We start from the raw sequence: 58,587 nt of genomic DNA on the forward strand, positions 1-58,587 counted from the left end.
GCTCGCCATTCCCGCATCGGTCTTCCAACCAACAGGGAGACGATGCACGACCCGCTGGGTAGGGATGAACCCGATTGCTACCTCCTGGGGCTGTTTTCTTCTGGTCGTGCGGCTGCACGTCCAGGCTGCGCTAGCCTTCGACGACTAGCAGCTAACCTCGTTAGCTAACGGCTACGGCTAGCGGCTACCGACGGCTGCCAGCTAGCGGCTAACGGCTAGCGGCTATCGACCTTTTGAGGTTTTTTTTTTTCCCCTGGTGCCTGAGAGGAGGTTCGACCATGTCTGGTCGGCCTCGTGTGGATCCTCTCACGATTTCACCTACCTTTTTTGGACCGTGGACAGTACGGCCCTTTTTGAGCTTTTTCTGGTGCCTGAGAGGAGGTTCGACCATGTCTGGTCGGCCTCGTGTGGACCCTCTCGCCGTTTCATCACCTCGACGGCGGCTTCTGACGCCACCCGCGCTCTCATCGGCGCCTGGGTGGCACGCTTCTGGACCCCGTCTCGCCTCGGCGGTTTCGGACGTCGCCCATGCCTTTATTGGCCCGTGGGTGGCGCGCTCCGGGACCCTGCCTGGCCTCTTCCTTCGCCTCGGCGGTTTCGGACGTCGCCCATGCCTTCATTGGCCCGTGGGTGGCGCGCTCTGGGACCCTGCCTGGCCTCTCCTCTTACCGCGGCTCACGGTTGGCCTCGACGGCAGCTTCGGACGGCGCTCCGTCTGGCTTCTCCCCTGTCCACGGCTCCTTCCTCCCGGGGTGACTGCTCCTGCCTTCCTGGGATTCCGCTCCGTCCTTCCGGAGGTTTCATGCCGGCCGCCGCCGTGCCTTCGCCTGCGGCCGGGCAGCGCCTTTTCCTGCTGGGTTCGCCACGACACCTACTGCAGCCCCCTTACAACGGCCCGTTCCGGCCCGCCCCCGGTGGGGGTGCCCTCGCCCTCGTTAGGGTCCCTACCCTCTCATGCGGCCTCCTTTCGTCGGCCCGTTCCATGGCCCGGTCCTCAATTGCGACCCCGCCCTCCTCGGCCCCTGTGGTGCTTCCTCCACGGACGCGAGGATTTATTTTGCCATATTTGAATTCTGGGGGGGCTTGTGTGGTGACCACGTATTGATACACTGGTTCATAATTCACACATGGAACTACAATTGGGGTTTTGTTTCCACACGGACCTGTTGTGTGTTCCATATATTGTGTGCCCTCCTGGCTCTTCCTCTTGTCGTCCCGGGCTGCGACCCGACAACATGTCCTTTGCAGCTCTCTATTAAAAACAACTTTGCACCTTCGATGCACCGCCTCTGACTCCCTATCTCTCGGCACTACAAGATAAACTTAAAAGTCCTCTTCAGACGCGATGTTATTCTTTCAGGATAACCAAAGACTTTGACTATATTTATAAATGTACATTCATAAAAAGAGGTGAAAAGTCTCTCTTAAGTCTTACCTTAAATGTTCTTTATAGAGATCTCTAATATGCTTGTTTAAAGATTCTTTATTTAACTCCTTTACCTCCTGAGAATGAAAAGTGCTGTGGCTTAGTTGATCAAAGATGCTGGGTTCTATAACCATGATCGTATATGTTATCAGGCTGTACATGACTACAGATTTGATATCATAAATATAAAAAGATTTCTCAAATTGGGATCAATAAAGTATTATCTTATCTAAAGAGGATTTTAACAGAGTGGCTCAGTTAGCTAGATGGCAGCAGAGCTGTTAAATAAGATTTAAAAACTATGAAACTTGTTGGGGAAATATTGTCCAAGGTCCATAACTTTGACCAAGTTTATCAGTTCTGACTGAGCACACGCACCTAACCTTGGCTGCTGTGCTCTCAGTGTACTTTCTCCCTGTTCCTGCCTGTTGGCGTCAGCTGATAGAGGTGTTATATCTTGTTATGCAGCATGTTGATTATTCTCTCTGAACTGGCTAAATACATGGGTCTGGGGTAGAGTTCTTCAGATTTGACGTGGCAACTCTACCGTGAAGTCAGAACCTCTGGCTCTTGGACTTGTGATGTGAATTCTCCGGCCGAAGCTCCTATAATAAACCATCAGTGTTTGACATCAATGCTCCTGCTCTTCCCGTGTCTCCTTCATGAGTCGGTGACTCCCACTGCATCGCTACACAGAAGTTTCCCCCACAAATTGGCGTTGTCGGCAGGATACCAATACATCTTCAGAACTGGTAAATGTAATTTCAAATTTGGACATTGCCTTACCAGAATCTGTGATTGACGGTATACTAAAATTATCTGTGAAGCTGAGCGGCTGTGTTTCGTTTTTGGTTAATGAACATTTGGGGATAATAAACCCAGGAGATCAGTGTCTAGGGATTCAGTCCTGGCTGATTTCCTCTGTCTATGCTGCTCGGAACGAAAGTGCCATACAAACATGCACAGCTCATGTTTAGAGAAACCTTAAAGAAAGGCATCAGTAAAGTGGAACTTCTGTATGAAAGCAATGTAAAGATTTGTATTGTACAAATCGCCGAATTTTGGGGGTTTCAGCGGCCAACACAGCAGTTGAAAAATAAGCAGCCGGAGATATTACTCCTATCGCCTCTGTAAACACGGCTTCAGCTGTAGCCGCGGGTGTGTGTGTAAAACCTCCCCGTGTTTGTGGGGCTGGAGAAGTGCAGCTGAGAGGGAGAAAGTCACAGCTTTTTGCCTATAGCTTTAACTCGCACCACCGCCGTCTCTATTTAAAACGAGATGGTCTAAATTCGGGTCATTCCTAGCATTCGGTGCCATTTCAGCTATATATTCAAAAATAAAAAACATAATTTTCCATGTTTTTTTTTTTAATTTAATCTGAATGATGGTTTGTTAAAGTATAAGAAAAATATTTTGGTCAAGCTCTGGATATTATGCTTACATTTTTTTTTTTTTTGACCATCCCCAGTTACTGTGTGTGCACCCTGTTACTGTGAAAAATAGTAACAGGGTGGACGGTAACAGGGTGGACATTTTATGCTAAACTTGGCTATTGCTACATGTGTGATGATAATCAAGCTAGCACTTGGTGACAACAGAAACATATATTTGATAGATATATTCACCATATTTTCTAAATGTAAAACAAATGATCAGTTCCACTAAAAATGAGCATAACAGGGTGGACATTTTATGCTTTACCGCAATAGTTAAGTTCTTTAAAACATTAGAAAAACGTTGAAGGAAGAACGCATTCACTCTGCTTCTTGAAGATTATTTCCCACTAAGGGGCATGTCCAGAGGGATTCAAATCAGAGTAACAGGGAGGACATTCAAACAGGGGACACACACTTTATTTTCAATACAAATGAATTAATAACAACAATTTCAATTTGGTGAGGAATATTAGCAAAAGGGTCATACAACACTCACAACAATGTAGAATTTGTTTGTATTTCTTTGATTTCTTTTTGTATATCTGTTACAGAAGTTGAGCAAACATGATTGGGGACACAGCAATTCGGCCTACTTGTGCTAAAATCAGAGTAATTATTTAGAATTTTTAATATCCTGGCTAAATAACATGGTTGTTTTATGGTAGAGGGTATAAACATTTAAAACCAAGCTTTTAAAAAAAAAGCATTAGACCTTTTAAATACAAAATATATGATATAATGTGGTGGGGACCTAAATGGCACCGAATGCTAGGAATGACGTGCTGTTTGTGACCGTTTTCTCCGTGCATGGTAAAACGGGGCAGCGCGAGGTGCATGCATCACCTGATGCGCCACAGTTCCCTATACATTGCTAGAGGAGCTGGTGGCGGTCCAGGGTGCATACATAAAATTATAGGCTAATTGATCATGGGTGGGTAGTGGCAAGCAAGTGTAGAACAAAACTGTGTTTCATCGTTGTGATGAACTCGATAGCAAGTGTAGGCTGGTCGTGTAGGACTACAGTCAACTGGGCTGTGTTAGAGGGAAAGGGTAGAGGAAAAAGTCTGTGCGCTCCTGATCGGGGGGGCACAGCGCCACTAGAATAGAGTAGTGGTGTCGCAAGAGGATAAGCTAGTTATCGCTCTTGGATGGTCTTCAAGCACCGATCTAGGACTTGTATACAAGGGTGGACGCGTGAGTCAAGGCGCCCCACTAGAGATAATTCCCTACCCCCTCTGAAACCTCTTAATTCGGACTAAACTGAGCTGGATGAACTTTGCTGTCGCGCTGGTGTTTATTGCGAGTTCATGTTTGTTTGTCTAAATTGTTTGTATGGGGGGTCTATATTGGTTTGTCTTCCCGCCGTCTTGTGTATGTTTTGTAACAACTAATAATGAATCAGTCCATAGCCAGGGTAAAATGAACTAAACTTTAGTTATCTCACCAAAAGTAAATTACTTGAGAAAAATAAATAATATAAAGATGTAAAGCAAAATTCTGGTAGTATAAATGTGCTGCAAAATGAAAATAAATAGCAAAAGAGTGTTTTTATGTCCTGCATCTGAGTGTGCAGGGGAAAATGTACAAAAAGAAGCACACTGTTCATGGTGTGCGCATAGGTGTAAGAAGAAAAGAAGATTATATTGCTTTAAGAATCCATTCTTAAATTGTATTGCTGGTATGTTAAGATATCTTTGTAACCCTATGCCCCGTCCTGCGCCCGAGACCCTCAGAGGCATCACGGCTGATCGTAAAGACCTGCCTGAGGTGATCAGGGTTGCAAAATCTGTCTGTTTTTTTTTTTTAGGTCAATGTTGTATTATTTGTTTCATTTATTCGTAATCTATGTATTGTATGGTAATAATGAATAAAAACGTAATGTATTGAACACATTCCGAAACAAAGCAGATATGACAGAACTAGACTCTGACATAATACTAATTATTATTGAAACCTTTTGCGCTGTTGCTGCAAAATGGAAACTTTGGTGATTATCTATTCCAACTGGCCACTGGATTCAGATAATTAATATAAATTGAAGTTCAATTACAGTTTAAAAAAATAGTTTAACATTCTTTATTAAACTGCTTCAAATTATTTCTCGTATAGACATTACTAAAATTAAAATATTTGTTAAACTACTGACAAGTTTTCTGAAACCGAGCTTATGAACAAAAGAGTAAAGGTCGCTGGTTAAGCCAGGATCCATATATTTGTTGAAGTTTTTATTGTGTGCATAATAAATGTGTTAAATTAATTGAGCAATTATTTAAAAAGTATAATGTTACAATCTCTTTAAAATAAGTAATTACAGTTAAAAAATAGATGTTGTTTTCCAAGGGCCTCTCCTTCACAGGCCCACACTTTGAATCATGACACTTCCCAGTCCTAACAGACAGAGATCAGTATCACTTTGTGTTGCAAGCCAAATCCAGGGGTTCCACTCGAGCCCAATTTTAAATACCATAAAGAAAAGTATTGAACCCAGCTCAAGCTAAATGTCAAATGGATTTAATTAATGTGCAAGTGTTTTGATTTATTTAAAATGTTCCAGTCTAGCTTCCTTCGAGTTTAGTCTAACTAACACATTGTTTCTTATAACATTCTCACTGCTGTCCCAAATGTTTTAAACCTTGGGCAGACAAGCTGTTCACACACACACACACACACACACACACACACACACACACACACACACACACACACACACACACACACACACACACACACACACACACACACACACACACACACTTTGGATAAGTATTCAACTTATCCACAGTTATTAGTAATTCAAGATTAATTATTAAATTAAATGTGGTACATAACATAGAATAAATAAAATAACTTGATGATTTTGTTCACAACATTAGACCTTGTCCTCTAATCTCTACTAGAATAAGATACGTGTGCATGTTTGGGTGTTTTAACACTCCTGTAATGTACCTAATCTTGTTGGTGAAAATGGTGTATTGCTTAGATTCTGATCCGTGCAAGTCCAATTTTGACTGACTTTAGTTCTAATGTTAATGTTAGTGACTTCAACCCATAAGTAATTATTTAGATTAACTCAACATTTCACATGATGGTTATTTTTTTAAGGCTATTCATACTGATATGCAGAGGATGCCTGTAAGTTGGCAAGCTGTTAAAAGCCCCTACTATTTTTAAAATAGGCCTAATGTCAGGGGCCTCTTAATGTCTAGTTCTACATGTATTCACATTATATAGACAATGTTTCCACCTGGTAAAACTAGAGGCTGCACGAAACTCAGGCTAAAATATAACCATTCTGTTCTGCTCTAACGATTCAATTGATAGATTCTACATCAAATCAATTAGCGTTTATTGTTTCCAATGATAACAAGTGGAGGAATGCAAACCTGTTTTCAAATGTAAGGTTTTGATTTTGTTTGACATTTCTCAGTAATGACACCCTCAGACACACACTATAGTTCATGGTATGCCATCAGTAGTAACTCAGATGTTAAGGGGATGAAGCTTTTCGTCCCAAATCAGTTGTTCTTCAACAAATGTATTCATTTCCTGCTTAATATATGTTTCTCACAATTGTTTTTTGTAAGCTGCACACAGGTGATACTGAGTCTTCTCGATTAATAGATTATAAACTATACCATGCTTAAATAGACTCCTAAGTTATTATTTCATATTTCACATATGTAAGAAAAGGGAGGGGAGAGTCAATTACATTGAGTAATTGATTTCATATTGGAACATTTATTTCTCAAACCTATGTTTTATGGAAGAAGAAACGTATTTCTGATAAACCAATCTTTTATCAAACGCTAAATGGTGAATTAATATAACATTTAGAATCATTGAGAAGGGGTTATATCCACAGGGACTAGCTTGCCTTTAACTTAAAATAACATTTCTCTGCTTTGGACTGATGAGTATATGATTCTTGCATGTTAAATGACTAACACAAACCTTACATTTATGCATGTGCATGTGTCAGGAAGGCTCCCAAATAATCCTGAGGGGCCTATCCTATTTTTGTAATTAAATGATAATGTGCTAATCCATTACTTTGAGTTGTCTGCACTCAGGAAAACATCCCTATCAAGTGTTAACCCAATAACTAGGACAGCTCTGAAGGCCAAGGGTCAGAGAGAGAAGGTCACACTCTCCGGCTGCAGAGGGCGCCACGGGCAAGGAAGCACGAGGTCGTTCGAGATGAGAGGATTCTAATCTTCAACTTTCTGAGGAGATGGGATGCTTCTTCATCTTTCTGCTCGGTGGGCTCAAGCAGACAACCCTGCAGGACGAGTGAGGGCTTCAGAGACTTCTGTAATACAAGGTTCCATGTTTCTTGGAGGAGTTTGATGTCTTCCTAACCTCTCCCATCACGGGGGGGACACCGGGATGCGCCACTTGGAATACACAGTTGCACTGCTCTCAAGCAGATAGCAGAAGGAATGCAGGCAGATGAGCCTCCATTTCACTGGGGGATCAACTTCAGTGCTCACTGAATGAGCCACACAAAAGCAGAGCAATTGGGGGGGTTGAAATATGGCGCTCTGATGAAGAAGAGTTTGAGCCAATCAGCACCTCAGTGCTAATCTACAGTATCAGGATGCCTTTACACACACCAGACACTCTGTGTCAGAAAGGGAGGAGGAGAACGAGTCAGGAAGACTGACGGACATGTTCTTCCAGCTCTCGTACAAAGATGAACTTTGAATTGATTTCATACCTTGGATGTTTACAGATGTACAATTAATGATTGTCTATATATTTCCAATGACCAGATATGTGTTGAATAGTGATGATTAATATATTTTTTTCAGATCAGGTTACACTTTCGCACTAAACAAAATTAATTAATTAATATTTTCAGATTACAAGGTATTGAATAATAAGATATTTCTACTATTATCACAGATAATGTTAATATCCTTAATCGTCCAGCAATCAGGCTTAACAGCGCCACTCTTTATATATTATCCATGCACAGACAGACCTACAATGATGTTTCAAGTACTGCTCTTCCCGTGTCTCCTTCATGAGTCGGTGACTCCCACTGCATCGCTACACAGAAGTTTCCCCCACAAAACTGATACACAGAACCTCTGTTAAGATCCTTTACTTCTCTCATGTAAAAGCTGCGTTCATTTACATCATGAGAAAACATATTTTTGACTCCTTACTCGAACAGCAACAAAGTCTATATTCTCTCTAAGAATCAGCACTGCTGGGATTTGAACAGGAGTGTTTCAACGACAGGCTATTTGTGTAACTAAAGCTAAATGCACTTTTCAGTTTTAAAGGAGTTCAAGCCTAAAGATTCCCTGAGCCAGACATTCCCTAAGGCCAGTAGTGGAGATCTCTGAAGCAGGAATATTCAATGATAGGTTAACAAAATAATCTCAAGGTGAATTACAAATTGTGTGTTAGGAGATTTTGTCCTGTATGAAGATTATTTGTAATTATATAAACCTGAAATGAGGACAGTTTTGGGGTCATCTTTGGCAGAATTATCTCAAATCTGAAGAGGCATCTTCAGGTTTTTCAGTTAATGGCTGATTTGACAACAAATTATTAGGATTTGTTTGTATTCATCCAGATGTTGCAATTGCTGATTTTGGGGATACAAATTGACTAACAGAGGTTATATAAACATTATTGATGAATGCATTGATCTGCAGGTCAGGAGGTGCTGATTGGCTCTGACAGCACATCACTGCTGCGGTGTGTTTCTGTAAATGTTTTGTGTTTCTGTATTTGTTTTCAGTAAGAAGGAAGATTTCTGAGCTCACTGGTTTTCAGATTTCCACTTCTTTTGGAGGGAAATACTGAAAGCCTTGTTGCTGTCGATCTTCCCCCACAATACAAATTCCACTCCTTGTTCTGTAGAATATTTACCTTTTTCAAAAACCCACATTTATCCTATATTAAATATTGATGTACCTCTTTGTATTTGACCTTAATTCATATCTGAGTGAGCAGAACTTCAGCTCCGACAACAATCAGCTCTTCTTATTATTTAATGTTTAAAAGTGACTCAATAACTAGAGTGACTTTCTCACAGGACACACTTTTTATTGTATTTCCTAGCAACACTTTGAATTGGTTGAAACAGACTGCGTAGCATAATCACAGCTCTGACGGCAAATTACAGAGACATAAGCAGAACATTAAATTACAACATTTTTTTTATTTCTTTGTTGCGTAATTTGGGAAAAAACCGGAAACACCCGGAGAAAACCCTGTCCCCTGAAAAAAACTAAAAGTTGACTTTAATTAAATGTTTTAGGTCAACAAATATCAGATAACTGTAAAAGGTTAGTTGACAATAATAATATCACATTTAAATAAAAAAATATTAAAGTGGGGAAAACCGGAGACACCCGGAGAAAAAACCCTTTACCCTAAAGGCTGAATAATAAATAATCCCCCTAAATAGTCCAAGTAGATGCAGGAGAGCGTCTGAAAGGCTTCAGGATTTCTCGGCCTACACGATGGAAGAACCTGCCGACGGCGCCTCTCTTCTTTGGTTGGTTCGTCAGGTAGTATTTGAAGATGGAGGCCACTACATCATCCGCTGATTGTTCTCCTACAGTCACTGTAACAAGCACCATCGCTGCACCCTTCCACTGCTTGCACAGACCTTTGTAAACTACCTTGTCTATATTCTTGAAGGCTTCTGGGGTGATTTTTAAATCCTCTCCCTCCACTTTGGCCCATACTTTCTCAAAGAGTCTCTCTGCGACGGCCTTTGGTTCTCCAAGTGGGCTGTTCTCCTTTGATTTGTTGTAAATTCGTGAAACCAGCTTCTTCACAAGTACCATGACAGACATTTTGATTCTCTCTGCCTCTGGAGTTGTCTCCTTCACTGATTCTGCACTTGAGTCCGCAGCCAGTGTGTCTGTTGGTGTCAGTAGCCCAGGTGCATTCAACGCCTGCTCCACCCTGTTGCTGTGGCTGCCAGCCTGGTGGTTCATCCACCACCCGAACAGTCCAAAGAAGTACCACAGTTTCGATTTGATTTCTTGAAGCATGGCTTCACGTGGCGGGGCAACGAATATTCGTGTTACTCCTGGGGCAAACTCTGGTGTTATCATCCCTTTTGTGGTGTTATTGAAGAGGAGATCACTAAGCAGTTTTGTGAACATCAGGCTTTTTCCCTCTAAAAGGTTTTGTAGTTCTAAATACATCTCAACCTCATTGTTTTGTTCCTCGCACTCGTTGCTCAGCAGCTCCTCAACCTCCTCAGCGAAGGACCTCATCGATTCCTCTGTATCAACGTGGGATTCGGGGCAGAATCGTTCCTTCATCTCTGCCGCCATCCGATAAATGGAGAGTTTGGCAAACTGTTTGGCAAAAAAGTGTTTGATCTTCGTGCCGACTCCTATCAAGCAAAGTTCAGGCATATCTCCGAGCTCTGAAATGGGACTTTCAGAATCTCTAACATCCAGGTTATTAACCTCTTCAATGATGGACCTTACTATGTCTCCTGAAATACTTTTGATCCACTCGGAGGTGTCAGATTTAAGAACCTCAATCTCTGTCTCTTTCATATTATCCAGAAGAGGTTCTTCTATTCCGCTGAACTCTTTTATAATTATTCCCTGGACTGCTTCGGTTTCAATCACAAAACTTCCTTCCGACCCTCTTGGGAGGCCTGATGCTTTGGACAGAACAGATCTGCTGCTTAAAGCTTTGGACTGAAGAGATCCGGTACCATGTGAGGTTTGGATTGAGCCTGTGTCTGTGGTCTCAGGCTGCCTGCTCTTGTTGCTGGTAACTTCCTCCTCTAAACTGTCATCGCTCATCTCAATCAAGGCCACCTGGGTTTCTTTTCTTTCTGGCAATCGGAAAATGCCTCTCATCTTAGCCAGGAAGGCTTTTAGCATATCGCAGGCATGACTGACCATAACACCAAGTCTGTTGGGGGGAGTGACACGCCTATATACTTCTTCCGAATTGTCCGCACTGGCATTGAGTACAGAGTTGACGCTTTCCATAACCTCCTGGACTATCATTTCGGTCAAGCGTTTTGCGCTGTCGCAGTCGTCAGGGACTTTCACATCCAGGACATCAGCAACAGTCTGAGGGAGTATGTTGCCTAGACAGGACCGAACACACTCCTCAGAAATGCTCGTTTTTGTGACCTTATGAATAGCTAGCAAGGCTTCCGTCACCAAATTCACACACTGCAAAACCAGCTCTGCCACTATCATTTTTACGGCATCGTCCGGTAATCCTTGATCCAGCAAATCCCATTGCTCCACACTCACCCGTTTGCAAAAGTTAACAAACAGTGGACGACATTCGTCCACTGCGATGTTTGACATCCTCACTGACATAGAACTTCCTGCTCTAGACATGGTAATTAATTAATAATGTTAATAACTAACAAATTATTAATATTATTAATTAATTCTATAATGCTGGATTATCTGTGGATGCTGTCTGTAAAATTGTCTGCTGGGTAGATTACGTGCTGGCCCTCTCAGTGAATTGAGAAGAAGTGATCTGCAGAGGAAGCAGGGTCTATTTGCAAACTCTGTAGTGACGTAATTCACACGTCACTGACAGAGATCATAGCCAAATGACGTCAACAGAGCCAAAGACCGTTCGCTAGGCTCCGCCCCCAAACGAGGCCTACCTGTTGGTTGCTCGGCAACGGCAGAACCATCTTATTTTTTGCAGAAATCAAACAATCTTAGTTTTGAGAAGAATTATCTATATTCTATTCAATAGAATAGATAATAATTAAATATAACAATTACATCAATAGATAGATGGATATTTATTTATTATTTTGAGTATTTTCATTTTATTTTCTGTTTTTGTGAGGCATTAAAGGCTTCTGGTGCACCCAATTGACTAAATCATTAACTGTTTATTTCGAAGCAATGACAATTTAAGTAAGCATGGAAATGTAAAGTGCTGGGGCTGAAGTGTTTATTTTGTCTTTTGTTATTTTCAAAGCTTAAAATGAATTCAACAACTGTTTAAAAACACAAAGGTGAGGGAATGAGTTGTGTGATACGGCCTCTGTTTTCCTCCAGCTTTTTAATTTCAGGCAGATATTGAGATAAAACAACAATAAAGAAGCATTTTAAATACTTCAATAAATAATTTCTTGAGTAATAAGGAGGTCTTTTTAGCTGTTTTGTATGTCTTAAACTGACCTGTCATGTTTTGAAAACACACATAAAGTATTGCTAATTACCAACATAACTCATAATATTATATTTAAAGTTAAACTGTGCATTAAATTATCTCTGTTGTCAAAATATCCTCAATCATGCAGAATTTTCAGCCAGAAAAGTATAACAAATTAAATGAAAGTTCAAAAATGGTGTTTACTTGTGGCATTATTGTCTAAAAGACTCCAAATGTATTTATAATATATGCTTTAAAGAGAAAATGTTCTTTAAAGTGATCTGTTACCTGCAGACCTCAAGATGGCAGCAGAGCTCTTAAAAAGATTAAAATATGATGAAATATGATCTCTTTCATTGTTTAGACACAATATAAAAACATAAGTTAAGCCTTTGGCCTCAACAGAGCTTGTTTTAAAACTCAGTTTTAGTTTAAAGAGGGAGATAATGTATGTTCCTCTTCAAATGTTAATCAGGGTGACAGGGTCCAACCTGCATTTTGTATTCTTACAGCAAATGACGTAAGAATACAAAAGAATCCAACCAAAACCAATACACAAAACATTTATATACAGGTTGAATCCTGAAATAGAAAAAACTCTTTCAAAACATAACAACTTAACTGTAGATAAACTTAAAAGTCCTCTTTAGACGCGATGTTATTCTTTCAGGATAACCAAAGACTTTGACTATATTTATAAATGTACATTCATAAAAAGAGGTGAAAAGTCTCTCTTAAGTCTTACCTTAAATGTTCTTTATAGAGATCTCTAATATGCTTGTTTAAAGATTCTTTATTTAACTCCTTTACCTCCTGAGAATGAAAAGTGCTGTGGCTTAGTTGATCAAAGATGCTGGGTTCTATAACCATGATCGTATATGTTATCAGGCTGTACATGAATACAGATTTGATATCATAAATATAAAAGATTTCTCAAATTGGGATCAATAAAGTATATCTTATCTTATCTAAAGAGGATTTTAACAGAGTGGCTCAGTTAGCTAGATGGCAGCAGAGCTGTTAAATAAGATTAAAAAACTATGAAACTTGTTGGGGAAATATTGTCCAAGGTCCATAACTTTGACCAAGTTTATCAGTTCTGACTGAGCACACGCACCTGTAACCTTGGCTGCTGTGCTCTCAGTGTACTTTCTCCCTGTTCCTGCCTGTTGGCGTCAGCTGATAGAGGTGTTATATCTTGTTATGCAGCATGTTGATTATTCTCTCTGAACTAGCTAAATACATGGGTCTGGGGTAGAGTTCTTCAGATTTGACGTGGCAACTCTACCGTGAAGTCAGAACCTCTGGCTCTTGGACTTGTGATGTGAATTCTCCGGCCGAAGCTCCTATAATAAACCATCAGTGTTTGACATCAATGCTCCTGCTCTTCCCGTGTCTCCTTCATGAGTCGGCGACTCCCACTGCATTGAAGTTTCCCCCACAAGTTGGCGTTGTCGGCAGGATACCAATAAATCTTCAGAACTGGTAAGTGTAATTTCAAATTTGGACATTGCCTTACCAGAATCTGTGATTGACGGTATCCTAAAATTATCTGTGAAGCTGAGCGGCTGTGATTCGTTTTTGGTTAATGAACATTTGGGGATAATAAACCCAGGAGATCAGTGTCTATGGATTCAGTCCTGGCTGATTTCCTCTGTGTATGCTGCTCGGAACGAAAGTGCCATACAAACATGCACAGCTCATGTTTAGAGAAACCTTAAAGAAAGGCATCAGTAAAGTGGAACTTCTGTATGAAAGCAATGTAAAGATTTGTATTGTACAAATTGCCGAATTTTGGGGGTTTCAGCGGCCAACACAGCAGTTGAAAAATAAGCAGCCGGAGATATTACTCCTATCGCCTCTGTAAACACGGCTTCAGCTGTAGCCGCGGGTGTGTGTGTAAAACCTCCCCGTGTTTGTGGGGCTGGAGAAGTGCAGCTGAGAGGGAGAAAGTCACAGCTTTTTGCCTATAGCTTTAACTCACACCACCGCCGTCTCTATTTAAAACGAGATGGTCTAAATTCGGGTCATTCCTAGCATTCGGTGCCATTTCAGCTATATATTCAAAAATAAAAAACATAATTTTCCATGTTTTTTTTTTTATTTAATCTGAATGATGGCTTGTTAAAGTATAAGAAAAATATTTTGGTCAAACTCAGGATATTATGCTTAAAATTATTTATTTTGACCATCCCCAGTTACTGTGTGTGCACCCTGTTACTGTGAAAAATAGTAACAGGGTGGACGGTAACAGGGTGGACATTTTATGCTAAACTTGGCTATTGCTACATGTGTGATGATAATCAAGCTAGCACTTGGTGACAACAGAAATATATATTTGATAGATATATTCACCATATTTTCTAAATGTAAAACAAATGATCAGTTCCACTAAAAATGAGCATAACAGGGTGGACTTTTATGCTTTACCGCAATAGTTAAGTTCTTTAAAACATTAGAAAAACGTTGAAGGAAGAACGCATTCACTCTGCTTCTTGAAGATTATTTCCCACTCAAAATGTATCCTTCTTCTTCTTGAGTCATATAAATAGTAGAATAGTAAAGGGGCGTGTCCAGAGGGATTCAAATCAGAGTAACAGGGAGGACATTCAAACAGGGGACACACACTTTATTTTCAATACAAATGAATTAATAACAACAATTTCAATTTGGTGAGGAATATTAGCAAAAGGGTCATACAACACTTACAAAAATGTAGAATTTGTTTGTGTTTCTTTGATTTCTTTTTGTATATCTGTTACAGAAGTTGAGCAAACATGATTGGGGACACAACAATTTGGCCTACTTGTGCTAAAATCAGAGTAATCATTTAGAATTTGTAATATCCTGGCTAAATAACATTGTTGTTTTATGGTAGAGGGTATAAACATTTAAAACCAAGCTTTAACAAAAAAAAAAGCATTAGACCTTTTAAATACAAAATATATGATATAATGTGGTGGGGACCTAAATGGCACCGAATGCTAGGAATGACGTGCTGTTTGTGACCGTTTTCTACGTGCATGGTAAAACGGGGCAGCGCGAGGTGCATGCATCACCCGATGCGCCACAGTTCCCTATCCTAGAGGAGCTGGTGGCGGTCCGGGGTGCATACATAAAATTATAGGCTAATTGATCATGGTTGGGTAGTGGCAAGCAAGTGTAGAACAAAACTGTGTTTCATCGTTGTGATGAACTCGATAGCATGTGTAGGCTGGTCGTGTAGGACTACAGTCAACTGGGCTGTTGTTAGTGAGAAAGGGTAGAGGAAAAAGTATGTGCGCTCCTGATCGGGGGGGCACAGCGCCTCTAGAATAGAGTAGTGGTGTCGCAAGAGGATAAGCTAGTTATCGCTCTTGGACGGTCTTCAGGCACCGATCTAGGACTTGTATACAAGGGTGGACGCGTGAGTCAAGGCGCCCCACTAGAGATAATTCCCTACCCCCTCTGAAAACTCTTAAGTCGGACTAAACTGAGCTGGATGAACTTTGCTGTCGCGCTGGTGTTTATTGCGAGTTCATGTTTGTTTGTCTAAATTGTTTGTATGGGAGGTCTATATTGGTTTGTCTTCCCGCCGTCTTGTGTATGTTTTGTAACAACTAATAATGAATCAGTCCATAGCCAGGGTAAAATGAACTAAACTTTAGTTATCTCACCAAAAGTAAATTACTTGAGAAAAATAAATAATATAAAGATGTAAAGCAAAATTCTGGTAGTATAAATGTGCTGCAAAATGAAAATAAATAGCAAAAGAGTGTTTTTATGTCCTGCATCTGAGTGTGCAGGGGATAATGTACAAAAGAAGCACACTGTTCATGGTGTGCGCATAGGTGTAAGAAGAAAAAGAAGATTATATTGCTTTAAGAATCCATTCTTAAATTGTATTGCTGGTATGTTAAGATATCTTTGTAACCCTATGCCCCGTCCTGCGCCCCGAGACCCTCAGAGGCATCACGGCTGGTCGTAAAGACCTGCCTGAGGAGATCAGGGTTGCAAAATCTGTCTGTTTTATTATTTATTTTTGTTGCCCCAGCTAAATCGATGTTAATCCATTTATGTGGTTGTGGAATTACTGTACGTTACATTGTGCGGTCGCGTAGTAAGTGAACACCATGCTACCGATTACTATCCGATGACCATGAACGCACCGGACATCGGCTACAACCTCCTCTGTGTCTGACTTCGTCAAGCAGGTAATGTGCTGCACGGCATGCCTCCAATATTTTAATGTTTATTGCAAGTAAATCAGTTTAAACATATCTTTTTAAAGCACGAGCTAGCTAAACACATATTAGCTTTACTTGACCGGAGATATAGTGCAGTGGTGAGTCCTACAACCCGGAAATGAGTTAGCATTTTACAACTATTGGTTCCCTCGTCTCAGAGTCAATGGGATTTCTCCATAGGATTTTGGAAAATAGCTCGAAATAAGATCTGTGCAAAACGAACCTGCTTGATAAATGCACCTTTTGTTCAGCCGGATAATCTCCACATATCTACCCTACTTTTATAATTTTCGAATCATAAATCTAATGGCCAGAAGCAAAATGCTAACGTTATGCTATAAACGAACTACAGACCATGGATGTATAATAAGAACCTTTAGAATAATTACCTTTAGAAGTACACCAAAACATAACTGCTAACAATGTAAATGCTGTGTTGGAAACAAAGTTAATGTAAGAAAATGTTGAGTTAAATACTTTTGGCACTGTATATACAAAGCTTGGAAAAATGCCTATTGTGGCTGTCATACTTGCATACAGTGGCAACTAATAGTATTGTGAAGAAATGTCATGATAACCATCTACAGACTGTTACTGCACGCTGATTGTTGTGGTCCTATTTAGGACAAAACGTTCAGAGCTGTCCTTGTTCCAGTCCGCCCCTGATTGATTAGTGCTTTAACTCGTAAATTACACCCAATGTTAAAGCTTGTTGATGATATGTGAGATTTTAAATTGTCATGCATTCTAAAGTGTTCACTGTATTTTTTTCCTTCAAAAGATACCAAACCAAAGCAAGATCAAACAGCACTTTTAAGAGCCTTTTTCAATTTCTTCTCTTCTCCCTCCTCAGAGCTATATTCCCTACATTTCTTCCTGTCTTCTCCCCATTTTTACCATCTTCATCTCTGTCTCTTTACCACTTTCTCTTTTGTATTTATACGCATGCAAACACACACACCTGTGTGTGTTTTGATTTCTAGTTCCTGAAATGGCTGCTAAACAAGGCGAGGAACAGCTAGAAGATGCCATTTTCCTTGCCGATTTACTTTGTAAACAACTGAAGGTACATTTTTTTATTTCAATTGTATTGGTTTTGTGCCCGATGTACTGATTCGGTTGATTGATTATGTGCTTGTAATTTTGTAATGCTTGTAAGTGAATAGGAATACACTGGGAATGAAAAGCAGCTTGTTGTGAAAATGCATGACTACTTTATTAAAGTAGGAAGAAGACAGGGCCAGAACAGCATCTAACAGGAGCAGAATCCGCTGGGTTGGCAAAGATGCTCAGGTGTGTCCTCTAAAAAGGAGGAGCAGAAGTGGGGCAACCTGCCGACGTACTAAAGGTTTGTGCATGTATACAGGTATTCATGATTAACATATCATTTTTGTTTTGATTGTTCGCAACATGATTGGTACAGCATGTTTCAGCTTAGAGAGGTATTGAACAAATATCTGTTATTCCGTCGAACATATAAAAATAGGCCATTGTAATAAATAGTTAGAGTTGGTTAGAACTGTTAGAACTCTTTAAATGCATAACATGTGCCTGCGATTGCCTCCTGTTCTCTGTAATTATTATCTGTTACCAATATATCTATTATTATTATTATTATTATTTTTCAGCCAGAACTGTTGCCATTGACAGTCCAGTGACTGTGGAACCAGCTGGAGCAACCTCTTCAGTACCCCCTCAGCTTTTTGGTAGGATGACATTTACTATCATTGAAAGTTAGGAAATGTGTCAACATAACATCAAACGAATACGTGATACAATATGAGTACGCTTTTGTGATGCTAAACATTTTCTTTTTTGTTTGTTTCCAGAAGATGAGATTCAGCAATTGCAGGAGCTTTTGGTTGATCAACCATCAACCTCTTCCTCATGGTGCCTGCGCCAAAGTGCTGCCCAATTGGAGTGGCAAAAGGCAAGGTCCCATCACTTGGACAGCTTGCTGTCTTCAACTATGGTACCGGAAAGGAGATGCTCACATTGCTCCGCTCCTGCGGTCCTTCGCTGCAGAGAATGCATGCCCCTTGAATGGTTGTGTCATGACTGTGACATTTCTAAACACAGCATACACACCCTTCATATCAGGGAGTCCTTCAATGAAGGATATTTTCCAAATGTATTCCCCCAACAATGTCACTAGTCAAGACAAATGACATGTTCACTTTGAGACACCAAGGTATTTCACTTAACACAATTTAGCCCCAAGTGGTTATTTTATAACTTTCCTAATGTGCTGCTAGTTTAAGACATATTTTTAACCTCTCTTCACAGATCGTCTTCTGCCCACTGGTAGGCCTTCACACTCGTGTAACCCTGAAGGTGTTACAGAGTCTATAGGCAGGCCTGTCATTTTCGTCTGCATGAATGGTATGATTTTAAGTGTTCTTTTTGTCACCCTAATACAGGTAATGAATGCGATTGTTTTTACTAAACTGTATTTGTTATTAGGGCGTTATGATTTGCATCTCCCCAAGAGGGTGTGCAACACATGCAATTACGAATGGACACCTGATTGGGGAGACCTCATTAGAAGCGGAGACACGTTATATTCCACGGATGTCTTCAAATCTTTTGAGGACCTGAAGACTGTGGCACCAGGTTTGTCCAGACAGGCCTTTGTACAGATGCTGGAACGGAGGACACAGCATTATGGAAGGGTAAGATGACTTTCACTGAGTATTGCATAAGTAGAGGGCATTGTCAAAGGATGCATTTTATTTTGTGTAGATGAAACATGTTGATTGGAAATATGTTTATGTCAAAATAACTCAATTGAAAAGCTTACAATGTTACTGAAAGTAGTTTAACTAGTTTTACATTAGAGCTAAAAAACCTAGCACTGGCAGATGTAGGACATACTGTATAAGATCAAACATATCATAATCCAACTTTTGTTCTTTACTGAAGAACACAATTTGTATGATGAAAAAAATTGTGCTCTTCTGTGGTAAAAAATAGGATTATGTATTGTACTGTAGAGAAAGTAGAGTCATGGTGCATATGACAAAAGCTGAAATAATACTCCTTCTCTTCCAGCATCTGCCAATCCTAACCTGACCTTCACTTTTCAGGATATCGTGTTAGGGATACTCCTAATAGCCCCCCTCTTGCCTCCAACCACTGTGAAAGTCTTCCTGTTTCCTCGTATTATTCTGACATGTGTAAGGTAACAATTTTGCTTCTCAAACTTCCAGACAGGAAAAATCCATGGAGATGTCTTCCAAAGAAGCTTTCTGGAGTATATGGCCTGCCAGTACGAGTGCCAGAAAATGACGTGTGAGGAACCCTTCTCATGCCCAGCTTCTACTCCCAAAATGTTGGCTGTGTCAGTGGATGGGAATAGGAAACAGTACCGTTTCCGACCGTCACAGAGGTACATCTTTTTTGTATGTCGATTGAATTTAAGAAGTAGCCTATCAATGATGATAATAATGAATTGAATATTTATTTTTGAATTTAGGATCGATGAACCACTTTTTAAAGGGCCGTTCATCATGGAAGACTCGGCTGTCACAGACTTTGTAGACAAAGTCAGAACAAATGTAAAATGTGTAAGCACAACATTTTTTTCCCTATCATTTTTCTAGCCTTTACTTGTTTTGAGAGTGTAACATTAAAATGTCTTTAATTGTAGACCCCAGGAAAAGGTACATGTGGTACCAGCCAGTGGTCAGCTGCTCGAGGGACAGCAAGAAGAGCCAGCAGGCTTGATGAAGAGGGTTTAGAGGTGGCTGTATGTAGACATGGAGTGCTACTGAAAGCTCTCAACATGTTCAGAGGAGAAATATTTGCCTACCTCTTGTTCCTTCAAATGTGCATTTTTATTGCACAGATATTGCTTGTAAATACTGGCCCTACCTCGAGAAAGTGGCAAAGACAATGCCAGAACTGCGACCTTTGCTGAGCATGCAACCGTTTCTCTCGGTCATGCATGCCGAGGCCCATTCCACAAAGTGTGAGGTAGGCCCACTCTTATATTATTGTGATTGTAAGAATTTTTTTTAATTAATCTATGACATATAATATATGTGTATTTGTTAGATTGTGTGGAGTGGGAGAAATTTGGAGGGTGCTGGTTTGACGGCCGGGGAAGAAGTGGAGATGGTGAACAGCTTTCTGTCACGTTGTGCCATCACAACTAAGTACATGACAAAATCAGGTATGTCCTCTTGTCATTAGACCAACATAATTCTGTCTTGAAGTTATTATCCATCTCTTACTTTACTTTATCTTTGTCTTTGATGTAGTCTGTTTCAACAGTACTAGAGTTTTTATGAATTGATTTCCAAATACCCAAGTTATATTTTCTGCTTGTCAATTTTACTTTTAAAAACAGCTCGCAATGACATGTTGACTGTCCATGCAATGGGATGGAACAGACGGAATCAGGAAAACCTTCATGTCGTGTTGGCCAAGAGAGATGTCAAGGTAATTGGCCATGTAAGTATAGGCATGACAAGATTAGATTTGTAAGACTAATGTGCAAACCTGTCACAAACAAATAATTGTCCAAGCTGGTAAAGTGTTGGATACTGAGTGCTTGCGCAGGTCTGGAAAAGTTTGAATGATTAATTACTGTTTTCAAGACATGAAAAGTTATGGAAATTTGGGTGAAAATCTTGAAAGTACATCTGTATCGGCAACATCTTTTTTACAACAGACAATCGCAATGTTGGAGGGTGAAACTCAAAAAATGAAGGACACCTGCGAAGAGCTTGGATGCCCTGAGGACAAAGTCCAACAATGGGTTAATGATGTTAGAGACTGGGCAACAAACGGTATGCTGTTTCCTAACTTGATAATATAACATTGTTATTTAACGTATATTATTAACATCTATGTTTTCTTTGTCCTCAAACTGTGTTTCTTGTTATTTACCCAAGACAACACATCAGGCGACAATCAGTCTCTCCAGATGTCCATTGAGCAGCTACTTCTAGGGCTGTGCCAAAAGAAAGCTTGCCTCTCTATAGACAGACTGGTAAGTTATTATTATTCAGTTGCAGTCATGTAATTTAAAAATTCCATTGAACATTGTTTCTGTAATCTTTTTTACAATTACGTCATATAGACAGCAATAAGATTTGGCAGTTGCGTCGCAAAAGGTTAAGGGAGGAAAAGACCAAACTCTTAGCGGCAATACGCCAGTACAACACCGGACAGCCTCCTGAAGGAGAAATCCAGGAAGAAGAGGTGGAGAGAAGACTGTCTGCAGAACAGCAAACAACAGACAGTCTAATATGGCCATGGGAAGTGCAAAGTGATGGTAAGAGCTTCTCTTCCAGCTTCCCAGTCAATGGACTATGACCGGTCACTTATCCTACTGGTGCATGTCTTGGTCGGTAATGGTATGCTTGCTGTTCCTCTCTCTTCAGAATCGGTGTCCATTTTGGCCCAAAAAGTCTTTGATGCCTACATGGGCAAAAGGAGACTTGTGGAGGAGAGGGCCATAATTGTGAGGGAGATGAGGCAGCACTGCCTTTATCTGAGAAGTCAGGCTGACAAGATCAGGATGCAGATGCAACATGTATCATGTGGAGGACATAGTGGTAAATTCCATGATGCCATAACCAAATACTACTTAACATCCACAGTGTGTACTAGTAACAAAAATGAGATGCCTTTTCACTATTCTATTCTCTATGTTCTGCCTCATGACTCAAGAAGGGAGAGATGGATTAGCTAGTCTTCTAAAGAAAAGACTTGCTGACGTGGACACACACATCCAGCATCTTTCTTCGGCCTACAGCCTGGCAATCAGACCAAACGCCCCTCAATGGCCTGATGATTCTGTGGAGAACCATGACCAAGACAGTGACATCAGTGATGACAGTGAGGAAGACCCTGATGAGGACATCACACACACCCTACCCCCACCTTGAGGAAAGGACGCTGGGGCACAGCGCCTCTCTCCCCCACCCTACCCCCTCCTTGAGGAAAGGACCCTGGGGCACAGCGCCTCTCTCCCCCACCCTACCCCCTCCTTGAGGAAAGGATGCTGGGGTACAGCGCCTCTCTCCCCCACCCTACCCTGAAGGACACTAGGGTGTACAGCAGGGGTGGCCAACCAGTTAGAGGTTGAGAGCCAATAATTTCCCTGCGTTACTGCAAAGATCCACATCATACAGATAGGCACACATGCTGGGTGTATGTCCCCCCACCTCTCTCTCTCCTTTCTGTGTGCTCCCTCAGTCTCTTCCTCTATGTGCCAGTCTCTCTCACACATAGAACATGAACATCTAAACATTTACAATAATTGACCCACACACTCAGACACACCCTCCCTCACACAGACACACACACCTCTGCTCAGTCAGAATTCTTGTTAATGTCACACACCATGATATTGACTGAAATGTACTTAACCTCTCCTACCAGTATTAATGAACAGAGGCCAGTTATCGTCAAACAATAACATTGTGTGCACTCTCACACACAACTTCTCACTTCAAATAATGTGAAAAAAGTAGTTATCTTACTATGCATGTTGCTTCTTTGAACTAAGTGAACATTCTGGAATGAATTGCCTTGAACAATCCTTAAAAATGTGGCTTGTGAGGAATATGTAAACGTTTGTATTTAAAACAAACCCATGACTAAGGTTGGTTCAAACATTGCTATGTATTGTATTTTAGTTAATTCTCCTCACATGATAACTATCTCAACCTTTACCTAACCCTCTGACTGACAGAAGCTTTGCTGACAGAGATGCACTTTCTCTATTTTTTATTTCTTTACCAAAATTCACCTATTCGGGAGTCCTTCTGTGTCAGCAACCAGCTTTCCGTGAGCAGGCCCTCTGACACACTCACACACACACCTACCTACAACTACAAAGTGTTGCCGTTTAGGGTTGAAAACATTATATTGAGTTATTACGGTTTTATCTGAGTTATTATCTTCAGAAGCAGAACTCTCCCTTCACTGTCACATTGCGAGTGCAGTAAAGCCTGCCTCCGGTGCTGCAGGATCTGCATTCTGATTGGCTAAATCACTTCTATGTTGAAAACTCTGTAACGATTGGCCTGGAACTTGTGTGTTGTTTACCCTTTGTGAACTGGGATACATATGGACCCATCCGAATCCAGTTTTGAATAGTCTGCCGTGGTTCCATCCCATTTCAAAGTGCTGCCTGTTCGGCGCTCGGCGTAACCCACGGCGCACTGCCACTCAAACATCCAATCACAGAGCTTGAGGACTCGTCCCGGGGTTTGTCAAACATAGCGGAGAGAATACTTCTGTGTGTATGTGTTTGTGTGTGCCAGGTGTGATTCACATGGGGGGATGGGCACATAAGGGGGGGAAACACATCTAGTGTATGTGTGTGTGTGTTGTATCTGATCCGGATGGTTACTAATTCCATTTCTTTATGGCGGTCATTGGTGTTAAAAAGTTGACTAAATCATCAAAAATTCAATGAAAGTGCTGATCAGCAATTGTATATGTTCAAATGTCTACTGTGAAGGAGATCATAAACCTTAATGCAATCGAATGTAAAACAAAAAAGTTTTGATTGATGAAAGTAGTAAATTGGTCAGATTTGACCCGAACACAACAGGAGGATCAATGACCTTATTTTGTGTTGACTTTGTTGGAGTTTTGTCAGCTAGAAAGTCAAACTGTTTTGTTGTTATGTGTAGCTGTGTATTTCAGATCTACATTTTTGTCCTTTTGGTACAAAGAGCATGTGTTGCGGTCATGTTGCCATTAAGAACAAACTGAAACAGAAATTCTCATGTTGTCAGATTGGTTTATCAAGGACTAGGGAATATCGTTTTAGCTCCTTAATCTCAGTAAGATGCACATTTGTGGGATACAACTAGGTGAAAAAATTACATTGCCTACTCCTAGATCTAGTGCCACTAAACTCCCGTTCAATCTGTAGACCATTCGGGTCAATATAAATACAATTAATGCAAAGCTCCTTTACCCTTGACTCGGCTCTCCTGTGTCTGCACACCCTGTCCATTCTGGTGCTGTTACCAAACTACATGTAACTTTCATGACAGCAGCCGAGATGTTGCAGCCCCAGCAGACCAGAGCATAAAAGATTGCTTATGCCATCACAGAGTCATGGAAGATCTGAAGTAGTGCCCCCTGCACTCCAAAATACCCGTCTCCTCAGCAGATACAGTCTGCTCTGTCTCTTCTTGTAGATAGCAGCAGTGATCCGACCAGTCCAGTTTATTGTTCAGATTAACACAAAGGTACTTGTAAGATTTCACAATCTCAATCCCTAAATATTTATAATATTATTTCATGGGTTATATCTATTTGAAATGTGGTGTAGTAGTGTCTCATGACACAATGTTGAAGCATTTGACTCCATGTTGCAAAAAGGGAAATGTTTTAATAAAACAAATTGGTATGTGTACACACACACACACACACACACACACACACACACACACACACACACACACACACACACACACACACACACACACACACACACACACACACTGAATTGACTGGCAGGCTCCCAGGTGTCTTCCCATTTTCTCCCACTGAAAAACACAATGAATAAAAACAACCATAAGATCATTGCATGTGCCACAAGATAATTTCATATGCATGGGTTATCATAAAACAACAAATGACTTAGGGTCAGTTTTGTAGAAGCCTGATAGTAAACTAGTTATGAAGTAATACATTTATTTATAACGCACAGTCTAAAAAAAAGCTAACCAAAGAGCTGTGTTCTCACCATGATGCGCAAGGCAGCCAGCAGACCGTTACCTCCTCTCTTCCCTACACACGGGCACACAGACAAAAACAAGTGTTAGCCATATCAGCGACTACGGGTAAATGCATTGCTGCTTCATGCTCTGTCAGTTTCAACATCTTACCGTCTCTACCCTTCTGTCTTTTATTCCGTTGTAGTTGAATATCTTCTGCCTTGAGCATTTTCTGCAGCCTGAAATGGTGCAAATAAGAAGTTATAAACAAATGAAGAAAAGGTTTGGACATCCTCCAGACGAATATTTGATTAATGACTTTCTTATAGGAAGAGAACATTAGCTAATCTGCAATGTGGCCTATTTGTGTCCAACTTCCTTTTTGTTTTATTTCATGAAACATAATTTCTAACCACCTTATAAATAAAGACAAGTCATTGAGCAAACCTGTATGTTTTTTTATGGTTATTAAAAAGTGAGGGATTATGGAAACCTGGATCTGATATCTTGTGTGCAAAAGGACTTGTGCGTGAATGGGAGAATAGTATACAGCTATTTATTTGTTCAGTAGGATGTACCACAAAAACAAAACATACCCTTATCCTTCTTCTTCATCCCTTCACCTGCGGTACTGCTACACCCATTTGCTACAGAGGTAGCAAGTCTTGGAGAGGAGGAGCGCTCTGTGGGCAAACCTGTGACAGATGTAAGAAAGTTAAAGGAGTGACGGTAGAGACTGGGGCATAGATAGCATCACAACCTCTGTGGGCTATAGATGATTTTTGCCCTTCATGTTCCTGATCTACTGACTTCAAATATGGAGTATGTCAAAATGTATTATGTAACTTAAATAACTTTCAGAATATTTTTTGTTAGCGTCCAGCTGTGACTTTATGACAAATCACACCCTATTTATGGAAAGACGGTTTCCCTAAGATATCTGTGAATTGTGTTGTATGTTTTTCTGTTGTATATGTAAAATGACCTTGGGTTCCTTGAAAGGTGCATTTATATGCTATTATTATAAACCATGATGCCAGAGGGCAAATAACACTCGACACTCATTATTTAAAATGTAATGAATCACACAAACAAAACACTAACCCTTCTTCCTCTTCCCTGGCTGGGACGCAGCCGATGGTGTAAGGAGTGAATAGGTGCTTGCAGCTGGGACAGGGATGAGTGTCAGGGTGTACATCTCCTCGGATAGGTTTCCTACATAGAAGTAGAAAGAGTAGAATGGATGTACGCCACCTTCTTCAATGTACAGAACCTCCTATTTTACTGGAATTCGCGATGAACTATGCTGTGCTACTTACCAGAGGACTTGGTGGGGGTGTCTGCGGTGGCAATGGCGACTTCTGAAAAAGAAAAGGTTACAATTTGTAAAACCTACAAATTGCTGTTAAAAGTGACAATGACTTTGAAGCTTACAAAAATAACACAAGTTTATATTGCATCAAGTACAACCACTCAATGCACCATGCAAACATAATTTGACCACAGAAAAAGGACACATTGGTCTCTAACCCCACCAATAGGAATGTCCTCATAAGTGCTAATAAAATGAATGACATTAAGTTCTTAGGCGTTATTTTTCTAATTAGGCAGTTCAACAAATGTCATTTTGAATGGTCAGCTCCTGGCTGTTTATAAAATCCTAATATAACAAATATAGTCAGAAAACAATAAAAAGAGTGGTACAATAGACTTCTGCAATTACTTGATGTGGCTGGCGAGTTTTCCGCAGGAGGCTGTGGGGTTTCGGAGGCTGCTGCAGGCTCTGTATGACTCCAACCTAGATTAAAGAAAATAAGCTTTGGATAGCATCAACAACATCATGTAATTCACTAGTTCTCCCATTTGTATGCTTGATTTAAGGAAGAGGTGTAAGTTAATTGCTGTCAATTACCCCTAGGGCTCCTTCTAAACTTTATTAAGAAAACGACATCTAAGTGTCTAATTTCATTTCCGATGACATTATTGGTTAATTCTACAAAAATGTAAGTTACAGTACTACCTACTTAATCATTTCTTTATTCACTTTAACAGACAACAATACCTTTCGCAACAAATTCAAATAACACCTCCATCCTTCGGAGTCAGGTGGAGGCATTGCTGCTGACATTGAACCTTGGCATCATTACTTCGCAGGTCCAGTCCTTCTTTATTCCAGGCCGGGCTGGGAACAAGACGCCTCTGGCTCCAAGGGCCTGACATTTTTCCAGCTTCCAACAAACCAAAATATACATTATTTCAGAACAATTATGCCCTGGTTATTTGCAAAGGCAAAACCAGTTGTTAAACATAAATCACATACACTGCTTTTATGCATGCATTAACATTAACGGTCTTAAGACTGTTGCGATCAGCAAGTAGAAGCTTTGAACATTATTCTGCATTGCATTTCTCATTTCTCTTGGCGAAATTTACACTGTATATATCATCTAGGTTTGTGGAGCAGCACTGTGGTTTATGAACAGTGCCATAGATTCTAAGTGGGATTAAGTTTAGAGCCATTCTACAACATAAACGTCGCAATTTTTGATCACCTGCAGTATTTTTTCTTGTGCTTGGGGTAATTGTACGACTAGAAGGTGAGTATTCACTTGGATGCCTTACAAGTATACTAGATGTTCTGCTGTTGCACACAGGCTCAATCACAGTACTGAGATAATATCTCTATCTCTAAAGTACACTGTGGAGTATTTATAGGGGTTCTATAAGATATAATTGATTATGGTATTCATAATTAGGTTTCCATTAATGTGTATAATCACCTATAACTATTTTTTGTTGTGACTAGCTTAGAATAAGCCCTTCATATATACATAGCGAGCCGCTCTATTTCACTCTCTTCTCTTTGCCGTGTTACTACAGTAATTCAATCGGAAGAAAAAAAACACTGGCTCTCGAGAAGGCCTTTCATGTTGATATGGCAATGGATGGCCACTGAAGGTTTTTGTACATGCTTATAAAGGGAGAGGTACTCAGTTAGTTGTAATTTAGAAACCTCACTATTACACAGTGTACCTTTCAATTACATTGAATCAAATTCAGCGATGATTCGCCAAAGTTAAATAAACATAACTTATCCCTGTGTCTACAGTAGTTGTATTGACAGGGAGCAGAGACACTGATGAAAATGTCTATTTCGAATGTAAGTTGAATTGGATAAATGATTAAATAGTGCAAATGTATTTAGCTGTGTTCTGACACAGTGCTTTAAAACTCGAATGTACATATAGTCACATTTTTTTGGGGGCACACAGTTCATGCAGGTCATGAAATTTGCATAATGTGCACCAGCTCAAAGCCCATTTCTACCTAGGGCTTTAAGCAGCAGATTTGTATTACGTAACTATGATCAGATATGGTCAGATATTACATTTCTGTATCAAATGTAAATATTTTTTACAAATCCAGAATGAACAAGTACAGGGCTGTTATTAATTATGCATGCAGGCCAACAACAAAAAAAGTCCATCACATACCACCAATGCAGCTTGATCTCTCAGGTGGGATGAAGTTTTATTCTTCTTTTGTGCCTGGACCCAGGTGTTTGCTTTCGTATCAAACTTGTCCCTTTGTTTGCTAAGGCGCAGTTTGCGGGGCTGAACCGCCTTGCAGAATTTGCAAGTTTTGCATGCCACATTCAGTGACATGCAGCAGCTTGAGCAATGCCTCGAAGTGGAACCTGGTCCTGCAGTCTTTTGGAGATAAAGACAAATAAAAGACAAGGTCATTTAAAACTGGGTTTTAAATTCAGAATGCAATCAAATACAAATATTGACTAATTTCCCTTTGTCTAGTCCGTGACTGTAAGTCCCTCCCCAAGCTACAACAAAAACTGTATCCTGTTTAGAATAGAATAAAAACACTTTTAATTAATTTAGTATCAATGCAATAATGGCCCCTTACTTAGTTTTAGTACAATTTCAAAGCAAAGCTAAAATTCAGCGGTAAAATATTATGTCATCGAAACGTAAGGTTACACAACTTCTACTATCTTACAAGCTTGACCATGACATTGCACTGTAAAAGCACTATCTTGAATTTGACGAAAATATATGTTAATCTGTTGAAATCCTATATATAAAATTGTTTTTATAATATAATCTAGAATTATAGCAGAACTACAGTATAATACACTGCAACGTCGTCTACTGTGTTACCAGCTCGAATAAGACCATTTTAAATGTCCCTGTAAGTTTTGCATAACAAAGAGATACATATATGACACTGTTGGTCGATTGTAATGCTATATATAAATCGTGAAAAGTTTAAGTTCCTACCTGTGGGCACAAGTGTGTGTGTGTGTGTGTGTGTGTGTGTGTGTGTGTGTGTGTGTGTGTGTGTGTGTGTGTGTGTGTGTGTGTGTGTGTGTGTGTGTGTGTGTGTGTGTGTGTGTGTGTGTGTGTGTGTGTGTGTGTGTGTGTGTGTGTGTGTGTGTGTGTGTGTGTGTGTGAGAGAGTGTGTACAAAAGAGAAAGTGGTAAAGAGACAGAGATGAAGATGGTAAAAATGGGGAGAAGACAGGAAGAAATGTAGGGAATATAGCTCTGAGGAGGGAGAAGAGAAGAAATTGAAAAAGGCTCTTAAAAGTGCTGTTTGATCTTGCTTTGGTTTGGTATCTGTTGAAGGAAAAAAATACAGTGAACACTTTAGAATGCATGACAATTTACAATCTCACATATCATCAACAAGCTTTAACATTGGGTGTAATTTACGAGTTAAAGCAAGAATCAATCAGGGGCGGACTGGAACAAGGACAGCTCTGAACGTTTTGTCCTAAATAGGACCACAACAATCAGCGTGCAGTAACAGTCTGTAGATGGTTGTCATGACATTTTTTCACAATACTATTAGTTGCCACTGTATGCAAGTATGACAGCCACAATAGGCATTTTTCCAAGCTTTGTATACAGTGCCAAAAGTATTTAACTCAACATTTTCTTACATTAACTTTGTTTCCAACACAGCATTTACATTGTTAGCAGTTATGTTTTGGTTTACTTCTAAAGGTAATTATTCTAAAGGTTCTTATTATACATCCATGGTCTGTAGTTCGTTTATAGCATAACGTTACTATTTTGCTTCTGGCCATTAGATTTATGATTCGAAAATTATAAAAGTAGGGTAGATATGTGGAGATTATCCGGCTGAACAAAAGGTGCATTTATCAAGCAGGTTCGTTTTCCACAGATCTTATTTCGAGCTATTTTCCAAAATCCTATGGAGAAATCGCATTGACTCTGAGACGAAGGAACCAATAGTTGTAAAATGCTAACTCACTTCCGGGTTGTAGGACTCACCACTGCACTATATCTCCGGTCAAGTAAAGCTAATATGTGTTTAGCTAGCTCATGCTTTAAAAAGATATGTAACTACAACTGATTTACTTGCAATAAACATTAAAATATTGGAGGCATGCGGTGCAGCACATTACCTGCTTGGCGAAGTCAGACAGAGAGGAGGTTGTAGCCGATGTCCGGTGCGTTCATGGTCATCGGATAGTAATCGGTAGCATGGTGTTCACTTACTATGCGACCGCACAATGTAACGTACAGTAATTCCACAACCACATAAATGGATTAACATCGATTTAGCTGGGACAACAAAAATAAATAAATGAATGAATCTACTGGTTTCATAATTTGAACCAAAAGTAGTGCATTTTGCACTATTTTTTATCTATCTTTATTTATTTTCTTATTATGTCCTATTTATATTATGTTGCACTGTTGGAGGAGCTCGGGATCTAAGATTTGAAATGCCAAAATTACACTGTAGCTAGCATCTGATAACAAAAACCCTTGACCCTTGAACCTTAGTGGTGTTTATTTTTCACGGAGTTCAGTTGCTAAGCGATCACACAACGTCACGTCCGGTATTTCCACAACAACACAAATGGATTAACATCGTAGCCTTTGTTTCTGCTAAAAGAGGTGTCGACCAGCTAGGGCCACAAGGAAATCGGCAAAATCGAGTGTGACGATTAAAAAATTAATTAAAAACATCTAATTTTGAAAATAAAAACCGACCAATAGGCGCGGTAGAGCCTTTGCTTGGCACTTCCAGGTATTTCTCCACTGGTTAACATGGGTTAACAATACCGTGTAACTGTCACGTTTTGAAGGGACAAAACCGTGACATATTCGCGTCTCCCAGCATGGTAAAACGTCACATGTTCACGTCTTGCCGTGATACCGGGTTGGTTTTTTGTAAGCTGCACACAGGTGATACTGAGTCTTCTCGATTAATAGATTATAAACTATACCATGCTTAAATAGACTCCTAAGTTATTATTTCATATGTCACATATGTAAGAAAAGGGAGGGGACAGTCAATTACATTGAGTAATTGATTTCATATTGGAACATTTATTTCTCAAACCTATGTTTTATGGAAGAAGAAACGTATTTCTGATAAACCAATCTTTTATCAAACGGTAAATGGGGAATTAATATAACATTTAGAATCATTGAGAAGGGGTTATATCCACAGGGACTGGCTCGCCTTTAACTTAAAATAACATTTCTCTGCTTTGGACTGATGAGTATATGATTCTTGCATGTTAAATGACTAACACAAACCTTACATGTATGCATGTGCATGTGTCAGGAAGGCTCCCAAATAATTTTGAGGGGCCTATCCTATTTTCGTAATTAAATGATAATGTGCTAATCCATTACTTTGAGTTGTCTGCACTCAGGAAAACATCCATATCAAGTGTTAACCCAATAACTAGGACAGCTCTGAAGGCCAAGGGTCAGAGAGAGAAGGTCACACTCTCCGGCTGCAGAGGGCGCCCCAAGCCACGGGCAAGGAAGCACGAGGTCGTTCGAGATGAGAGGATTCTAATCTTCAACTTTCTGAGGAGATGGGATGCTTCTTCATCTTTCTGCTCGGTGGGCTCAAGCAGACAACCCTGCAGGAAGAGTGAGGGCTTCAGAGACTTCTGTAATACAAGGTTCCATGTTTCTTGGAGGAGTTTGATGTCTTCCTAACCTCTCCCATCACGGGGGGGACACCGGGATGCGCCACTTGGAATACACAGTTGCACTCTGTGTCAGAAAGGGAGGAGGAGAACGAGTCAGGAAGACTGACGGACTTGTTCTTCCAGCTCTCGTACAAAGATGAACTTTGAATTGATTTTATACCTTGGATGTTTACAGATGTACAATTAATGATTGTCTATATATTTCCAATGACCAGATATGTGTTGAATAGTGGTGATTAATATATTTTTTTCGGATCAGATTACACTTTCGCACTAAACTAAATTAATTAATTAATATTTTCAGATTACAAGGTATTGAATAATAAGATATTTCTACTATTATCACAGATAATGTTAATATCCTTAATCGTCCAGCAATCAGGCTTAACAACACTACTCTTTATGTATTATCCATGCACAGACAGACCTACAATGATGTTTCAAGTACTGGATTCATTTCGGTTTTGGCCCAAAACAAATATTTATAATATTTCATATAACAATTGTGTACCATATTTGATCCTCAAATTAAAGAAGTATAAACTAAAGACATTTATATTCTATATTCAACATTAGATAAACACAGAAGAATCCTTTCCAAGTACCATAAGTAGATGTTCAGGTAAGTATGGCTGATAGGAATAAGTGATAGACTTAATTTGGTACAGATCAGTGGTAGCATTTACAAATGTAATAATTCAAGTTTTAAGAATGTTTAATCCTTCCTTTCCAAGTTTTTACAAAAGTCTTTGAATATTTGCCTAATTTTTCCTTTTCAGATTTAGTCATCCTAAAAATTGAGGACACTGCACTTTTGCAGATTACAGATTGATAAAATCACAACTGTGAATGGTATACCTTAGCTGGATCCCGTATGATCCTGATTTTATACCTTAGCTGGATCTCTTATGATCCTAAGTTTTAAATGCTTTTGACTAGTGATTGCCTTGAAGTAAATCTTTAAACTGCAAGCTGTTTTTGATTTTATAGTTTGATAAATGAGATTAACTAATGGTTAAATGATAAAAGATATTAGTTTAAAACAAATATGTTTTGCTATTGTGCACCTGTGTTTTATATGTGTTCATTATTATGCTTTTGACAAAAGAGGCTCCAAACACTGATGAGAGATGATTTTTCTATTATGATTGGCTGTATCAATCATTGTGATTGAATGTTTCAATCTTATTATGTTGTTCTTAATGTGATTGTTATTGATGTAATTGATGTTTTGTAAGTCCACACTCAAATCTGAAGATTCCCATTGATTTAAGTATTGAACAAAATATTATTAGACTAACGTTTTTAGATTATCAAAATTGATAAAAAGAGAGGAACTGTTTGAGAAATATTTTCCAAGGTCCATAACTTTGACCAAGTTTATCAGTTCATTACTGTCCTGAGTCCTGACTGAGCACATGCACGTAACCTTGGCTGCTGTGCTCTCAGTGTAATTTCTCCCTGTTCCAGCCTGTTGGCGTCAGCTGATAGAGGTGTTATGATTCTATCTTGTTATGCAGCATGTTGATTATTCTCTCTGAACTAGCTAAATACATGGGTCTGGGGTAGAGATCTTCAGATTTGACGTGGCAACTCTACCGTGAAGTCAGAACCTCTGGCTCTTGGACTTGTGATGTGAATTCTCCGGCCGAAGCTCCTATAATAAACCATCAGTGTTTGACATCAAAGCTCCTGCTCTTCCCGTGTCTCCTTCATGAGTCGGTGACTCCCACTGCATCGCTACACAGAAGTTTCCCCCACAAAACTGATACACAGAACCTCTGTTAAGATCCTTTACTTCTCTCATGTAAAAGCTGCGTTCATTTACATCATGAGAAAACATTTTTTTGACTCCTTACTCGAACAGCAAAAAAGTCTATATTCTCTCTAAGAATTAGCACTGCTGGGATTTGAACAGGAGTGTTTCAACAACAGGCTATTTGTGTAACTAAAGCTAAATGCACTTTTCAGTTTTAAAGGAGTTCAAGCCTAAAGATTCCCTGAGCCAGACATTCCCTAAGGCCAGTAGTGGAGATCTCTGAAGCAGGAATATTCAATGATAGGTTAACAAAATAATCTCAAGGTGAATTACAAATTGTGTGTTAGGAGATTTTGTCCTGTATGAAGATTATTTGTAATTATAGAAACCTGAAATGAGGACAGTTTTGGGGTCATCTTTGGCAGAATTATCTCAAATCTAAAGAGGCATCTTCAGGTTTTTCAGTTAATGGCTGATTTGACAACAAATTATTAGGATTTGTTTGTATTCATCCAGATGTTGCAATTGCTGATTTTGGGGATACAAATTGACTAACAGAGATTATACAAACATTATTGATGAATGCATTGATCTGCAGGTCAGGAGGTGCTGATTGGCTCTGACAGCACATCACTGCTGCAGTGTGTTTGTGTAAATGTTTTGTGTTTCTGTATTTGTTTTCAGTAAGAAGGAAGATTTCTGAGCTCACTGGTTTTCAGATTTCCACTTCTTTTGGAGGGAAATACTGAAAGCCTTGTTGCTGTCGATCTTCCCCCACAATACAAATTCCACTCCTTGTTCTGTAGAATATTTACCTTTTTCAAAAACCCACATTTATCCTATATTAAATATTGATGTACCTCTTTGTATTTGAGCTTAATTCATATCTGAGTGAGCAGAACTTCAGCTCCGACAACAATCAGCTATTCTTATTATTTAATGTTTAAAAGTGACTCAATAACTAGAGTGACTTTCTCACAGGACACACTTTTTATTATATTTCCTAGCAACACTTTGAATTGGTTGAAACAGACTGTGTAGCATAATCACAGCTCTGACGGCAAATTACAGAGACATAAGCAGAACATTAAATTACAACATTTTTTTTATTTCTTTGTTGCGTAATTTGGGAAAAAACCGGAAACACCCGGAGAAAACCCTGTCCCCTGAAAAAAACTAAAAGTTGACTTTAATTAAATGTTTTAGGTCAACAAATATCAAATAACTGTACAAGGTTAGTTGACAACAATAATATCACATTTAAATAAAAAAATATTAAAGTGGGGAAAACCGGAGACACCCGGAGAAAAAACCCTTTACCCTAAAGGCTGAATAATAAATAATCCCCCTAAATAGTCCAAGTAGATGCAGGAGAGCGTCTGAAAGGCTTCAGGATTTCTCGGCCTACACGATGGAAGAACCTGCCGACGGCGCCTCTCTTCTTTGGTTGGTTCGTCAGGTAGTATTTGAAGATGGAGGCCACTACATCATCCGCTGATTGTTCTCCTACAGTCACTGTAACAAGCACCATCGCTGCACCCTTCCACTGCTTGCACAGACCTTTGTAAACTACCTTGTCTATATTCTTGAAGGCTTCTGGGGTGATTTTGAAATCCTCTCCCTCCACTTTGGCCCATACTTTCTCAAAGAGTCTCTCTGCGACGGCCTTTGGTTCTCCAAGTGGGCTGTTCTCCTTTGATTTGTTGTAAATTCGTGAAACCAGCTTCTTCACAAGTACCAGGACAGACATTTTGATTCTCTCTGCCTCTGGAGTTGTCTCCTTCACTGATTCTGCACTTGAGTCCGCAGCCAGTGTGTCTGTTGGTGTCAGTAGCCCAGGTGCATTCAACGCCTGCTCCACCCTGTTGCTGTGGCTGCCAGCCTGGTGGGTCATCCACCACCCGAACAGTCCAAAGAAGTACCACAGTTTCGATTTGATTTCTTGAAGCATGGCTTCACGTGGCGGGGCAACGAATATTCGTGTTACTCCTGGGGCAAACTCTGGTGTTATCATCCCTTTTGTGGTGTTATTGAAGAGGAGATCACTAAGCAGTTTTGTGAACATCAGGCTTTTTCCCTCTAAAAGGTTTTGTAGTTCTAAATACATCTCAACCTCATTGTTTTGTTCCTCGCACTCGTTGCTCAGCAGCTCCTCAACCTCCTCAGCGAAGGACCTCATCGATTCCTCTGTATCAACGTGGGATTCGGGGCAGAATCGTTCCTTCATCTCTGCCGCCATCCGATAAATGGAGAGTTTGGCAAACTGTTTGGCAAAAAAGTGTTTGATCTTCGTGCCGACTCCTATCAAGCAAAGTTCAGGCATATCTCCGGGCTCTGAAATGAGACTTTCAGAATCTCTAACATCCAGGCTATTAACCTCTTCAATGATGGACCTTACTATGTCTCCTGAAATACTTTTGATCCACTCGGAGGTGTCAGATTTAAGAACCTCAATCTCTGTCTCTTTCATATTATCCAGAAGAGGTTCTTCTATTCCGCTGAACTCTTTTATAATTATTCCCTGGACTGCTTCGCTTTCAATCACAAAATTTCCTTCTGACCCTCTTGGGAGGCCTGATGCTTTGGACAGAACAGATCTGCTGCTTAAAGCTTTGGACTGAAGAGATCCGGTGCCATGTGAGGTTTGGATTGAGCCTGTGTCTGTGGTCTCAGGCTGCCTGCTCTTGTTGCTGGTAACTTTCTCCTCTAAACTGTCATCAGTCATCTCAATCAAGGCCACCTGGCTTTCTTTTCTTTCTGGCAATCGAAAAATGCCTCTCATTTTAGCCAGGAAGGCTTTTAGCATATCACAGGCATGACTGACCATAACACCAAGTCTGTTGGGGGGAGTGACACGCCTATATACTTCTTCCGAATTGTCCGCACTGGCATTGAGTACAGAGTTGACGCTTTCCATAACCTCCTGGACTATCATTTCGGTCAAGCTTTTTGCGCTGTCGCAGTCGTCAGGGACTTTCACATCCAGGACATCAGCAACAGTCTGAGGGAGTATGTTGCCTAGACAGGACCGAACACACTCCTCAGAAATGCCCGTTTTTGTGACCTTATGAATAGCTAGCAAGGCTTCCATCACCAAATTCACACACTGCAAAACCAGCTCTGCCACTATCATTTTTACGGCATCGTCCGGTAATCCTTGATCCAGCAAATCCCATTGCTCCACACTCACCCGTTTGCAAAAGTTAACAAACAATGGACGAATGTCTTCCACTGAGATGTTTGACATCCTCACTGACATAGAACTTCCTGCTCTAGACATGGTAATTAATTAATAATGTTAATAACTAACAAATTATTAATATTATTAATTAATTCTATAATGCTGGATTATCTGTGGATGCTGTCTGTAAAATTGTCTGCTGGGTAGATTACGTGCTGGCCCTCTCAGTGAATTGAGAAGAAGTGATCTGCAGAGGAAGCAGGGTCTATTTGCAAACTCTGTAGTGACGTAATTCACACGTCACTGACAGAGATCATAGCCAAATGACGTCAACAGAGCCAAAGACCGTTCGCTAGGCTCCGCCCCCAAACGAGGCCTACCTGTTGGTTGCTCGGCAACGGCAGAACCATCTTATTTTTTGCAGAAATCAAACAATCTTAGTTTTGAGAAGAATTATCTATATTCTATTCAATAGAATAGATAATAATTAAATATAACAATTACATCAATAGATAGATGGATATTTATTTATTATTTTGAGTATTTTCATTTTATTTTCTGTTTTTGTGAGGCATTAAAGGCTTCTGGTGCACCCAATTGACTAAATCATTAACTGTTTATTTCGAAGCAATGACAATTTAAGTAAGCATGGAAATGTAAAGTGCTGGGGCTGAAGTGTTTATTATGTCTTTTGTTATTTTCAAAGCTTAAAATGAATTCAACAACTGTTTAAAAACACAAAGGTGGGGGAATGAGTTGTGTGATACGGCCTCTGTTTTCCTCCAGCTTTTTAATTTCAGGCAGATATTGAGATAAAACAACAATAAAGAAGCAAAAAATACTTCAATAAATAATTTCTTGAGTAATAAGGAGGTCTTTTTAGCTGTTTTGCATGTCTTAAACTGACCTGTCATGTTTTGAAAACACACATAAAGTATTGCTAATTACCAACATAACTCATAATATTATATTTAAAGTTAAACTGTGCATTAAATTATCTCTGTTGTCAAAATATCCTCAATCATGCAGAATTTTCAGCCAGAAAAGTATAACAAATTAAATGAAAGTTCAAAAATGGTGTTTACTTGTGGCATTATTGTCTAAAAGACTCCAAATGTATTTATAATATATGCTTTAAAGAGAAAATGTTCTTTAAAGTGATCTGTTACCTGCAGACCTCAAGATGGCAGCAGAGCTCTTAAAAAGATTAAAATATGATGAAATATGATCTCTTTCATTGTTTAGACACAATATAAAAACATAAGTTAAGCCTTTGGCCTCAACAGAGCTTGTTTTAAAACTCAGTTTTAGTTTAAAGAGGGAGATAATGTCTGTTCCTCTTCAAATGTTAATCAGGGTGACAGGGTCCAACCTGCATTTTGTATTCTTACAGCAAATGACGTAAGAATACAAAAGAATCCAACCAAAACCAATACACAAAACATTTATATACAGGTTGAATCCTGAAATAGAAAAAACTCTTTCAAAACATAACAACTTAACTGTAGATTGTGGTGACCACGTATTGATACACTGGTTCATAATTCACACATGGAACTACAATTGGGGTTTTGTTTCCACACGGACCTGTTGTGTGTTCCTTATATATATTGTGTGCCCTCCTGGCTCTTCCTCTTGTCGTCCCGGGCTGCGACCCGACAACATGTCCTTTGCAGCTCTCTATTAAAGACAACTTTGCACCTTCGATGCAACGTCTCTGACTCCCTATCTCTCGGCACTACATTGGTGACCCTGACATATAAGTCTCGCAGAAGTTTCCGAGACGGACCCGAACACGGCAAAGGAAACTCAGGTTTCTTTCTCGAAATGCCGGGGATTTTTGGAATCGTCCGTTGCTGCCACCGGCACGCGGACTGAGGCTCGGTGCACGCCTCGCAGAATGGCTGGGGACGTTGCTCGCCATTCCCGCATCGGTCTTCCAACCAACAGGGAGACGATGCACGACCCGCTGGGTAGGGATGAACCCGATTGCTACCTCCTGGGGCTGTTTTCTTCTGCTCGTGCGGCTGCACGTCCAGGCTGCGCTAGCCTTCGACGACTAACAGCTAACCTCGTTAGCTAACGGCTACGGCTAGCGGCTACCGACGGCTGCCAGCTAGCGGCTAACGGCTAGCTGCTAACGGCTATCGACCTTTTGAGTTTTGTTTTTTTTCCCTGGTGCCTGAGAGGAGGTTCGACCATGTCTGGTCGGCCTCGTGTGGATCCTCTCACGATTTCACCTACCTTTTTTGGACCGTGGACAGTACGGCCCTTTTTGAGCTTTTTCTGGTGCCTGAGAGGAGGTTCGACCATGTCTGGTCGGCCTCGTGTGGACCCTCTCGCCGTTTCATCACCTCGACGGCGGCTTCTGACGCCACCCGCGCTCTCATCGGCGCCTGGGTGGCACGCTTCTGGACCCCGTCTCGCCTCGGCGGTTTCGGACGTCGCCCATGCCTTTATTGGCCCGTGGGTGGCGCGCTCCGGGAACCTGCCTGGCCTCTTCCTTCGCCTCGGCGGTTTCGGACGTCGCCCATGCCTTCATTGGTCCGTGGGTGGCGCGCTCCGGGACCCTGCCTGGCCTCTCCTCTTACCGCGGCTCACGGTTGGCCTCGACGGCAGCTTCGGACGGCGCTCCGTCTGCAGAGCTGCCAACATACACGATTTTGGCGTAGCAGATACGATTTCCAGGCCCTAATTACGCCGCTACGCTTGACTTGAATATCCTACGCATTACCTAACAAATCGAAAAATGAATCGGTGAGCTGGCAGCCTCGTGCATGTGTTGACATCCAACCAGCACTAAAGCTCACATATAAGCCGTTTTATGATTCGTCCCTTGCGTTGGCAAAGAGCCAATAGGATCGGCTGTACTTCTTTTTTGTAATGCCCTCACTACTGTTACCAGGATGCTATGCTGTTTTGGCTCCCGCTGTTGATGAAGAATTCTATTCATGTAGACCAGTGCCGTGCGGTGAGGTTCGTAGCTGGCTTTCAGAGTCAGATAGGCCTATGTGAAAAATATGTGAAGTCAATAGAGTATATTAAAACATACCCGTACTTTTTGGACTATAAGCCGCGCCTTTTTTCCCATTTTTCGACGCTGCGGCTTATGTAACGGTGCGGCTAATCTATGGATTTTTACAGCTAACGGCCAACACCTTTAACTCTATGGGCTCTATGGCCGGTCCGCGGACCCCCACCTTTAAGCGGCGGGTTCCAGCAGGAAAAGCTGGAGGTCGGAAAAGAGTGAGACAGGTAGCGCGCAAAAGTAAAAGTGGAACCGAGAGTGGTACGAGAGACAGAACGAGAGCAAGACAGACAGACATTACGAGAGCGAGACAGTTTGTCCCCGTACCACTGGTTGAAAACCGCTGCTCTAGATCACTGCCGGTACGTGCGCTGGGAGCGCACCGTTTAATTTTGAAAGTTGAAAAGTTTGTGTGTCTGAAACACTATGTGATACAGTACAGTTTACACAGCACAGTACATGTTCTGTAGCTACTATTGCAATAAATGCTAACACTTGAATACGTTATGCAAATATGCAACTTGTTTGTTGAAATGTTAATAAATGGGAGCTTCCTCAAACAGCCATCTCTTTCCCGACAATCCCCTCTGTGCACGAACCCTTACATATGGTAATTAAACATTAAAACACCTGCGGCAGATTCATCGGGGTAAATCATTATGGTTACATACTGTTACATATATATATCGGGGTAAAACCATCAAGCATCTTTGTAACAGAGCAGGGAGGCATTATACAGGAGGGGATATTTCCTCACTAGCATCTTTGTTACAGAGCAGGGAGGCATTATACAGGAGGTGCTAATTTCTCACTAGCTCCGCTAGCCTTTCTCTTAAATTCAACGGCGCGTGCCGTCTAACATAGACAATCACACTGTGACTGGTCGATCGAGTTATCTTCTGTCCCGTCGTATGAAACAAGCATTTTAGCTCAAGCAATGATCTCAGTAAATCGGGACGTGAAGTGATTAATGGAGTCTAGTGTCCAGGCTTTCGCACGCCCTCCTCATTGAGACAGAGATAGCCTACTGTTTGCCTCCCCTCTGCTTTTTCACCGCGGGTTTATGTCAGATCAGCAAGACTACAACACATAGGCCTACCTAAAATACATTACCTACTCAATGGATAGAAAGGACATAATACGAGTGTCTACAAACATTTCACAGACAATGAGAGAAAAAGGCATGCGTTTAATCCAGTTTGTGAGGGATTGCTCAATCTGACGTGAGGCGCCGCTCTTTGCTGCCTTACCCCGCTTGTCTCCTCTCTGTTTGAACCATAGACTGGTTTGAACAGGTCACGAGCAAATTCAGCTATTTTGGTTATAAAATTATTTAAGATAATTGGAATCATACAAAAATTACATTTATAGCACAGATAAGTAGAAAATATTAATATCTGTTTTATTTCATTATATAATTTAACATATGTGTTGTGTTTTTATTATCTTAATTTCTAATGGACCAATGATAATTCGTGAATACACTATGCCCGCGAAATCGCGGAGCGAGCTGTCAGTTGAAGTCTATCAAAAATGGATGGTGAACGTACTTGTCCTCCGCCGAAAAAGCGGCGAATTTCTGAACAGCGCTTCAAGCTAGAATATAACGCAGAATGGCCGACCATCACCCGGTCGAAGCTGGACGACTTCCACGCTTACTGTATGTTGTGTAAGGCAGATTTTAGCGTGAGGCATGGGGGCCGACACGACGTTGAAAAGCACACCAGGACTGCTAAACACACGTCATACAAGGCGGCAGTGGAAGCTACAAGGCCCATCGCGGGCTTCTTTACGGTTGACAGTGACACCAGTGTCATAAATGCCGAAGTGCTCGCTGTGGACTTTCTGGTGGAACACAACATCCCGATCGCGGTGGCCGACCACATCGGGCCACTGGTGAAAAAGATGTTTCCGGACTCGAAAATCGCTGGTAAGGCTCAAATGACAAATAGCCTCAATTCATCTCAAGCATTCATAGGCATAGATTTATATCTGTATACTGTCACAATACACTCTACAATCTGTACAGACTAGCCTATATAAAACAGTTACAGTACTGCCCTGGTTGATAATCTGATTTAAATCTTGCAAATTAATGATTGCTAATTTATACTGATACTGTATCATTCTGATAAACATTTTTCATTTTATGTAAAGGTGAAAAAAAAATAGCCTAGGCCAACTTACTCTACAGAGGATTAATATCATGATTGTAATTCTGCAATTCTGTGTAATCTAGAGTATAATCATGATAATACAATTCAATATTTTTGTGATTGCAATTGCAGGAAAGTATGGGTCTGGTCGCACAAAGAGCAGCGCCATTGTTGGAGCCCTTGCCAAGGAGGATGCGTCTGTGATCACGGAGGCAATGAGGACAGCTCCATACTCCCTAGCCACGGATGGGAGCACTGACTATGGAGACTGTAAGCTGTATCCTCTTGTTGTGAAGTACTTTGATCGAGGACTTGGGCGTGTTCTGACAGTACTGCTATCTTTGCCAGAGTGTCATGAGGCATCTACTGGGCAGAACATATTCAAACTCATTGACAATGAACTTGAGAAACGTAGCATATCCTGGGACAACTGCATGAGTTTTGGGGCAGATAATGCCATGGTGATGCAGGGACTCAAAGCTGGCACGGCAGGCTACATCAACAAAAAAAACAGTGCAGTATATGTGCTGGGATGCCCGTGCCATCTAATTCATCTAGCTGCAGAAAAAGCTGCTGCTCAGCTTCCAGTGTCCATTGAAGAGCTGCTGGTGGACATATACTTCTACCTAGACAAATCCAGCAAGAGGAAACAGGGACTGAAGAAATTTCAGGATCTGTGTGGAGTGGAAATGAGAAAGATTGTTAAACATGTAAGTACGAGGTGGCTCTCTTTAGATAAATGCATCGCCAGGTTGTTGCAGCAGTGGCCTGCATTGCTGCAATACTTTGAGTCAGAACAGTCTGGGCACAGCAGCAAGAACAAATCCACGCAGAGCAGCAGCAAGGACAAGACCACGCAGAGCAGCAGCAAGGACAAGACCACTCACAGTGTTAGCAAGGACAAGTCCACGCAGAGCAGCAGCAAGGACAAGTCCACCCACAGTGTTAGCAAGGACACATCAACCCACAGTAACGGCAGCAAGGACAATTCTCAGTTTGATTTGGCAGGCTATCTCTTTCGCCAACAAAACCTAGCCAAATTCAGTCAGGGAAAGAAAACACCAGCAGCTGCAACCACACAGCCCAAGACTGCAACGGCAAAGCCCAACACATCTAGCGCTGCACCCACTCGGCCCAAGACATCTAGCACTGCACCCACTCAGCCCAAGACATCTAGCACTGCACCCACTCAGCCCAAGACATCTAGCACTGCACCCACTCAGCCCAAGACATCTAGCACTGCACCCACTCAGCCCAAGACATCTAGCACTGCACCCACTCAGCCCAAGACAGGGGCACAACAGAGAGTGCAGAGGGCATGTCAACATCTGCAGGACCCAACATTCCATCTTTACTGCTACTTTCTGAGTGCGGTCCTGCCGATATTTGATGAGGCCAACACTCTGCTGCAGCTAGACAAACCCTGCATACAAGTACTACACAGGACTTTGACCACACAGCTGAAGAATCTCTTGAACCGATTTGTGAAGCCTCAGGTGATTAATGCAGCTGCTAAGGTTCACCAGGTACCATTTAGGGAACCAAGCAACCAGAAGAGCAATGAGACCTTGTTCATTGGGCAAAACACCAGAGACTTCATAGCAGATCACCCTGAGCTTGAGGAGCTGCAGCTGGCCCAGGTCTTCAGCGCTGTGCGGGCATTCTACATGAAGGCTGTTGAGTACATGGTGAAGAAGTTTCCCTATGATGACCCAGTGTTACGGAATGCTTCTGTGGCTGACATGTCTGCACGGGACAGCGCAGAGTTCAATTCTGTGAGGTACTTCACAGGCAGATTCCCCTGCTTGAAGATGAATGCTGAGGAGATGGACAAGCTTGAGGGTCAATTCATGACCTACCAAACCGATGCTCTGCCAGAAAGCATCACCAGCTGTGACAGACCAGACACACAGTGGCACCTGATGAGTCAGCTGAAGGATGGAAATGGCCATCTCAAGTACCCTTTACTCTGCAAGGTAATGCTGGCTATCCTCTGCATCTTCCATTCCAATGCAGACTGCGAACGCATCTTCAGTCTTGTCACAAAAAACAGAACGGAGTTCAGACCTAGTATGGGAATGGAGACCCTGAGTAACCTCATTACCCACAAACAATTCATGGTGGCAAAGGGGTCTGTCTGCTACAAGCAGGCGTACTCCAAGACAACTCTTGCCAAGGCCAAGTCAGCAACCTATGACCATCTAAAGTGAGAGGTTGATCAGATGGTCATGTCACAGCCAAAGGTTCCCTTGAGTTGAACTCTGTTCTAAAAAAGGCTGTGTACAGGTTTTTCATGTGTTATTGTTCAGTATTGTTTCATGATGAATTCTGTTCGGTTAATAAAAATATTTTTTTGTGTATGTTGGTGTTTAATTGTGTGCAACAGTACAGGGAAAAGGAGAAATTATACACAAAAAATTTACTTTGCAGAAAAACATGTCCTAATATGACCTAGATTGCATCTCAGAGCATGTAAAGTCTCTGGCTTCTGATAAGATAAGATAAGATAACTTTTATTAATCCTGTAAGGGAATTGCACATGTTATAGCAGCAGGGTGATAGGAAAAGGAATAGGGAACTATATATACATACAATTTACAGTAAAATAGAAACAGTTGAATACAAAAGATAAATAGAAATAAGTAAAGTAAAAATGAAATAAGGGGGCATTCTGGGGGCTTCGGCGGACCTCGGACCCCCCGCCGGAAAAAAAATTGCCTTCCTCCGCTCGGCATGCTACTACTTTCTATAACACAATGTTGGCAGCTCTGCGTCTGGCTTCTCCCCTGTCCAGGGCTCCTTCCTCCCGGGGTGACTGCTCCTGCCTTCCTGGGATTCCGCTCCGTCCTTCCGGAGGTTTCATGCCCGCCGCCGCCGCCGTGCCTTCGCCTGCGGCCTGGCAGCGCTTTTTCCTGCTGGGTTCGCCACGACACCTACTGCAGCCCCCTTACAACGGCCCGTTCCGGCCCGCCCCCGGTGGGGGTGCCCTCGCCCTCGTTAGGGTCCCTACCCTCTCATGCGGCCTCCTTTCGTCGGCCCGTTCCATGGCCCGGTCCTCAATTGCGACCCCGCCCTCCTCGGCCCCTGTGGTGCTTCCTCCACGGACGCGAGGATTTATTTTGCCATATTTGAATTCTGGGGGGGGCTTGTGTGGTGACCACGTATTGATACACTGGTTCATAATTCACACATGGAACTACAATTGGGGTTTTGTTTCCACACGGACCTGTTGTGTGTTCCATATATTGTGTGCCCTCCTGGCTCTTCCTCTTGTCGTCCCGGGCTGCGACCCGACAACATGTCCTTTGCAGCTCTCTATTAAAGACAACTTTGCACCTTCGATGCAACGCCTCTGACTCCCTATCTCTCGGCACTACAAGATAAACTTAAAAGTCCTCTTCAGACGCGATGTTATTCTTTCAGGATAACCAAAGACTTTGACTATATTTATAAATGTACATTCATAAAAAGAGGTGAAAAGTCTCTCTTAAGTCTTACCTTAAATGTTCTTTATAGAGATCTCTAATATGCTTGTTTAAAGATTCTTTATTTAACTCCTTTACCTCCTGAGAATGAAAAGTGCTGTGGCTTAGTTGATCAAAGATGCTGGGTTCTATAACCATGATCGTATATGTTATCAGGCTGTACATGACTACAGATTTGATATCATAAATATAAAAGATTTTTCAAATTGGGATCAACAAAGTATTATCTTATCTAAAGAGGATTTTAACAGAGTGGCTCAGTTAGCTAGATGGCAGCAGAGCTGTTAAATAAGATTAAAAAACTATGAAACTTGTTGGGGAAATATTGTCCAAGGTCCATAACTTTGACCAAGTTTATCAGTTCTGACTGAGCACACGCACCTAACCTTGGCTGCTGTGCTCTCAGTGTACTTTCTCCCTGTTCCTGCCTGTTGGCGTCAGCTGATAGAGGTGTTATATCTTGTTATGCAGCATGTTGATTATTCTCTCTGAACTAGCTAAATACATGGGTCTGAGGTAGAGTTCTTCAGATTTGACGTGGCAACTCTACCGTGAAGTCAGAACCTCTGGCTCTTGGACTTGTGATGTGAATTCTCCGGCCGAAGCTCCTGTCAGTGTTTGACATCAATGCTCCTGCTCTTCCCGTGTCTCCTTCATGAGTCGGTGACTCCCACTGCATCGCTACACAGAAGTTTCCCCCACAAATTGGCGTTGTCGGCAGGATACCAATAAATCTTCAGAACTGGTAAGTGTAATTTCAAATTTGGACATTGCCTTACCAGAATCTGTGATTGACGGTATACTAAAATTATCTGTGAAGCTGAGCGGCTGTGTTTCGTTTTTGGTTAATGAACATTTGGGGATAATAAACCCAGGAGATCAGTGTCTAGGGATTCAGTCCTGGCTGATTTCCTCTGTGTATGCTGCTCGGAACGAAAGTGCCATACAAACATGCACAGCTCATGTTTAGAGAAACCTTAAAGAAAGGCATCAGTAAAGTGGAACTTCTGTATGAAAGCAATGTAAAGATTTGTATTGTACAAATCGCCGAATTTTGGGGGTTTCAGCGGCCAACACAGCAGTTGAAAAATAAGCAGCCGGAGATATTACTCCTATCGCCTCTGTAAACACGGCTTCAGCTGTAGCCGCGGGTGTGTGTGTAAAACCTCCCCGTGTTTGTGGGGCTGGAGAAGTGCAGCTGAGAGGGAGAAAGTCACAGCTTTTTGCCTATAGCTTTAACTCACACCACCGCCGTCTCTATTTAAAACGAGATGGTCTAAATTCGGGTCATTCCTAGCATTCGGTGCCATTTCAGCTATATATTCAAAAATAAAAAACATAATTTTCCATGTTTTTTTTTTTAATTTAATCTGAATGATGGTTTGTTAAAGTATAAGAAAAATATTTTGGTCAAGCTCAGGATATTATGCTTCCATTTTTTTTTTTTGACCATCCCCAGTTACTGTGTGTGCACCCTGTTACTGTGAAAAATAGTAACAGGGTGGACGGTAACAGGGTGGACATTTTATGCTAAACTTGGCTATTGCTACATGTGTGATGATAATCAAGCTAGCACTTGGTGACAACAGAAACATATATTTGATAGATATATTCACCATATTTTCTAAATGTAAAACAAATGATCATTTCCACTAACAATGAGCATAACAGGGTGGACATTTTATGCTTTACCGCAATAGTTAAGTTCTTTAAAACATTAGAAAAACGTTGAAGGAAGAACGCATTCACTCTGCTTCTTGAAGATTATTTCCCACTAAGGGGCGTGTCCAGAGGGATTCAAATCAGAGTAACAGGGAGGACATTCAAACAGGGGACACACACTTTATTTTCAATACAAATGAATTAATAACAACAATTTCAATTTGGTGAGGAATATTAGCAAAAGGGTCATACAACACTCACAACAATGTAGAATTTGTTTGTATTTCTTTGATTTCTTTTTGTATATCTGTTACAGAAGTTGAGCAAACATGATTGGGGACACAGCAATTCGGCCTACTTGTGCTAAAATCAGAGTAATTATTTAGAATTTTTAATATCCTGGCTAAATAACATGGTTGTTTTATGGTAGAGGGTATAAACATTTAAAACCAAGCTTTTAAAAAAAAAAGCATTAGACCTTTTAAATACAAATTATATGATATAATGTGGTGGGGACCTAAATGGCACCGAATGCTAGGAATGACGTGCTGTTTGTGACCGTTTTCTCCGTGCATGGTAAAACGGGGCAGCGCGAGGTGCATGCATCACCTGATGCGCCACAGTTCCCTATCCTAGAGGAGCTGGTGGCGGTCCAGGGTGCATGCATAAAATTATAGGCTAATTGATCATGGGTGGGTAGTGGCAAGCAAGTGTAGAACAAAACTGTGTTTCATCGTTGTGATGAACTCGATAGCATGTGTAGGCTGGTCGTGTAGGACTACAGTCAACTGGGCTGTTGTTAGAGAGAAAGGGTAGAGGAAAAAGTCTGTGCGCTCCTGATCGGGGGGGAACAGCGCCACTAGAATAGAGTAGTGGTGTCGCAAGAGGATAAGCTAGTTATCGCTCTTGGATGGTCTTCAAGCACCGATCTAGGACTTGTATACAAGGGTGGATGCGTAAGACAAGGCGCCCCACTAGAGATAATTCCCTACCCCCTCTGAAACCTCTTAATTCGGACTAAACTGAGCTGGATGAACTTTGCTGTCGCGCTGGTGTTTATTGCGAGTTCATGTTTGTTTGTCTAAATTGTTTGTATGGGGGGTCTATATTGGTTTGTCTTCCCGCCGTCTTGTGTATGTTTTGTAACAACTAATAATGAATCAGTCCATAGCCAGGGTAAAATGAACTAAACTTTAGTTATCTCACCAAAAGTAAATTACTTGAGAAAAATAAAAAATTCTGGTAGTATAAATGTGCTGCAAAATGAAAATAAATAGCAAAAGAGTGTTTTTATGTCCTGCATCTGAGTGTGCAGGGGAAAATGTACAAAAAGAAGCACACTGTTCATGGTGTGCACTGTAGGTGTAAGAAGAAAAGAAGATTATATTGCTTTAAGAATCCATTCTTAAATTGTATTGCTGGTATGTTAAGATATCTTTGTAACCCTATGCCCCGTCCTGCGCCCGAGACCCTCAGAGGCATCACGGCTGATCGTAAAGACCTGCCTGAGGTGATCAGGGTTGCAAAATCTGTCTGTTTTTTTTTTTAGGTCAATGTTGTATTATTTGTTTCATTTATTCGTAATCTATGTATTGTATGGTAATAATGAATAAAAACGTAATGTATTGAACACATTCCGAAACAAAGCAGATATGACAGAACTAGACTCAGACATAATACTAATTATTATTGAAACCTTTTGCGCTGTTGCTGCAAAATGGAAACTTTGGTGATTATCTATTCCAACTGGCCACTGGATTCAGATAATTAATATAAATTGAAGTTCAATTACAGTTTTAAAAAATAGTTTAACATTCTTTATTAAACTGCTTCAAATTATTTCTCGTATAGACATTACTAAAATTAAAATAGTTGTTAAACTACTGACAAGTTTTCTGAAACCGAGCTTATGAACAAAAGAGTAAAGGTCGCTGGTTAAGCCAGGATCCATATATTTGTTGAAGTTTTTATTGTGTGCATAATAAATGTGTTAAATTAATTGAGCAATTTATTTAAAAAGTATAATGTTACAATCTCTTTAAAATAAGTAATTACAGTTAAAAAATAGATGTTGTTTTCCAAGGGCCTCTCCTTCACAGGCCCACACTTTGAATCATGACACTTCCAAGTCCTAACAGACAGAGATCAGTATCACTTTGTGTTGCAAGCCAAATCCAGGGGTTCCACTCGAGCCCAATTTTAAATACCATAAAGAAAAGTATTGAACCCAGCTCAAGCTAAATGTCAAATGTATTTAATTAATGTGCAAGTGTTTTGATTTATTTAAAATGTTCCAGTCTAGCTTCCTTCGAGTTTAGTCTAACTAACACATTGTTTCTTATAACATTCTCACTGCTGTCCCACATGTTTTAAACCTTGGGCAGACAAGCTGTTCACACACACACACACACACACACACACACACACACACACACACACACACACACACACACACACACACACACACACACACACACTTTGGATAAGTATTCACCTTATCCACAGTTATTAGTAATTCAAGATTAATTATTAAATTAAATGTGGTACATAACATAGAATAAATAAAATAACTTGATGATTTTGTTCACAACATTAGACCTTGTCCTCTAATCTCTACTAGAATAAGATACGTGTGCATGTTTGGGTGTTTTAACACTCCTGTAATGTACCTAATCTTGTTGGTGAAAATGGTGTATTGCTTAGATTCTGATCTGTGCAAGTCCAATTTTGACTGACTTTAGTTCTAATGTTAATGTTAGTGACTTCAACCCATAAGTAATTATTTAGATTAACTCAACATTTCACATGATGGTTATTTTTTTAAGGCTATTCATACTGATATGCAGAGGATGCCTGTAAGTTGGCAAGCTGTTAAAAGCCCCTACTATTTTTAAAATAGGCCTAATGTCAGGGGCCTCTTAATGTCTAGTTCTACATGTATTCACATTATATAGACAATGTTTCCACCTGGTAAAACTAGAGGCTGCACGAAACTCAGGCTAAAATATAACCATTCTGTTCTGCTCTAACGATTCAATTGATAGATTCTACATCAAAACAATTAGCGTTTATTGTTTCCAATGATAACAAGTGGAGGAATGCAAACCTGTTTTCAAATGTAAGGTTTTGATTTTGTTTGACATTTCTCAGTAATGACACCCTCAGACACACACTATAGTTCATGGTATGCCATCAGTAGGAACTCAGATGTTAAGGGGATGAAGCTTTTCGTCCCGAATCAGTTGTTCTTCAACAAATGTATACATTTCCTGCATAATATATGTTTCTCACAATTGTTTTTTGTAAGCTGCACACGGGTGATACTGAGTCTTCTCGATTAATAGATTATAAACTATACCATGCTTAAATAGACTCCTAAGTTATTATTTCATATTTCACATATGTAAGAAAAGGGAGGGGAGAGTCAATTACATTGAGTAATTGATTTCATATTGGAACATTTATTTCTCAAACCTATGTTTTATGGAAGAAGAAACGTATTTCTGATAAACCAATCTTTTATCAAACGGTAAATGGTGAATTAATATAACATTTAGAATCATTGAGAAGGGGTTATATCCACAGGGACTAGCTCGCCTTTAACTTAAAATAACATTTCTCTGCTTTGGACTGATGAGTATATGATTCTTGCATGTTAAATGACTAACACAAACCTTACATTTATGCATGTGCATGTGTCAGGAAGGCTCCCAAATAATTTTGAGGGGCCTATCCTATTTTTGTAATTAAATGATAATGTGCTAATCCATTACTTTGAGTTGTCTGCACTCAGGAAAACATCCCTATCAAGTGTTAACCCAATAACTAGGACAGCTCTGAAGGCCAAGGGTCAGAGAGAGAAGGTCACACTCTCCGGCTGCAGAGGGCGCCCCCAGCCACGGGCAAGGAAGCACGAGGTCGTTCGAGATGAGAGGATTCTAATCTTCAACTTTCTGAGGAGATGGGATGCTTCTTCATCTTTCTGCTCGGTGGGCTCAAGCAGACAACCCTGCAGGACGAGTGAGGGCTTCAGAGACTTCTGTAACACAAGGTTCCATGTTTCTTGGAGGAGTTTGATGTCTTCCTAACCTCTCCCATCAAGGGGGGGGACACCTGGATGCGCCACTTGGAATACACAGTTGCACTGCTCTCAAGCAGATAGCAGAAGGAATGTAGGCAGATGAGCCTCCATTTCACTGGGGGATCAACTTCAGTGCTCACTGAATGAGCCACACAAAAGCAGAGCAATTGGGGGGGTTGAAATACTGGACTCTGATGAAGAAGAGTTTGAGCCAATCAGCACCTCAGTGCTAATCTACAGTATCAGGATGCCTTTACACACACCAGACACTCTGTGTCAGAAAGGGAGGAGGAGAACGAGTCAGGAAGACTGACGGACATGTTCTTCCAGCTCTCGTACAAAGATGAACTTTGAATTGATTTTATACCTTGGATGTTTACAGATGTACAATTAATGATTGTCTATATATTTCCAATGACCAGATATGTGTTGAATAGTGATGATTAATATATTTTTTTCGGATCAGGTTACACTTTCGCACTAAACAAAATTAATTAATTAATATTATCAGATTACAAGGTATTGAATAATAAGATATTTCTACTATTATCACACAAATTATTAGGATTTGTTTGTATTCATCCAGATATTGCAATTGCTGATTTTGGGGATACAAATTGACTAACAGAGATTATACAAACATTATTGATGAATGCATTGATCTGCAGGTCAGGAGGTGCTGATTGGCTCTGACAGCACATCACTGCTGCAGTGTGTTTGTGTAAATGTTTTGTGTTTCTGTATTTGTTTTCAGTAAGAAGGAAGATTTCTGAGCTCACTGGTTTTCAGATTTCCACTTCTTTTGGAGGGAAATACTGAAAGCCTTGTTGCTGTCGATCTTCCCCCACAATACAAATTCCACTCCTTGTTCTGTAGAATATTTAAGTTTTTCAAAAACCCACATTCATCCTATATTAAATATTGATGTACCTCTTTGTATTTGAGCTTAATTCATATCTGAGTGAGTAGAACTTCAGCTCCGACAACAATCAGCTCTTCTTATTATTTAATGTTTAAAAGTGACTCAATAACTAGAGTGACTTTCTCACAGGACACACTTTTTATTGTATTTCCTAGCAACACTTTGAATTGGTTGAAACAGACTGCGTAGCATAATCACAGCTCTGACGGCAAATGACAGAGACATAAGCAGAACATTAAATTACAACATTTTTTTATTTCTTTGTTGCGTAATTTGGGAAAAAACCGGAAACACCCGGAGAAAACCCTGTCCCCTGAAAAAAACTAAAAGTTGACTTTAATTAAATGTTTTAGGTCAACAAATATCAAATAACTGTACAAGGTTAGTTGACAACAATAATATCACATTTAAATACAAAATTATTAAAGTGGGGAAAACCGGAGACACCCGGAGAAAAAACCCTTTACCCTAAAGGCTGAATAATAAATAATCCCCCTAAATAGTCCAAGTAGATGCAGGAGAGCGTCTGAAAGGCTTCAGGATTGCTCGGCCTACACGATGGAAGAACCTGCCGACGGCGCCTCTCTTCTTTGGTTGGTTCGTCAGGTAGTATTTGAAGATGGAGGCCACTACACCATCCGCTGATTGTTCTCCTACAGTCACTGTAACAAGCACCATCGCTGCACCCTTCCACTGCTTGCACAGACCTTTGTAAACTACCTTGTCTATATTCTTGAAGGTTTCTGTGGTGATTTTGAAATCCTCTCCCTCCACTTTGGCCCATACTTTCTCAAAGAGTCTCTCTGCGACGGCCTTTGGTTCTCCAAGTGGGCTGTTCTCCTTTGATTTGTTGTAAATTCGTGAAACCAGCTTCTTCACAAGTACCAGGACAGACATTTTGATTGTCTCTGCCTCTGGAGTTGTCTCCTTCACTGATTCTGCACTTGAGTCCGCAGCCAGTGTGTCTGTTGGTGTCAGTAGCCCAGGTGCATTCAACGCCTGCTCCACCCTGTTGCTGTGGCTGCCAGCCTGGTGGGTCATCCACCACCCGAACAGTCCAAAGAAGTACCACAGTTTCGATTTGATTTCTTGAAGCATGGCTTCACGTGGCGGGGCAACGAATATTCGTGTTACTCCTGGGGCAAACTCTGGTGTTATCATCCCTTTTGTGGTGTTATTGAAGAGGAGATCACTAAGCAGTTTTGTGAACATCAGGCTTTTTCCCTCTAAAAGGTTTTGTAGTTCTAAATACATCTCAACCTCATTGTTTTGTTCCTCGCACTCGTTGCTCAGCAGCTCCTCAACCTCCTCAGCGAAGGACCTCATCGATTCCTCTGTATCAACGTGGGATTCGGGGCAGAATCGTTCCTTCATCTCTGCCGCCATCCGATAAATGGAGAGTTTGGCAAACTGTTTGGCAAAAAAGTGTTTGATCTTCGTGCCGACTCCTATCAAGCAAAGTTCAGGCATATCTCCGGGCTCTGAAATGGGACTTTCAGAATCTCCAACATCCAGGCTATTAACCTCTTCAATGATGGACCTTACTATGTCTCCTGAAATACTTTTGATCCACTCGGAGGTGTCAGATTTAAGAACCTCAATCTCTGTCTCTTTCATATTATCCAGAAGAGGTTCTTCTATTCCGCTGAACTCTTTTATAATTATTCCCTGGACTGCTTCGGTTTCAATCACAAAACTTCCTTCCGACCCTCTTGGGAGGCCTGATGCTTTGGACAGAACAGATCTGCTGCTTAAAGCTTTGGACTGAACAGATCCGGTGCCTGAAGCTTTGGAATGAACAGATCCAGCACCATGTGAGGTTTGGATTGAGCCTGTGTCTGTGGTCTCAGGCTGCCTGCTCTTGTTGCTGGTAACTTCCTCCTCTAAACTGTCATCAGTAATCTCAATCAAGGCCACCTGGCTTTCTTTTCTTTCTGGCAATCGGAAAATGCCTCTCATTTTAGCCAGGAAGGCTTTTAGCATATCGCAGGCATGACTGACCATAACACCAAGTCTGTTGGGGGGAGTGACACGCCTATATACTTCTTCCGAATTGTCCGCACTGGCATTGAGTACAGAGTTGGCGCTTTCCATAACCTCCTGGACTATCATTTCGGTCAAGCTTTTTGCGCTGTCGCAGTCGTCAGGGACTTTCACATCCAGGACATCAGCAACAGTCTGAGGGAGTATGTTGCCTAGACAGGACCGAACACACTCCTCAGAAATGCCCGTTTTTGTGACCTTATGAATAGCTAGCAAGGCTTCCATCACCAAATTCACACACTGCAAAACCAGCTCTGCCACTATCATTTTTACGGCATCGTCCGGTAATCCTTGATCCAGCAAATCCCATTGCTCCACACTCACCCGTTTGCAAAAGTTAACAAACAATGGACGAATGTCTTCCACTGAGATGTTTGACATCCTCACTGACATAGAACTTCCTGCTCTAGACATGGTAATTAATTAATAATGTTAATAACTAACAAATTATTAATATTATTAATTAATTCTATAATGCTGGATTATCTGTGGATGCTGTCTGTAAAATTGTCTGCTGGGTAGATTACGTGCTGGCCCTCTCAGTGAATTGAGAAGAAGTGATCTGCAGAGGAAGCAGGGTCTATTTGCAAACTCTGTAGTGACGTAATTCACACGTCACTGACAGAGATCATAGCCAAATGACGTCAACAGAGCCAAAGACCGTTCGCTAGGCTCCGCCCCCAAACGAGGCCTACCTGTTGGTTGCTCGGCAACGGCAGAACCATCTTATTTTTTGCAGAAATCAAACAATCTTAGTTTTGAGAAGAATTATCTATATTCTATTCAATAGAATAGATAATAATTAAATATAACAATTACATCAATAGATAGATGGATATTTATTTATTATTTTGAGTATTTTCATTTTATATTCTGTTTTTGTGAGGCATTAAAGGCTTCTGGTGCACCCAATTGACTAAATCATTAACTGTTTATTTCGAAGCAATGACAATTTAAGTAAGCATGGAAATGTAAAGTGCTGGGGCTGAAGTGTTTATTTTGTCTTTTGTTATTTTCAAAGCTTAAAATGAATTCAACAACTGTTTAAAAACACAAAGGTGAGGGAATGAGTTGTGTGATACGGCCTCTGTTTTCCTCCAGCTTTTTAAGTTCAGGCAGATATTGAGATAAAACAACAATAAAGAAGCAAAAAATACTTCAATAAATAATTTCTTGAGTAATAAGGAGGTATTTTTAGCTGTTTTGTATGTCTTAAACTGACCTGTCATGTTTTGAAAACACACATAAAGTATTGTTAATTACCAACATAACTCATAATATTATATTTAAAGTTAAACTGTGCATTAAATTATCTCTGTTGTCAAAATATCCTCAATCATGCAGAATTTTCAGCCAGAAAAGTATAACAAATTAAATGAAAGTTCAAAAATGGTGTTTACTTGTGGCATTATTGTCTAAAAGACTCCAAATGTATTTATAATATATGCTTTAAAGAGAAAATGTTCTTTAAAGTGATCTGTTACCTGCAGACCTCAAGATGGCAGCAGAGCTCTTAAAAAGATTAAAATATGATGAAATATGATCTCTTTCATTGTTTAGACACAATATAAAAACATAAGTTAAGCCTTTGGCCTCAACAGAGCTTGTTTTAAAACTCAGTTTTAGTTTAAAGAGGGAGATAATGTCTGTTCCTCTTCAAATGTTAATCAGGGTGACAGGGTCCAACCTGCATTTTGTATTCTTACAGCAAATGACGTAAGAATACAAAAGAATCCAACCAAAACAAATACACAAAACATTTATATACAGGTTGAATCCTGAAATAGAAAAAACTCTTTCAAAACATAACAACTTAACTGTAGATAAACTTAAAAGTCCTCTTTAGACGCGATGTTATTCTTTCAGGATAACCAAAGACCAAGACTATATTTATAAATGTACATTCATAAAAAGAGGTGAAAAGTCTCTCTTAAGTCTTACCTTAAATGTTCTTTATAGAGATCTCTAATATGCTTGTTTAAAGATTCTTTATTTAACTTCTTTACCTCCTGAGAATGAAAAGTGCTGTGGCTTAATTGATCAAAGATGCTGGGTTCTATAACCATGATCATATATGTTATCAGGCTGTACATGACTACAGATTTGATATCATAAATATAAAATATTTCTCAAATTGGGATCAATAAAGTATATCTTATCTTATCTAAAGAGGATTTTAACAGAGTGGCTCAGTTAGTCTAGCTAGCAGAGCTGCTAAATAAGATTAAAAAACTATGAAACTGATACACAGAACCTCTGTTAAGATCCTTCACTTCTGTCATGTAAAAGCTGTGTTCATTTACATCATGAGAAAACATATTTTTGACTCCTTACTCGAACAGCAACAAAGTCTATATTCTCTCTAAGAATTAGCACTGCTGGGATTTGAACAGGAGTGTTTCAACGACAGGCTATTTGTGTAACTAAAGCTAAATGCACTTTTCAGTTTTAAAGGAGTTCAAGCCTAAAGATTCCCTGAGCCAGACATTCCCTAAGGCCAGTAGTGGAGATCTCTGAAGCAGGAATATTCAATGATAGGTTAACAAAAATAATCTCAAGGTGAATTACAAATTGTATGAACACTATTTGTAATTATATAAACCTGAGATGAGGACAGTTTTGGTTTCATCTTTGGCAGAATTATCTCAAATCTAAAGAGGCATCTTCAGGTTTTTCAGTTAAAGTCTGCAGTCTTTAACATGAAGCGCTGCTGGGATTTGAACCCAGGACCTCCTGTTTACTAAGACAAGTGCTTTCACCAACTATTTTTTTTAATTATTATTATAAATCTATGTACTGTATAAGACACGGAAGGGCCTCAGTGGGCATGCTGTAAAGGGAATGTGTTGCTGAGCGCATAAAGTAAGTGTTGTGATTATTTGTCTGCGAAATACGTATTTAATTTTACTTCAGAACTTGAGTAAATGTTCTATTCAAGCATCTTTCACTACTATATTTATTTCAACAATAAAAGTATTCTGACTTCACATAATATGCCTGAGGTTGTATCTAACCATCAAGAAACCAAAAGGTTAGCAAAACTATAAAAAGTAATTCATTATTTGTAGAATCATTCAGTTTCTTTCACTTTAAGGTTTAAATGTTATCTAGATGATTAACAGGGCAAAGTAAAAAGACATCATATATATGTGTATATATATTCATATCAAGGATTCAATACAGTATGCAAAATAGTTTGAGGCAATACAAAAGTAAAGTTCTGGAAACATTACTGCCTTAGTGAAGATTTATAAATTCATTGTTTAAATTGTAGTTTTACCAAATTGTATCACATCTCATCCAACTCCAAACACAGTATTACTTTCAATGTTAGTTTAAAAAAGAAGATACATTTGATTTTACAACAGGATATGTTTAATTTTTGCAGTTTCACATTTTAAATCTTAAGCGGAAGCACTTCTCCCTGATGCGCTCAGGATGAACTGATCTCTCCCATAGAAATCCATTGTGAGGCCTCCGCTCTGCATTTGTTATCAACTTGACTGATGGTTTCCTGTCGTGAGAGGAGCAATAAGCAGGAAAATGAAACAATGCGTCTGTGGTCTCACCTGGAATCAGCAGGTAGTCTGCAGTTGTCTGCTGCCGACCTCAGTGACCACAATAACATGGGGGGTTTGTTTTTTTACAGTCGATGTGCCAGACTGTGACTAACATGAACCTTGTGATGTTCCTCTCTTTTTCTTCCTCAATTTGTCCCCCTCCCCCTCATGTGCCAATAGTCATACAGTATCATTTAATAGAGGTTGTTTTTAAAATGTTCTCAAACTTTACAGCCTTACCGAATATGAGTCGTACTATTGAATATAGGATTAATATGGGGTCAGGTCTTGAAGATAACATAACGAGCCGTAATTCTAATTTTAAATCTCAGCATTGATGATTTTCTTTGCGAGTCAGATTCCTTTCAGATTAAGCAGTTTATTTTTGGAGGTGCCATGAAACTCTGATTTTGTGACACAGAGCTTATCAGAGAGGAATGAAAGGTAGTCGGTCACCAGCCCACTTTATTGGCCTTAGCTTTAGACGTTCTCAGTTTTTGGTGGCAAAGGTCAGACAAGTAATAACTTCTGCTGTGCGCATTTAATTGGAAGTATCTTGTGAGGCTTTTTACAACAAATATATGTATTTAACATTCAGTTAGCCTCTTTTAGAAACTAAAATAATGTGCTTCAAAAGATGCCGCTGAAAATGGAAAGTATTTGAGGCAGTGACACTTGTCTGTGCTACAGCCGTTTTGAGGCGATTGTGGGAAACATTCACCAGTCTGAATGGGCATCCGTTAGAAACCACTGAGAAACTGCCAAGTTAATGCCAGACAAGGTTCAGCAGTT

The 58,587-nt window shown here is 40.4% G+C and overlaps 4 protein-coding genes and 2 long non-coding RNA genes across 6 annotated transcripts; 3 read left to right on the plus strand and 3 right to left on the minus strand.

Annotated features, from left to right (window-relative positions):
• Positions 1-18,598: 18,598 nt before the first annotated feature.
• On the plus strand, positions 18,599-20,711 carry LOC307026451 (uncharacterized protein; the record flags this gene model as incomplete). The annotated part of the gene is made up of 6 exons (XM_079661842.1): positions 18,599-18,605; positions 18,687-18,895; positions 19,433-19,611; positions 19,699-19,789; positions 20,280-20,397; positions 20,575-20,711. The coding sequence occupies 6 exons, from the start codon at positions 18,599-18,601 to the stop codon at positions 20,709-20,711; spliced, it is 741 nt and encodes a 246-aa protein (XP_079517968.1).
• A 417-nt stretch (positions 20,712-21,128) lies between these two features.
• LOC307026758 lies at positions 21,129-21,790 on the plus strand. The gene is made up of 3 exons (XR_013804447.1): positions 21,129-21,219; positions 21,310-21,504; positions 21,614-21,790. It is a non-coding gene; the product is annotated as an uncharacterized lncRNA (long non-coding RNA).
• A 2,801-nt stretch (positions 21,791-24,591) lies between these two features.
• Positions 24,592-25,156, minus strand: LOC307025971. The gene is made up of 3 exons (XR_013804309.1): positions 25,088-25,156; positions 24,946-24,989; positions 24,592-24,745 (listed from the first exon to the last, which is right to left on the minus strand). It is a non-coding gene; the product is annotated as an uncharacterized lncRNA (long non-coding RNA).
• Positions 25,157-25,480: 324 nt separating this feature from the next.
• Positions 25,481-27,027, minus strand: LOC307026452 (uncharacterized protein; the record flags this gene model as incomplete). Its single annotated transcript, XM_079661843.1, has 5 exons — positions 26,979-27,027; positions 26,640-26,714; positions 26,236-26,277; positions 26,021-26,131; positions 25,481-25,611 (listed from the first exon to the last, which is right to left on the minus strand). Exons 1-5 carry the CDS (start codon positions 27,007-27,009, stop codon positions 25,481-25,483), a joined length of 390 nt encoding a protein of 129 aa, XP_079517969.1. The 5' UTR covers positions 27,010-27,027.
• Positions 27,028-39,504: 12,477 nt separating this feature from the next.
• LOC307026278 (uncharacterized protein) lies at positions 39,505-44,402 on the plus strand. The gene is made up of 2 exons (XM_079661555.1): positions 39,505-41,816; positions 42,175-44,402. The coding sequence occupies exons 1-2, from the start codon at positions 41,420-41,422 to the stop codon at positions 44,250-44,252; spliced, it is 2,475 nt and encodes an 824-aa protein (XP_079517681.1). The 5' UTR covers positions 39,505-41,419; the 3' UTR covers positions 44,253-44,402.
• Positions 44,403-52,687: 8,285 nt separating this feature from the next.
• Positions 52,688-57,544, minus strand: LOC307026453 (uncharacterized protein; the record flags this gene model as incomplete). Its single annotated transcript, XM_079661844.1, has 2 exons — positions 54,004-57,544; positions 52,688-53,973 (listed from the first exon to the last, which is right to left on the minus strand). Exons 1-2 carry the CDS (start codon positions 54,647-54,649, stop codon positions 52,688-52,690), a joined length of 1,932 nt encoding a protein of 643 aa, XP_079517970.1. The 5' UTR covers positions 54,650-57,544.
• Between the last annotated feature and the right edge of the window lie 1,043 nt (positions 57,545-58,587).

The sequence above is a fragment of the Notothenia rossii genome, assembly GCF_949606895.1.
Source record: "Notothenia rossii genome assembly, chromosome: 12".
Taxonomy (NCBI): domain Eukaryota; kingdom Metazoa; phylum Chordata; class Actinopteri; order Perciformes; family Nototheniidae; genus Notothenia; species Notothenia rossii.

Bases quoted from the DNA above. Each gene is read 5' to 3' on its own strand.
- LOC307026278 (XM_079661555.1), top strand. From the start codon at position 41,420: ATGGATGGTGAACGTACTTGTCCTCCGCCGAAAAAGCGGCGAATTTCT. The intron at 41,817-42,174 runs GTAAGGCTCAAA...TTGCAATTGCAG, and splicing joins TCCGGACTCGAAAATCGCTG to GAAAGTATGGGTCTGGTCGC.